General features: G+C 48.1%; 13 pseudogenes; all 13 read left to right on the top strand.

Annotated features, from left to right (window-relative positions):
* The first annotated feature begins 10348 nt into the window (after nt 1-10348).
* LOC143937195 (5S ribosomal RNA) lies at nt 10349-10467 on the top strand (annotated as a pseudogene).
* A 98-nt stretch (nt 10468-10565) lies between these two features.
* On the top strand, nt 10566-10684 carry LOC143937789 (5S ribosomal RNA; annotated as a pseudogene).
* A 4337-nt stretch (nt 10685-15021) lies between these two features.
* On the top strand, nt 15022-15140 carry LOC143936340 (5S ribosomal RNA; annotated as a pseudogene).
* A 19708-nt stretch (nt 15141-34848) lies between these two features.
* On the top strand, nt 34849-34967 carry LOC143937135 (5S ribosomal RNA; annotated as a pseudogene).
* Nucleotides 34968-35065: 98 nt separating this feature from the next.
* Nucleotides 35066-35185, top strand: LOC143937126 (5S ribosomal RNA; annotated as a pseudogene).
* A 12399-nt stretch (nt 35186-47584) lies between these two features.
* Nucleotides 47585-47703, top strand: LOC143936694 (5S ribosomal RNA; annotated as a pseudogene).
* An 8047-nt stretch (nt 47704-55750) lies between these two features.
* LOC143936282 (5S ribosomal RNA) lies at nt 55751-55869 on the top strand (annotated as a pseudogene).
* Nucleotides 55870-55968: 99 nt separating this feature from the next.
* Nucleotides 55969-56087, top strand: LOC143936905 (5S ribosomal RNA; annotated as a pseudogene).
* A 510-nt stretch (nt 56088-56597) lies between these two features.
* Nucleotides 56598-56716, top strand: LOC143937110 (5S ribosomal RNA; annotated as a pseudogene).
* Nucleotides 56717-56813: 97 nt separating this feature from the next.
* LOC143937446 (5S ribosomal RNA) lies at nt 56814-56932 on the top strand (annotated as a pseudogene).
* Nucleotides 56933-57031: 99 nt separating this feature from the next.
* Nucleotides 57032-57150, top strand: LOC143936904 (5S ribosomal RNA; annotated as a pseudogene).
* A 529-nt stretch (nt 57151-57679) lies between these two features.
* Nucleotides 57680-57798, top strand: LOC143937108 (5S ribosomal RNA; annotated as a pseudogene).
* A 1628-nt stretch (nt 57799-59426) lies between these two features.
* Nucleotides 59427-59545, top strand: LOC143936722 (5S ribosomal RNA; annotated as a pseudogene).
* Nucleotides 59546-70645: the final 11100 nt, after the last annotated feature.

Below are 70645 nucleotides of genomic sequence, written 5' to 3'. Positions count from 1 at the left end.
AGTAGTCGCCTTCGCTCCTCATGGTCCCAGTAGTCGCCTTCGCTCCTCATGGTCCCAGTAGTCGCCTTCGCTCCTCATGGTCCCAGTAGTCGCCTTCGCTCCTCATGGTCCCAGTAGCCGCCATCGCTCCTCATGGTCCCAGTAGCCGCCTTCGCTCCTCATGGTCCCAGTAGCTGCCTTCGCTCCTCATGGTCCCAGTAGCTGCCTTCGCTCCTCATGGTCCCAGCAGCTGCCTCAAGGGTCCCAGTAGTCGCCTTCGCTCCTCATGGTCCCAGTAGTCGCCTTCGCTCCTCATGGTCCCAGTAGTCGCCTTCGCTCCTCATGGTCCCAGTAGTCGCCTTCGCTCCTCATGGTCCCAGTAGTCGCCTTCGCTCCTCATGGTCCCACTAGTCGCCTTCGCTCCTCATGGTCCCACTAGTCGCCTTCGCTCCTCATGGTCCCAGTAGTCGCCTTCGCTCCTCATGGTCCCAGTAGTCGCCTTCGCTCCTCATGGTCCCAGTAGTCGCCTTCGCTCCTCATGGTCCCAGCAGCTGCCTCAAGGGTCCCAGTAGTCGCCTTCGCTCCTCATGGTCCCAGTAGTCGCCTTCGCTCCTCATGGTCCCAGTAGCCGCCTTCGCTCCTCATGGTCCCAGTAGCTGCCTTCGCTCCTCATGGTCCCAGTAGCTGCCTTCGCTCCTCATGGTCCCAGTAGCTGCCTTCGCTCCTCATGGTCCCAGTAGCTGCCTTCGCTCCTCATGGTCCCAGTAGCTGCCTTCGCTCCTCATGGTCCCAGCAGCTGCCTCAAGGGTCCCAGTAGTCGCCTTCGCTCCTCATGGTCCCAGTAGTCGCCTTCGCTCCTCATGGTCCCAGTAGTCGCCTTCGCTCCTCATGGTCCCAGTAGCCGCCTTCGCTCCTCATGGTCCCAGTAGTCGCCTTCGCTCCTCATGGTCCCAGTAGCTGCCTTCGCTCCTCATGGTCCCAGTAGCTGCCTTCGCTCCTCATGGTCCCAGTAGCTGCCTTCGCTCCTCATGGTCCCAGTAGCTGCCTTCGCTCCTCATGGTCCCAGTAGCTGCCTTCGCTCCTCATGGTCCCAGTAGTCGCCTTCGCTCCTCATGGTCCCAGTAGTCGCCTTCGCTCCTCATGGTCCCAGTAGTCGCCTTCGCTCCTCATGGTCCCAGTAGTCGCCTTCGCTCCTCATGGTCCCAGTAGTCGCCTTCGCTCCTCATGGTCCCAGTAGTCGCCTTCGCTCCTCATGGTCCCAGTAGTCGCCTTCGCTCCTCATGGTCCCAGTAGTCGCCTTCGCTCCTCATGGTCCCAGTAGTCGCCTTCGCTCCTCATGGTCCCAGTAGTCGCCTTCGCTCCTCATGGTCCCAGTAGTCGCCTTCGCTCCTCATGGTCCCAGTAGTCGCCTTCGCTCCTCATGGTCCCAGTAGTCGCCTTCGCTCCTCATGGTCCCAGTAGCCGCCTTCGCTCCTCATGGTCCCAGTAGCCGCCTTCGCTCCTCATGGTCCCAGTAGCCGCCTTCGCTCCTCATGGTCCCAGTAGCCGCCTTCGCTCCTCATGGTCCCAGTAGCCGCCTTCGCTCCTCATGGTCCCAGTAGCCGCCTTCGCTCCTCATGGTCCCAGTAGCTGCCTTCGCTCCTCATGGTCCCAGTAGCTGCCTTCGCTCCTCATGGTCCCAGTAGCTGCCTTCGCTCCTCATGGTCCCAGCAGCTGCCTTCGCTCCTCATGGTCCCAGCAGCTGCCTTCGCTCCTCATGGTCCCAGCAGCTGCCTTCGCTCCTCATGGTCCCAGCAGCTGCCTTTTCGCTCCTCATGGTCCCAGCAGCTGCCTTCGCTCCTCATGGTCCCAGCAGCTGCCTCAAGGGTCCCAGTAGTCGCCTTCGCTCCTCATGGTCCCAGTAGTCGCCTTCGCTCCTCATGGTCCCAGTAGTCGCCTTCGCTCCTCATGGTCCCAGTAGTCGCCTTCGCTCCTCATGGTCCCAGTAGCTGCCTTCGCTCCTCATGGTCCCAGTAGCTGCCTTCGCTCCTCATGGTCCCAGTAGCTGCCTTCGCTCCTCATGGTCCCAGTAGCTGCCTTCGCTCCTCATGGTCCCAGTAGCTGCCTTCGCTCCTCATGGTCCCAGTAGCTGCCTTCGCTCCTCATGGTCCCAGTAGCTGCCTTCGCTCCTCATGGTCCCAGTAGCTGCCTTCGCTCCTCATGGTCCCAGTAGCTGCCTTCGCTCCTCATGGTCCCAGTAGCTGCCTTCGCTCCTCATGGTCCCAGTAGCTGCCTTCGCTCCTCATGGTCCCAGTAGCTGCCTTCGCTCCTCATGGTCCCAGTAGCTGCCTTCGCTCCTCATGGTCCCAGTAGCTGCCTTCGCTCCTCATGGTCCCAGTAGCTGCCTTCGCTCCTCATGGTCCCAGTAGCTGCCTTCGCTCCTCATGGTCCCAGTAGCTGCCTTCGCTCCTCATGGTCCCAGTAGCTGCCTTCGCTCCTCATGGTCCCAGTAGCTGCCTTCGCTCCTCATGGTCCCAGTAGCTGCCTTCGCTCCTCATGGTCCCAGTAGCTGCCTTCGCTCCTCATGGTCCCAGTAGCTGCCTTCGCTCCTCATGGTCCCAGTAGTCGCCTTCGCTCCTCATGGTCCCAGCAGCTGCCTCAAGGGTCCCAGTAGTCGCCTTCGCTCCTCATGGTCCCAGTAGTCGCCTTCGCTCCTCATGGTCCCAGTAGTCGCCTTCGCTCCTCATGGTCCCAGTAGTCGCCTTCGCTCCTCATGGTCCCAGTAGTCGCCTTCGCTCCTCATGGTCCCAGTAGCCGCCTTCGCTCCTCATGGTCCCAGTAGCCGCCTTCGCTCCTCATGGTCCCAGTAGCTGCCTTCGCTCCTCATGGTCCCAGTAGCTGCCTTCGCTCCTCATGGTCCCAGCAGCTGCCTCAAGGGTCCCAGTAGTCGCCTTCGCTCCTCATGGTCCCAGTAGTCGCCTTCGCTCCTCATGGTCCCAGTAGTCGCCTTCGCTCCTCATGGTCCCAGTAGTCGCCTTCGCTCCTCATGGTCCCAGTAGTCGCCTTCGCTCCTCATGGTCCCAGTAGTCGCCTTCGCTCCTCATGGTCCCACTAGTCGCCTTCGCTCCTCATGGTCCCACTAGTCGCCTTCGCTCCTCATGGTCCCAGTAGTCGCCTTCGCTCCTCATGGTCCCAGTAGTCGCCTTCGCTCCTCATGGTCCCAGTAGTCGCCTTCGCTCCTCATGGTCCCAGCAGCTGCCTCAAGGGTCCCAGTAGTCGCCTTCGCTCCTCATGGTCCCAGTAGTCGCCTTCGCTCCTCATGGTCCCAGTAGCCGCCTTCGCTCCTCATGGTCCCAGTAGCTGCCTTCGCTCCTCATGGTCCCAGTAGCTGCCTTCGCTCCTCATGGTCCCAGTAGCTGCCTTCGCTCCTCATGGTCCCAGTAGCTGCCTTCGCTCCTCATGGTCCCAGTAGCTGCCTTCGCTCCTCATGGTCCCAGCAGCTGCCTCAAGGGTCCCAGTAGTCGCCTTCGCTCCTCATGGTCCCAGTAGTCGCCTTCGCTCCTCATGGTCCCAGTAGCCGCCTTCGCTCCTCATGGTCCCAGTAGCCGCCTTCGCTCCTCATGGTCCCAGTAGCCGCCTTCGCTCCTCATGGTCCCAGTAGCCGCCTTCGCTCCTCATGGTCCCAGTAGCCGCCTTCGCTCCTCATGGTCCCAGTAGCTGCCTTCGCTCCTCATGGTCCCAGTAGCCGCCTTCGCTCCTCATGGTCCCAGTAGTCGCCTTCGCTCCTCATGGTCCCAGTAGTCGCCTTCGCTCCTCATGGTCCCAGTAGTCGCCTTCGCTCCTCATGGTCCCAGTAGTCGCCTTCGCTCCTCATGGTCCCAGTAGTCGCCTTCGCTCCTCATGGTCCCAGTAGTCGCCTTCGCTCCTCATGGTCCCAGTAGTCGCCTTCGCTCCTCATGGTCCCAGTAGTCGCCTTCGCTCCTCATGGTCCCAGTAGTCGCCTTCGCTCCTCATGGTCCCAGTAGTCGCCTTCGCTCCTCATGGTCCCAGTAGTCGCCTTCGCTCCTCATGGTCCCAGTAGTCGCCTTCGCTCCTCATGGTCCCAGTAGTCGCCTTCGCTCCTCATGGTCCCAGTAGTCGCCTTCGCTCCTCATGGTCCCAGTAGCCGCCTTCGCTCCTCATGGTCCTAGTAGCCGCCTTCGCTCCTCATGGTCCCAGTAGCCGCCTTCGCTCCTCATGGTCCCAGTAGCCGCCTTCGCTCCTCATGGTCCCAGTAGCCGCCTTCGCTCCTCATGGTCCCAGTAGCCGCCTTCGCTCCTCATGGTCCCAGTAGCTGCCTTCGCTCCTCATGGTCCCAGTAGCTGCCTTCGCTCCTCATGGTCCCAGGAGCTGCCTTCGCTCCTCATGGTCCCAGCAGCTGCCTTCGCTCCTCATGGTCCCAGCAGCTGCCTTCGCTCCTCATGGTCCCAGCAGCTGCCTTCGCTCCTCATGGTCCCAGCAGCTGCCTTTTCGCTCCTCATGGTCCCAGCAGCTGCCTTCGCTCCTCATGGTCCCAGCAGCTGCCTCAAGGGTCCCAGTAGTCGCCTTCGCTCCTCATGGTCCCAGTAGTCGCCTTCGCTCCTCATGGTCCCAGTAGTCGCCTTCGCTCCTCATGGTCCCAGTAGTCGCCTTCGCTCCTCATGGTCCCAGTAGTCGCCTTCGCTCCTCATGGTCCCAGTAGTCGCCTTCGCTCCTCATGGTCCCAGTAGTCGCCTTCGCTCCTCATGGTCCCAGTAGCCGCCTTCGCTCCTCATGGTCCCAGTAGCTGCCTTCGCTCCTCATGGTCCCAGTAGCTGCCTTCGCTCCTCATGGTCCCAGTAGCTGCCTTCGCTCCTCATGGTCCCAGTAGCTGCCTTCGCTCCTCATGGTCCCAGCAGCTGCCTTCGCTCCTCATGGTCCCAGCAGCTGCCTTCGCTCCTCATGGTCCCAGCAGCTGCCTTTTCGCTCCTCATGGTCCCAGCAGCTGCCTTCGCTCCTCATGGTCCCAGCAGCTGCCTCAAGGGTCCCAGTAGTCGCCTTCGCTCCTCATGGTCCCAGTAGTCGCCTTCGCTCCTCATGGTCCCAGTAGTCGCCTTCGCTCCTCATGGTCCCAGTAGTCGCCTTCGCTCCTCATGGTCCCAGTAGTCGCCTTCGCTCCTCATGGTCCCAGTAGCTGCCTTCGCTCCTCATGGTCCCAGCAGCTGCCTCAAGGGTCCCAGTAGTCGCCTTCGCTCCTCATGGTCCCAGTAGTCGCCTTCGCTCCTCATGGTCCCAGTAGTCGCCTTCGCTCCTCATGGTCCCAGTAGTCGCCTTCGCTCCTCATGGTCCCAGTAGTCGCCTTCGCTCCTCATGGTCCCAGTAGTCGCCTTCGCTCCTCATGGTCCCAGTAGTCGCCTTCGCTCCTCATGGTCCCAGTAGCTGCCTTCGCTCCTCATGGTCCCAGTAGCTGCCTTCGCTCCTCATGGTCCCAGTAGCTGCCTTCGCTCCTCATGGTCCCAGTAGCTGCCTTCGCTCCTCATGGTCCCAGTAGCTGCCTTCGCTCCTCATGGTCCCAGTAGCTGCCTTCGCTCCTCATGGTCCCAGTAGCTGCCTTCGCTCCTCATGGTCCCAGTAGCTGCCTTCGCTCCTCATGGTCCCAGTAGCTGCCTTCGCTCCTCATGGTCCCAGTAGCTGCCTTCGCTCCTCATGGTCCCAGTAGCTGCCTTCGCTCCTCATGGTCCCAGTAGCTGCCTTCGCTCCTCATGGTCCCAGTAGCTGCCTTCGCTCCTCATGGTCCCAGTAGCTGCCTTCGCTCCTCATGGTCCCAGTAGCTGCCTTCGCTCCTCATGGTCCCAGTAGCTGCCTTCGCTCCTCATGGTCCCAGCAGCTGCCTCAAGGGTCCCAGTAGTCGCCTTTGCTCCTCATGGTCCCAGTAGTCGCCTTTGCTCCTCATGGTCCCAGTAGTCGCCTTTGCTCCTCATGGTCCCAGTAGTCGCCTTTGCTCCTCATGGTCCCAGTAGTCGCCTTTGCTCCTCATGGTCCCAGTAGTCGCCTTTGCTCCTCATGGTCCCAGTAGTCGCCTTTGCTCCTCATGGTCCCAGTAGTCGCCTTTGCTCCTCATGGTCCCAGTAGTCGCCTTTGCTCCTCATGGTCCCAGTAGTCGCCTTCGCTCCTCATGGTCCCAGTAGCTGCCTTCGCTCCTCATGGTCCCAGTAGTCGCCTTCGCTCCTCATGGTCCCAGCAGCTGCCTCAAGGGTCCCAGTAGTCGCCTTTGCTCCTCATGGTCCCAGTAGTCGCCTTCGCTCCTCATGGTCCCAGCAGCTGCCTCAAGGGTCCCAGTAGTCGCCTTCGCTCCTCATGGTCCCAGTAGCTGCCTTCGCTCCTCATGCTTGGTTACACAGACTTGCTAGTGTATACAGATGGACTTGTGTATACAGAGGACCGGCTAGTTTATACAGAGAGGCTAATGTGTACAAAAGACAGGCTAATGTATACAGATAGGCTAGATTATACAGAAGAACGTTCTGGGTATGCAGAGATGGAGGCTAGAGTATACAAAGATAGAGGCTGGGATACACAGAGAGGTTAGTGTATGCATACTTGCTAGTGTATACATACGGACTATTGTTTACAGAGAGGCTTGGTATACAGAGAGCTAATGTATAAAGAGAAGCTAGTGTATACAAAAGACAACCAAGGGTATACAGAGAGGCTCGTGTATACAGAAGGCCGGCTAGATTATACAGAGTGGCTAACGTGTAAAAAAGACAGGCTATTGTATACAGATAGGCTAGATTATACAGAAGAACGTCCTGGGTATGCAGAGATGGAGGCTAGAGTATACAGAGAGAGAGGCTAGAGTATGCATACTTGCTAGTGTATACAGATGGACTAGTGTATACAGTAGACCGGCTAGTTTATACAGAGAGGCTAATGTGTACAAAAGACAGGATAGTGTATACAGATAGGCTAGATTATACAGAAGAACGTCCTAGGTATGCAGAGATGGAGGCTAGGGTATACAGAGAGAGAGACTGTGTTACACAGAGAGGCTAGAGTATGCATACTTGCTAGTGTATACAGATGGACTAGTGTATACAGTAGACCGGCTAGTTTATACAGAGAGGCTAACGTGTACAAAAAACAGGCTATTGTATAAAGATAGGCTAGATTATACAGCAGAACGTCCTGGGTAGACAGAGATGGAGGCTAAGGTATACAGAGAGATAGGCTGGGTTACACAGAGAGGCAGGAGTATGCAGACTTGCTAGTGTATACAGATGGACTAGTGTATACAGTAGACTGGCTAGTTTATACAGAGAGGCTAATGTGTACAAAAGACAGGCTAGTGTATAAAGATAGGCTAGATTATACAGAAGAACGTCCTGGGTATGCAGAGATGGAGGCTAGAGTATACAAAGAGAGAGGCTGGGATACACAGAGAGGCTAGTGTATGCAGACTTGCTGGTGTATACAGACGGACTAGTGTATACAGAGAGGCTTGGTATACAGAGAGCTAATGTATAAAGAGATGCTAGTGTATACAAAAGACATCTAAGGGTATACAGAGAGGCTCATGTATACAGAAGACCGGCTAGTTTATACAGAGAGGATAATGTGTACAAAAGACAGGCTAGTGTATACAGATAGGCTAGATTATACAGAAAAACTTCCTGGGTATGCAGAGATGGAGGCTAGGGTATACAGAGAGAGAGGCTGGGTTACACAGACTTGCTAATGTATACAGAAGGACTAGTGTATACGGAAGACCCGCTAGTTTATACAGAGAGGCTAACGTGTAAAAAAGACAGGCTGTTGTATACAGATAGGCTAGATTATACAGAAGAACATCCTGGGAATGCAGAGATGGAGGCTATAGTATACAGAGAGAGAGGCTAGAGTATGGGTACTTGCTAGTGTATACAGATGGACTAGTGTATACAGTAGACCGGCTAGTTTATACAGAGAGGCTAATTTGTACAAAAGACAGGCTAGTGTAAACAGATGGGCTAGATTATACAGAGGAAGGTCCTGGGTATGCAGAGATGGAGGCTAGGGTATACAGAGAGAGAGAGACTGTGTTACACAGAGAGGCTAGAGTGTGCAGACTTGCTAGTTTATACAGACGGACTAGTGTATACAGAGGACCGGCTAGTTTATACAGAGAGGCTAATGTTTACAAAAGACAGGCTAGTGTATACAGATAGGCTAGATTATACAGAAGAACGTCCTGGGTATGCAGAGATGGAGGTAGGGTATACAGAGAGAGAGGCTAGAGTATGCAGACTTGCTAGTGTATACAGACGGACTAGTGTATACCGAAGACCGGCTAGTTCATACAGATAGGCTAATGTGTACAAAAGACAGGCTAGTGTATACAGATAGGCTAGATTATACAGAAGAACGTCCTGGGTATGCAGAGATGGAGGCTAGGGTATACAGAGAGAGAGGCTGGGTTACACAGAGAGGCAGGAGTATGCAGACTTGCTAGTGTATACAGATGGACTAGTGTATACAGTAGACCGGCTAGTTTATACAGTAAGGCTAATGTGTACAAAAGACAGTCTAGTGTATACAGATAGGCTAGATTATACAGAATAACGTCCGGATTATGCAGAGATGGAGGCTACTGTATACAGAGAGAGAGGCTTGGTTACACAGACTTGCTAGTGTATACAGATGGACTTGTGTATACAGAGGACCGGCTAGTTTATACAGAGAGGCTAATATGTACAAAAGACAGGCTAGTGTATACAGATATGCTAGATTATACAGAAGAACATCCTGGGTATGCAGAGATGGAGGCTAGAGTATACAAAGAGAGAGGCTGTTATACACAGAGAGGCTAGTGTATGCAGACTTGCTAGTGTATACAGACGGACTAGTGTATACAGAGAGGCTTGGTATACGGAGAGCTAATGTATAAAGAGAAGCTAGTGTATACAAAAGGCAACCAAGGGTATACAGAGAGGCTCTTGTATACAGAAGACCGGCTAGTTTATACAGAGAGGTTAATGTGTACAAAAGACAGGCTAGTGTATAAAGATAGGCTAGATTATACAGAAGAACGTCCTGGGTATGCAGAGATGGAGGCTAGGGTATACAGAGAGAGAGACTGGGTTACACAGACTTGCTAATGTATACAGAAGGACTAGTGTATACAGAAGACCAGCTAGATTATACAGAGAGGCTAACATGTAAAAAAGACAGGCTATTGTATACAGATAGGCTAGATTATACAGAAGAATGTCCTGGGTATGCAGAGATGGAGGCTAGAGTATACAGAGAGAGAGGCTAGAGTATGCATACTTGCTAGTGTATACAGATGGACTAGTGTATACAGAGGACTGGCTAGTTTATACAGAGAGGCTAATGTTTACAAAGGACAGGCTAGTGTATACAAATAGGCTAGATTATACAGAAGAACGTCCTGGGTATGCAGAGATGGAGGCTAGGGTATACAGAGAGAGAGGCTGGGTTACACAGAGAGGCTAGTGTATGCAGACTTGCTAGTGTATACAGACGGACTAGTGTATAAAGAGAGGCTTGGGTATACAGAGAGCTAATGTATAAAGAGAAGCTAGTGTATACAAAAGACAACCAAGGGTATACAGAGAGGCTCGTGTATGCAGAAGACCGGCTAGTTTGTTGGCATTTACTTTTTTTTTTTTTCCTTGTTTCCCAAGGGGACCATCTTTGCATTTGTTAAGAGGGTTGAAAGTGCCTGAAGAGATTGCCTATGGGCACATCACCCCGAAAGCACCCGATCTCGTTTGATGTTGAAGGCTAAGAAGAGTCGGGCCATGTTAGTGCCTGGATGGGAGACCCCCTGGGAATACCAGCTGTCGTAGGCTTCTTTTTATGCTTTTGGCATTGACCTGTTTTTTTTCCGCTTGTTTCCCAAGGTGACCATCTTGGTGTTTGTCAAGAGGGTTGAGAGTGCCTGAAGAGATTGCCTATGGCCATATCACTCTGAAAGCACCCAATCTCGTCTTATCTTAAAGGCTAAGAAGAGTCAGGCGTGGTTAGTACCTGGATGGGAGACCACCTGGGAATACCAGTTATTGTAGGCTTCTTTTTATGTTGTTGGCGTTGATTCGTTTTTTTTCTTCGCTTGTTTCCCAAGGTGACCATCTTGGCATTTGTCAAGAGGGTTTAGAGTGCCCAAAGAGATCGCTTACAGCAGCTTCACCCTGAAAGAGCCCTATCTCTTCTCATCTCGGAGGCTAAGAAGGGTTGGGCCTAGTTAGTACCTGGATGGGAGATGGCGTTGAAATACCAGGTGCCGTATTCTTCTTTTTATGTTGTTGACATTGACCTGTTTTTTTTCGCTTGTATCTCAAGGTGACTATCTTGGCACTTGTCAAGAGGGTTGAGAGTGCCCAAAGAGATTGCCTATGGGCACATAACCCTGAAAGCGCCCGATCTCCTCTGATCTCAGATGCTAAACAGGGTCGGGCCTTGCTAGTACCTGGACTGGAGACCACCTGGGAATACTAGGTGCTGTAGGCTTCTTTTTATGTTGTTGGCGTTGACATGTTTTTTTTGTTTGTTTCCCAAGGTGACCATCTTGGCGTTAGTCAAGAGGGTTGAGAGTGCCTGCAGAAATCTACTACGGCCACATCACCCTGAAAGCACCAGATCTCGTCTGATCTCAGAGACTAAATAGGGTCGGGCCTTGTTAATACCTGGATGGGAGACCACCTGGGAATACTAGGTGCTGTAGACTTCTTCTTATGTTGTTGGCGTTGACTTGTTTTTTTTGTTTGTTTCCCAAGGTGACCATCTTGGCGTTAGTCAAGAGGGTTGAGAGTGCCTGAAGAAATCTCCTACGGCCACATCACCCTGAAAGAGCCCAATCTCATCTGATTTCAGAAGCTAAGCAGGGTTGGGAAAAGTTTAGTACCTGGATGGGAGACTGCCTGGGATTTCCAGGTGCCGTAGGTTTTTTTTTATGTTGTTGGCGTTGACCTATTTTTTTCCGCTTGTTTCCAAGGTGACCATCTTGGCGTTTGTCAAGAGAGTTGAGAGTGCCTGAAGATATTGGCTACGGCCACATCACCCTGAATCTGTTCCATCTCGTCTGATCTTGGAGGCTAAGCAGGGTCGGGCCTGGTTAATGCCTGGATGGGAGACCGCCTGGGAATACCAGGTGTCATAGGCTTCTTTTTTTTTTTTCAAATATAATTTTTTCTCCAAACAGGGGAAGGCGGTCCCCCGAGTACATAATGCAACAGAGAAATACAGAGCAAAAAGCAGCTGAACAATACTTGATACAGGTATATTCACAACTGTGAATCTGCATTCCATCAATCATAATGATTCGAGGCATGGATAAAGTACTGTACCAAGATCCAGGGTCACACAAACCCCAGGTCCCTCCGGCATAATCCATCCAGAGGGGGGTGTGGGGCCGTCATTCCCAATTTTCCACTTTTTTCAAAAGAGAGAGGGGGTGAAGGGGGTGAGAGATAGGGGAAGAAGGCAGAAAAGAGAAGGTGTGAAAGATCAGTAAAGGAGAAGAGGGGATGAGACACGAGGGCAGCCACTGCCCAAGGGGCCAGTCAAGGAAAGCTCAGAGCACTAAGGCGATAGCAGGCGACATCCTTCCAGAGAGAATATAAAGGTATTCCAGATGTCCCAGGTTTGTTTAAAAAATTATTGTTTACCTTGTGATGTGAGGATCAAGTCCTCCATTTTTTTAATGTCCTCTATTTTGCTAAGCCAGTGAGTAATGAAAGGGGGGAAACATTTTTTCCAATAGAGAGGGATGCAGGATTTCGCCGCATTTATCACATGCCGTAAAATTGATATTTTGTACTTCTTAATGGGAATCTGTGAATGGTGCAAGAGAAAGAATGCAGCCTTTTCCAGGATGGAGAAGTCTTTGAATTTTTGTGTTATGCATCGGATCTCTGTCCAGAAGTCCACCAAGCTGGGGCAGGACCAAAAAATGTGGAGCAACGTGCCCTCTTCTTCTCCACACCTCCAGCATATGTTCGAGGAAGAGGGGAAACATTTATGCAGCTTTGATGGTGTCAAATACCACCTGGTGAGAAGTTTAAAATTTGTCTCCTGTATCTTCGTGCACAGTGAGGTTTTGAGAGCCAAAGTGATAATGCGTTGTCTCTGTGCTGGGGAAAACGAGCAAATAAGGTCTTTTTCCCAGTTGGACAGACAGGTTAAGTGTAGGTGATCTGCTTGAGAGAGAATGTGGGCCAAAGGGCCTTCGATCCTGCATAGAGTCTCAAACTCCGTCTGAGGTCGGGTGAAAGTTTGAGGATTGGGAATGGAATGGAGAAAATTATGTCATTGCGCCGCTCTCCAAAAAGGCAGTTGGAAAAGCCCTGTCGGATCTGTTAGGGTTGAGAAAGAAGGCCATTTTCCGTCAATGACGAATTTAGATGCATCTTCTAGGTTGGAATTTCTAAGTGGGTCCCCGGTTCAAAGTTTGGATGGCCACGTATAGGGAATAGGGGGGAAGTCAAAGACGTGAGTGTGTTTTGGGTAGCGATCAGGTGACTGACTTTCAACGAAGCCCCTATAGTGGGATGTGACGTCAATTCTGTGGGTAAATCCTTATAGCACCACATGGCGCATCTTAGCGGTATTCGGGAGTCAGATTGTTCTAGTTGCACCCAGAACTTAGAAAGTTTGTTTTGATTCCAGTCCAATACACGCCCCAGATGGGAGGCCAGGTAGTAGCTTCGCAAGTCAGGGAGAACCAACCCTCCCTGTTGTTTAGACAATGTCAGCTTTGACCGCTTAAGTCTGGGATTTTTGTGGGCCCAGTTAAATTGAGTGAGCAGGGATTGAGCTTGCTTAAAAAACGGGACTGGAATCTGGATCAGGAGAGCTTGGAAAAGATAGGTAAATGTAGGGAGTATGTTCATTTTGCATCTCCTGAACCAGGAATGGAGGCCAGAAAGCCACCCGTGAAGCAAGCTGCGGATCTTTGTGACAAGGGGTGGGGGGAAGTTCAATATAAACGTACGCGTGATGTCCGGTGGAATGTAAGTACCTAAGTTCTTAAGGGCTGTATGGGTCCATTTAAATCGAAAATTCGACTGCAAGTCTAGTAACGTTTGCGGGGGGACTGCAACCCCCATGGCCTCTGATTTCAAGAAGTTTCCCGTATATCTGGAATTCCCGAAGGAGATTTGGCAAGGAAACTCTGGGATTCGTCAGCGAGAACAGCATGTCATCCGCATAGGCAGATATCTTGCACTCAATAGTACCCATTTAGGGTCCCGTTATGTCTAAGTTTTGTCGAATTGTGGAGAAAAAGGGTTCCAATGACAGTGCGAATAATAGGGGCGACAGGGGGCAACCCTGTCTGGTCCCATTCCCGATGTCAAGGGGAGATGAGAGCACCCCATTCGCTTTGACTTGAGCTGAAGGGAGCGTGAGTATATCTTACTTATCCATGCCAGCATCCATTCACTCAGACCTATATGGCGAAGGACAGAGAACATGAATGTCCATTTGACCCGATCAAAAGCCTTCTCGGCATCAGTACTCACGAAAAGACAAGGGGTCCCAGATGACTTTGCTTTATAGACCAGGGTAAGCACCTTAATGGTGTTGTCCCTATCTTCCCTGGTGGGAATAAAACCTAACTGGTCAATGTGTATAAGGGACTGCAAGTGCTGTGCCAATCGCATGGCGAGGATTTTAGAGAATAGTTTTAGGACCGAATTTAGGAGGGAAATGGGTCTGTAGCTCCCACATAGGCCCGGGTCTTTGCCCTCCTTAGGTATCAACGAGATGTGGGCTCTAAGGGTATCCTCAGGAAAATCCCCATTCAAGCTCAAAGTATTAAATAAATTCACCAAGCGCGGGCGAGAATAGGGAGGAAGGTCTTATAGTATTGTGCGGTATATCCGTCAGGGCCCGGAGCCTTACCCACCTTCGGAGGTCCCACGGCCGTCTGGACTTCTTCCAGTGTGACTGGGTCCTCCAAGTACTCCCGTGATTCCGATAAGAGGGTTGGTAAACCAGAGCCGGTTACATATCTGTCTATATTGTCCTGTCTGGACCCTGAATCGGGCAGGTTGTAGAGATCAGAGTAAAATTTTTCAAAGACTTTGGCTATTTGGGTTGGGGTAGAGGCCCTCTGGCCATTCTCATCTATCAACTGTGTTATGTAAGAGGCAGTTTTCAACCCCTTTACCGACCTGGCTAAGATTTTTCCGCATTTGTCCCCTGACTCCTACGTCAGTTTATGACAAAACTGGAGTGCCGCTTTCGCTTTATAATGGAGTAGGTCAGTAATCTGGGTACGGAGTGTCCCCAATTCAATCTCTAAGGTCCGTGAGGGGGCATGGTTATGTTTCGCTTCCACAGAGGCAAGTTCACGAAACAGATTAGCAAGCTGTTCCTTCCGTGTTTGTTTGATGCGCGCCCCGTGCCTGATAAGTACCCTGCGGAGTACTGACTTGTGAGCCTCCCAAATTATCCCCGGGTCGCAGTCCTGCGTTTAGTTTTCTTGAAAATAAAGGTCCAATTCCCTGGTCACAGCTGCTAAAACTTCCGGTATCTGGAGGAGGCTCTCATTAAGGTGCCAGAATAGAGACCTAGGTTAGGGGTTCCTAGAGAGGGTGTAGGTAAGGGCTAAAGGAGCGTGGTCGGACCAAGTAATATGGCCGATGGAGGAAGAGCTCACCAAGTACAGTTGGTCATGTGGAATCAAGAAGTCTATCCTCAAGTATGATTTGTGAGGAGAAGAGCAAAAGGAGTAGTCCCTTTCGCCGGAGTGTTGCAGACGCCAGACATCAACTAATTGGTCATTCACTAAACACTTAGTAATCCGCTTTCTAGAGGAAATGAGGAGCAAGGAGCAAGAGGCAGAAGTGTCAACCGATGGCGAAAGGGGACATTAAAGTCCCCACCTAATATCATCTGGCCCTCCCGAAAGTCACATAATCTGTGCAGGGTAGTTCTGAGGAATACCGGATGCCGTAGGCTTCTTTTTATGTTGTTGGCTTTGACCTGTGTTTTTTAGCTTGTTTCCCAAGGTGACCATCTTGGTCTTTGTCAAGAGGCTTCAGAGAGCCCAAAGAGAGTGCCTACGGCCAAATCACCCTGAAAGTGCCCGATCTTGTCTGATCTCAGAGGCTAAGCAGCGATGGGCCTGGTTAGTACCTGGATGAGAGACAGCCTGGGAATACCAGGTGCCGTAGGCTTCTAATTATGTTGTCGGCATTGACCTGTTTTTTTTCCCTTGTTTCCCAAAGAAATTGCCTACGGGCACAACACCCTGAAAGCGCCCAATCTCGTCTGGTCTCAGAGGCTAAGCAGGGTTGGGCCTGGTTTTTACCTGGATGGGAGACCGCCTGGGTTTTCCAGATGCCGCAGGCTTCTTTTTATGTTGTTGGTGTTGACCTGTTTTTTTCGCTTGTTTCCCAAACTGATCATCTTGGCATTTGTCAAGAGAGTTGAGAGTGCCTAAAGAGATCGTTTACAGCCGCATCACCCTGAAAGCACCCTATCTCTTCTGATCTCGGAGGCTAAGAAGGGTTGGGCCTAGTTAGTACTTGAATGGGAGACGGCCTTGGAATACCAGGTGCCGTATTCTTCTTTTTATGTTGTTGGCGTTGACCTGTTTTTTTTCCCTTGTTTCCCAGGGTGACTATCTTGGCATTTTTCAAGAGGGATGAGAGTGCCCAAAGAGATTGCCTATGGGCACATCACCCTGAAAGCGCCCAATCTCCTCTGATCTCAGAGGCTAGAAAGGGTCGTGCCTTGTTAATACCTGGATGGGAGACCGCCTGGGAATACTAGGTGCTGTAGACTTCTTCTTATGTTGTTGGCGTTGACTTGTTTTTTTTGTTAGTTTCCCAAGGTGACCATCTTGGCGTTTGTCAAGAGGTTTGAGTGTGCCTGAAAAAATCTACTATGGCCGCATCACCCTTAAAGAGCCCAATCTCATTTGATCTCAGAGGCTAAGCAGGGCTGGGACCTGGTTAGTACCTGGATGGGAGACCGCCTGGGATTTCTCGATGCCATAGGCTTTTTTTTTAAGTTGTTGGCATTGACTTTTTTGCTTGTTTCCCAAGGTGACCATCTTGGCGTTTCTCAAGAGGGTTGAAAGTGCCTGAAGAGATTGCCTCAGGGCACATCACCCTGAAAACACCCGATCTCGTTTGATGTTGGAGGCTAAGAAGAGTCGGGCCTTGTTAGTACCTGGATGGGAGACCGCCTGGGAATACCAGGTGTCGTAGGCTTCTTTTTTTTTTTCAAATATCATTTTTTCTCCAAACAGGGGAAGACGGTCCCCCGAGTACATAATGCAACAGAGAAATACAGAGCAAAAAGCAGCTGAACAATACTTAATACAGGTATATTCGCATCCAGGGTCACACAAACCCCAGGTCCCTCCGGCATAATCCATCCAGAGGGGGGTGTGGGGCCGTCATTCCCAATTTTCCACTTTTTCCAAAAGACAGAGGGGGTGAGAGATAGGGGAAGAAGGCAGAAAAGAGAAGGTGTGAAAGATCAGGAAAGGAGAAGAGGGGACGAGACACGAGGGCAGCCACTGCCCAAGGGGCCAGTCAAGGAAAGCTCAGGGCACTAAGGCGATAGCAGGCGACATCCTTCCAGCGAGAATATAAAGGTATTCCAGATGTCCCAGGTTTGTTTAAAAAATTCTTGTTTACCTTGTGATGTGAGGATCAAGTCCTCCATTTTTTTAATGTCCTCTATTTTCCTAAGCCAGTGAGTAATGAAAGAGGGGGAACATTTTTTCCAATAGAGAGGGATGCAAGATTTCGCCGCATTTATCACATGCCGTAAAATTGTTTTTTTGTATTTCTTAATGGGAATCTGTGAATGGTGCAAGAGAAAGAATGCAGCCTCTTCTGGGATGGAGAAGTCTGTGAATTTTTGTGTTATGCATCGGATCTCTGTCCAGAAGTCCACCAAGCTGGGGCAGGACCAAAAAATGTGGAGCAATGTGCCCTCATCTTCTCCACACCTCCAGCATATGTTCGAGGAAGAGGGGAAACATTTATGCAGCTTTGATGGTGTCAAATACCACCTGGTGAGAAGTTTAAATTTGTCTCCTGTATCTTCATGCACAGTGAGGTTTTGAGAGCCAAAATGATAATGCGTTGTCTCTGTGCTGGGGAAAACGAGCAATTAAGGTCTTTTTCCCAGTTGGACAGACAGGTTAAGTGTGGGTGATCTGCTTGAGAGAGAATGTGGGCCAAAGGGCCTTCGCTCCTGCATAGAGTCTCAAACTCCGTCTGAGGTCGGGTGAAAGTTTGAGGATTGGGAATGGAATGGAGAAAATTATGTCATTGCGCCGCTCTCCAAAAAGGCAGTTGGAAAAGCCCTGTCGGATCTGTTAGGGTTGAGAAAGAAGGCCATTTTCCGTCAATGACGAATTTAGATGCATCTTCTAGGTTGGAATTTCTAAGTGGGTCCCCGTTTCAAAGTTTGGATGGCCACGTATAGGGAATAGGGGGGAAGTCAAAGACGTGAGTGTGTTTTGGGTAGCGATCAGGTGACTGACTTTCAACGAAGCCCCTATAGTGGGATGTGACGTAAATTCTGTGGGTAAATCCTTATAGCACCACATGGCGCTTCTTAGCGGAATTCGGGAGTGAGATTGTTCTAGTTGCACCCAGAGCTTAGAAAGTTTGTTTTGATTCCAGTCCAATACACGCCCCAGATGGGAGGCCAGGTAGTAGCGTCGCAAGTCAGGGAGAACCAACCCTCCCTGTTGTTTAGACAATGTCAGCTGTGACCGCTTAAGTCAGGGATTTTTGTGGGCCCAGTTAAATTGAGTGAGCAGGGATTGAGCTTGCTTAAAAAATGGGACTGGAATCTGGATAAGGAGAGCTTGGAAAAGATAGGTACATTTAGGGAGTATGTTCATTTTCATGAGATTGCATCTCCTGAACCAGGAATGGAGGCCAGAAAGCCACCCGTGAAGCAAACTGCGGATCTTAGTGACAAGGGGTGAGGGGAAGTTCAACATAAACGTACGCGCGATGTCCGGTGGAATGTAAGTACCTAAGTTCTTAAGGGCTGTATGGGTCCATTTAAATCGAAAATTGGACTGCACGTCTAGTAACGTTTGCGGGGGGACTGCAACCCCCATGGCCTCTGATTTCAAGAAGTATCCCGTATATCTGGAATTCCCGAAGGAGATTTGGCAAGGAAACTCTGGGATTCGTCAGCGAGAACAGCATGTCATCCGCGTAGGCAGATATCTTGCACTCAATAGTACCCATTTGGAGTCCCGTTATGTCTGAGTTTTGTCGAATTGTGGAGAGAAAGGGTTCCAATGACAGTGCGAATAATAGGGGTGTCAGGGGACAACCCTGTCTGGTCCCATTCCCGATGTCAAGGGGAGATGAGAGCACCCCATTCGCTTTGACTTGAGCTGAAGGGAGAGTGAGTATATCTTACTTATCCATGCCAGCATCCGTTCACTCAGACCTATATGGCGAAGGACCGAGAACATGAATGTCCATTTGACCTGATCAAAGGCCTTCTCTGCATCAGTGCTCACGAAAAGACAAGGGGTCCCAGGTGACTTTGTTTTATGGACCAGGGTAAGCAGTGTTGTCCCTATCTTCCCTGATGGGAATAAAACCTAACTGGTCAATGTGTATAAGGGACTGCAAGTGCTGTGCCAATCGCATGGCGAGGATTTTAGAGAATAGCGCCCACATAGGCCCGGGTCTTTGCCCTCCTTAGGTATCAACGAGATGTGGGCTCTAAGGGTATCCTCAGGAAAATCCCCATTCGAGCTCAGAGTATTAAATAAATTCACCAAGCGCGGGCGAGTATAGGGAGGAAGGTCTTATAGTATTGTACGGTATATCCGTCAGGGCCCGGAGCCTTACCCACCTTCGGAGGACCCACGGCCATCTGGACTTCTTCCAGTGTGATCGGGTCCTCCAAGTACTCCCGTGATTCCGATGAGAGGGTTGGTAGTCCAGAACCGGTTACATATCTGTCTTTATTGTCTTTATTGTCCTGTCTGGACCCTGAATCGGGCAGGTTGTAGAGATCAGAGTAAAATTTTTCAAAGACTTTGGCTATTTGTGTTGGGGTAGAGGCCCTCTGGCCATTCTCATCTATCAACTGTGGTATGTAAGAGGCAGATTTCAACTCCTTTACCGACCTGGCTAAGATTTTTCCGCATTTGTCCCCTGACTCCTACGTCAGTTTACGACAAAACTGGAGTGCCGCTTTCGCTTTATAATGGAGTAGGTCAGTAATCTGGGTACGGAGTGTCCCCAATTCAATCTCTAAGGTCTGTGAGGGAGCATGTTTATGTTTCGCTTCCACAGAGGCAAGTTCAGGAAACAGATTAGCAAGCTGTTCCTTCCGTGTTTGTTTGATGCGTGCCCCGTGCCTGATAAGTACCCTGCGGAGTACTGACTTGTGAGCCTCCCAAATTATTCCCTAGTCACAGCTGCTAAAACTTCCGGTATCTGGAGGAGGCTCTCATTAAGGTGCCAGAATAGAGACCTAGGTGAGGGGTTCCTAGGGAGGGTGTAGGTAAGGGCTACAGGAGCGTGGTCGGACCAAGTAATATGGCCGATGGAGGAAGAGCTCACCAAGTACAGTTGGTCATGTGGAATCAAGAAGTCTATCCTCAAGTATGATTTGTGAGGAGAAGAGCAAAAAGAGTAGTCCCTTCCCCCGGAGTGTTGCAGACGCCAGACATCAACTAATTGGTCATTCACTAAACACTTAGTAATCCGCTTTCTAGAGGAAATGAGGAGCGAGGAGCAAGAGGCAGAAGTGTCAACCGATGGCGAAAGGGGACATTAAAGTCCCCACCTAATATCATCTGGCCCTCTCGAAAGTCACATAGGCAGGGACCACCCACACAGTGAGGGGTAAAGCCTCCAAGGGGGACCGGTGTCAGACAGGAGGATAGCGGTGTCTTGTACAAGTTGGTTAATTAGACAAGTCATCCAGCGTGTTCCTGTGAGCAGCGGAAGGAAAGGTCGGTAACGATTATGAATGGGTGGGGGCACGGGAATGCATAAAACTGCCACCAGATGACCGGGGCAGAGAGGGCAAGGGGATGAAAGTCAGATCTGGTAGGTGGGGGGGGTGAGGAGTGAGGATATTACTCCTGTTAGCCATCCCATGATGCTGAGCGCTCTGCATACCAGGACGTTCTTCGGTATAATCTAGCCTATCTGTATACATTAGCCTGTCTTTTGTACACATTAGCCTCTCTGTATAAACTAGCCGGTCCTCTGTATACACTAGTCCGTCTGTATACACTAGTGTATACAGATAGGCTAGATTATACAGAAGAACGTCCTGGGTATGCAGAGATGGAGGCTAGGGTATACAGAGAAAGAGGCTAGAGTATACAGACGGACTAGTGTATACAGAAGACCGGCTAGTTTATATAGAGAGGCTAATGTGTGCAAAAGACAGGCTAGTGTATACAAATAGGCTAGATTATAGAGAAGAACATCTTGGGTATGCAGAGATGGAGGCCAGGGTATACAGAGAGAGAGGCTGGGTTACACAGAGAGGCTGGTGTATGCAGACTTGCTAGTGTATACAGACGGACTAGTGTATACAGGGAGGCTTGGGTATACAGAGAGCTAATGTATAAAGAGAAGCTAGTGTATACAAAAGACATCCAAGGATATACAGAGAGGCTCGTGTATGCAGAAGACCGGCTAGTTTATACAGAGAGGCTAAAGTGTACAAAACACAGTATATATACAGTGTGTATATAGATAGGCTAGATTATACAGAAGAACATCCTGGGTATGCAGAGATGGAGGCTAGGGTTACACAGACTTGCTAGTGTATACAGACAGACTAGTGTATACAGAAGGCCGGCTAGTTTATACAGAGAGGCTAATGTTTACAAAAGACAGGTTAGTGCATACAGATAGGATAGATTATACAGAAAAACGTCCTGGGTATGCAGAGATGGAGGCTAGGGTATACAGAGAGAGAGGCTAGAGTATACATACTTGCTAGTGTATACAGTAGACCAACTAGTTTATACAGAGAGGCTAATTTGTACAAAAGACAGGCTAGTGTATACAGTTAGGCTATATTATACAGAAGAACGTCCTGGGTATGCAGAGATGGAGGCTAAGGTATACAGAGAGAGGGGCTGGGTTACACAGAAAGGCAGGTGTATGCAGACTTGCTAGTGTATACAGATGGTCTAGTGTATACAGTAGACCGGCTAGTTTATACGTAGAGGCTAATGTGTACGAAAGACAGACTAGTGTATAGAGATAGGCTAGATTATACAGAAGAACGTCCTGCTTATGCAGAGATGGTGGCTAGGGTATACAGAGAGAGAGGCTTGGTTACACAGACTTGCTAGTGTATACAGAGGACCGGCTAGTTTTTTTTCAAATATAACATTTATTGTATTTATCTCCGGTTAGGGGCATACCCCACAATACAAACAGAAAGAACAATTAGAGCCATAAATACAGAAAGCATTCCGATATAAGAGAGAGTAACAACCCGAGTAGTGCAATGAAAGAAGACATGGTAAAACAAATGGGTAGATAAGGGGTCCTTGCTTCCACGTGTAGTAAGCAGGAAGAAAAACCGTGGGGATGAGAGCTCATTGAAAGGGTACAGAAGCGGAGTACAGTTTCTGTGCCTCCTCCTCCTAAGCGAGGGGAGGAAGCCCAGAGTCGCCGGAGGTGTATAAGGGGAAGCATCAAGGAAGAACGAGGGTAGAGATAGAGAGAGAAAGAAAAAAAGGAAAACAAAAAGGGGGAAAAAGGAAAGGGGGAAAGGAGGGGGAAAGAGGGCAGGGATAAACAGACAAGGGAAGGGACAGTCAATAGACAGAGAGGCAGACATGGCGGTGGTGCAGGTCGACAGTTCCATAGTAGGGGAGCCAGGGGAGAGTCAGGGCTTCAGCAACGATTGGCCTTCAGTGGAGAATATGAACAAACACCAGATGTCCCAGTTTTTTTTATATATTTCTTGTTTGTGTTGTGCAGTAAGAATTAGGTCCTCCATTTTCCGTATATCCTCTATTTTCTGCAGCCATTGAGCCACAGTCGGGGGGGAGCTTCGTTTCCAGTGAAGGGGGATGCACGCCTTAGCGGCATTGAGGAGGTGACATATGAGTGATTTCCTATACGTTTTAAAGGAAGCCTCTGAGAGATGAAGTAAAAAGAAAGCGGCATCATCCGGGATGGGGTAGGCCGCAAACTTCTGAGAGATGCGACGGACCTCCTCCCAAAACAGCCGCAACCTGGAGCAGGACCAGAACACATGGAGGAGTGTGCCTCTTTCTTCCCCACAGCGCCAGCACCGATCCGAGGACAAGGGGTAGCATTTGCTTAATCTGGACGGTGTCAGGTACCAACGAGTAAAGATCTTAAAATTGGTTTCCTGAATTTTAGTACAAAGAGAGGATTTGAGGGCTAATGTGACAATGCGTTTCGTTTGTAGTGGTGAGAATGTACGGTCGAGGTCCCGCTCCCACTTCGTTACACAGGGTAGGTTAGGCCGGTCTACAGGTGAGGATAACAAGGCATAAGTCTGGGAAAGTACGTGAGCCAACGGGTCAGTCGTGGAGCATAGGTTCTCAAATGGTGTCAGGCAAGGTGCGAAGTCCCGGGGGCGTGGTAGGGAGTGTAGAAAATGGTGCAATTGTAAGGCTGTCCAGAACGGAAAACGGTAGGGTCCTGAGGACACAGTGAGTTCCGGTAAAGAGGGCCATCTCCCCTCCACCAGAAACTTGGCGGCGTGGTCAAGGCCAGAGTTGAGTAGAGATGCATATGTAGTATGGTGTAGACCCGGCTCAAAACTTGGGTGACCCAAGATGGGGAGTAGGGGAGAGATTTTGGAGATGAGAGAGGTCCTGGAGGCTGCACCATAGCTCTGCTTCAGTGTTGTACCAATAAGGGGGTGCAGTTTCAAAGGCGATGGGAGCTCTTTATAACACCACAGTGTCCCTTTCAAGGGTATATGAGTTTGTGCCTGTTCGATCTGCACCCAGAGTTTAGATGCCGTATTACGCCTCCAATCAATAATCCTACCTAAATGAGACGCCACATAGTAATTACGTATGTCGGGAAGTGCTATTCCCCCACAATTTTTGGGGAGGGTTAGCTGTGAGTGGCGCAGCCTAGGCTTCCTACGCGCCCAGACAAATTTGGTGAAGAGGGATTGCACTTGCCGAAAGAAAAGAGGGGGTACATGAATGGGTAGGGCCTGAATGAGGTAGATAAATTTGGGGAGGATAGACATTTTCAGGAGGTTACTTCTCCCGAACCACGAGTGAAGTCCTCCCTGCCATTGTTCTAGAAGCAATCCAGATTTAGTCAGTAAAGGTGGAAAGTTAAGGTCAAAAGTCCGTGCAAGAGAAGCCGGGATTTTCGTGCCCAGATACGTCAAAGCCTTATCGGTCCATTTAAAACTAAAATTGGCCTGCAAGTCAGAGAGGGTCCGGGGCGGTACTGCTATGCCCATAGCTTCGGACTTCGTAAAGTTTATTTTCAGGTGGGAGATCGCACCATAGAGCTGAAACTCTCTGAGGAGGTTCGGTAGGGAGATTCTGGGGTTAGTCAGCGAGAATAAAAGATCATCCGCATAAGCTGATATTTTATAATGACCGACACCAGAACGGATTCCCGAGATATCAGGGTTACGCCGAATAGTACAAAGAAACGGTTCCAGGGAAAGGGCAAAGAGCAAGGGTGACAGGGGGCAGCCCTGTCTCGTCCCGTTCCCGATGGGAAAGGGACTCAAGAGGACCCCATTCGCCTTGACTTGCGCAGAAGGAATAGAGTAGATATTGGCGATCCACCGCAACATTTTGTCCCCCAAACCTATGTGGCGGAGGACAGAGAACATATAAGGCCAGTAAACCCTGTCGAAGGCTTTTTCGGCATCCGTACTAACCAACACACAGGGAATTTTTTGGGTTTCTGCAATGTGAAGTAGGTTCAACACCTTAATGGTGTTGTCTCTCGCTTCTCTAGAGGGTAAGTGGACAAGGGACTGGATATGCTGTGCTAATCTGGTGGCTAAAATTTTGGAGAATAGTTTCAGATCGAGGTTTAAAAGGGATATCGGCCTATAACTACCACATTGGCCAGGGTCTTTTCCTTCCTTAGGGATCAGGGAAATATGTGCTCTCAGAGTGTCCCTCTGGAAGGAGGTGTTTGCACTCAGCGCATTGAAAAGGGTCACCAATCGTGGGCCCAGTGTTGGAAAAAGGGCCTTATAATACTGGGCTGTGAAACCATCCGGCCCCGGTGCCTTGTCTGCCTTCAACGTGGAGACTGCTATTTGCAGTTCCGCCAGAGTGATGGGCTCCTCCAGAAGAACCCGTGTCTCCGGCGGAAGTGAGGGGAGTTGAGAGTTTGTAATGTACTCATCTATTTGGGATTGGCTACGGGTAGAGCCTGGCAGGTTATATAGGTCCATATAGAAGTCCCTAAAGGTGTTGGAGATCTGTGCTGGAGTCGTGACTCTCTGGCCTTGCGAATTGACTATCTGTGGGATATATGAAGCCGATTTGATAGCTCTAACCGACTTGGCCAACGTCTTACCGCATTTGTCACCGCTTTCATAACAGATACGTCTGGAAAATTGTACCGCCGCTTTTGCTCTATAGTGGAGAGTCTCGGTTATTTGTGTGCGGAGGGTCAACAGCTCTGTCTCTAAGGGTTGCGTGGGAGCATGTTTGTGTTGTGTCTCCAGTGTCGCTAATTTGGCAAGCAAGTGTGTGAGGTGCTCATTTAGTTTTCTTTTAAGAAGTGCCCCATGTTTAATGAGTATTCCCCGAATGACCATTTTATGGGCCTCCCAGAGAATCCCAGGATCGCAGCCCTGAGTGTCATTCTCCCTGAAATACAGGTCAAGCTCAGTAGTAACATCTGTAAGGATCTCGGGTACTTGCAAAAGGCTCTCATTGAGCCTCCAGAAATGAGATCTAGGGGAAGGGTGGTCACTGAGAGAGTAGGTCATATAGATGGGGGCATGGTCCGACCAAGTAATCTGCCCCAGGGAGGTAGAGGATACCAAGTGTAGCTGATCGTGTGGAACCAAAAAAAAGTCTATTCTGGAGTATCTTTTGTGTGGGGTAGAGTAGAAAGTATAGTCTCTCTCAGTGGGGTGGTGGAGCCTCCATATATCCCATAGCTGGGTGTCATGTAGGGTTTGGGTAAGCCGCTTCCGACAAGTGGGCGACATAGAGGAGTGTCCTGACGACGTATCAGAGGAGGGAGATAAGGGGACATTAAAGTCGCCGCCTAGAATCAATTGGCCCACTTTAATATCCATTAAGCGTGTTAAGGTGTGTCTGATAAATCTGTCCTGGTGAACATTAGGTGCATAGAGGGAGGCTAGTGTAAATTGCATATCTCCAATCAGGCCTTGCAGAAAGAGAAAACGTCCCTCTGGATCCGCTGTAACCGCCTGGCATTGCCAAGGCAGCTTGCCAGAGATCAAAATGGATACCCCTCTGGATTTAGAGGAGGGGTTCGTGGAATGGTATACCCTGGAGAAGTGTCTATTCCGGAGAAGGGGAAGCTTATCGTCCCGAAAATGGGTTTCCTGGATGAAGACAATGTCCGCATGAGCCTTTTTGAGGTCATGCAGCAACATCCGTCGCTTCTCGTGGGTATTCAGGCCCTTGGCATTCAGGGATACAATCCTGACTGAATCCACCGCCATGTCTGAGAAAGGGAGCGGGTGGGGACAGGAAGGGGGTGAAAAGTAAAGAGGGGGTGTGGAAAGGGGTTAGGAGAAGATTATAGAAAAAGGGGGCGGGAAGTACCAAGGTGAACGGCCGAAGCCGCGGATCACCCTAGTATCCCGTGTGGGGGATGCGGTAACAAACTAAATGGAAGACACAGTCTTCGTATGTGTATAACCCTGTAGTTCGGGGTACACAGCGGCCTACGGGGGGCGAAGGTAGACAGAGGACCGGTGTTGAGGTCCCGGACTCCTCGTCCACCCCGGCATGAAACGGTACAATTAATAGTATAAGTCGGTAATACAAAACATATGGTAATCTGCAAACCTGTGAATAGCATATATGCAAGAAACGGACAGCAGGGAACAAACATTAACATAGCCCATGCGGGCGGAACCTGTAACATCACAGCGGTGGAGATAACAAAGGCACTCCAACACCCACAACACCAAAAAAATAGAAAAATAAAATAAAAGTAGCATCTCCCGATCTAGGACAGCGAACACCAACCTCCCTCCTCCCACCACTGTAACAATGAACCCACAGGTAAGGAGTTCCAGAAGGCGTCACTGCTGGTGGAACAGGAAAATTGATATATACCTGGATCATCTCCACCCACCCCCAAAAATCCCCCATCTAGCAGTGCGTCCCGTCTGCCGACCTTACAGATAGGGCAGGGTAGGATCCCTCAGGTACAGGAGCGAATAGTTGCAGGCAGACTTGTAATAGGTCCAAGGTCAACAGTGGGGCCAGAACCTCATGTCATACATGTGTGGTACACCCTGTGAGGGGAGAGCAAGGCAGAAAGGAGTGTGGCCCCCAATAGTTCCTCCTGCGCCTCCCGCGCCCCCCCTCCAGAGCCCCCCCCCAGGCACAACTCCCACAAAAAACACAAAGTAACTCAAGGTCCAGGGGGAGGAGCACCAAAGAGATCAGCGCAAAGGTAGGTACAGAGGAAAGAAACTGCTTGGCAAAATACGGCAGGAACCCCAATCCCGGATCTCTCACCATATCCATCTCTCCGAGCTCGATATCCCCCGACGCTGCAGGGAGAGCACTTCCAGCAGACAACAGACTCGCACCGGGGGGGCGAGAGCAGACTAAATGCGGCAAGGTAGAAACAGCCGTGGGGGGCGTCACACAGCCAGGTGGGCCGGGGTTGGTGAGAAGGGTTGCTGGGATGAGGTGCCAGGTCTGTGCAGTCCCATGCGATCAGCCGGTCTCCGCAGGTGGCATGATCACGGAAGAGTCCTCCAGAAAGGCGGCACAGGAGGGGGGGGCACGGAGCCCTCCCGCCGGGGCTGAGGAGTCTCGAAAGGCGAGCGCCGTACACAGCTGCAACAAGGGTTGGATCGGGTACACCGACGAGATGGAAGGGGCGTTGGTGGCGGTCCTGCCACAAAAATCCACTCGTAGAGGACGAAGGAGGTAAGTTGTACAGCAGGGAGAGCTTAGGAATGCACGCTGAGGAGGGCGGAGCGCCATAGGACCAGGAGAGGGAAGACAAGTAGAGCTGATGGTGTTGCGGCAAAAGCGGGTGAGGACATCCAACGCCTCCCGGTCGCCGTCTCGGGAGAGGGCACAGGGACGTCTACTCCCCCTCTGCGGTCTCCTCGGCAACGGGGCAGAGGGCCCTGAGGCAGTCAAGCGACCCTGTGTTTTCGGGGCAGGTAGTCCAGCCAGTTAGGGACCACTATGGGGTCAGCACCAAGGAAAGCAAATAGTCCCGGCAAGGCCTCCGGGGACCGCAGCAGGTAAGAACGCTGATTTTTGAGAAAGGTCACGGAGATGGGGAACCCCCAACGGTAGGTGGCATTACAACGCCTGGCCAAGTCCAGGAGGGGTTTCAATAAGGCCCGCCGATACAGGGTCGGTCTGGAGACATCAGGCAGAATCTTAATGCGGGCCCCGTCGAAATCTATGTTGCCTGCCTCCCAGGCTCCACGTGCAATTATCTCCTTATGCGTGTAATGGTGCAGACGGCACAGTACATCTCTGGGTCGAGTCGGATCCTGCGATTTAGGGCCCAAGGCCCTGTGGACCCTGTCTACCTCCACCCTGTCCGGCAGATGGTCTCCCGCTATTTGCCGGAATATCGCCGTCACCGTGGCTAGGAGATCCCCCGTCCCAGTGGCCTCCGGAAGGCCGCGGAGCCTCACATTATTCCGGCGGCCCCGGTCCTCCATTTCTTCCATGCGCAGTTGCATCTCCACCGCCGCGTGGAAGTGGTCGTTCTGTTGCGATTCATGGAGTGTCACTCTTCGCTCCAGGGAGGACGTCGACTGCTCCCCCGCCGTAACGCGGGTGTCTAAACCTTGCACCTCCTGTCGGATGGCCGTAATCTCAGTCCTGTGCGCCGCTTCCACTCTTTCAATGATGGCTTCTATGTCTGCTTTGGTCGGCAGGGCCTACAAAAGGGCCTTCAATTCCGGCAAGGCACCGGGGTCACCCAGATCTGTGGACGGTGCCGCCGGTGAGCCCGTATAAAGCAGCGGGCTCCGCGAACCCTCCGACATGGAAGGCTCCTCCACTATCTCCGAGGCCGGAGAGTCCAGGCCACGCGAGTCCGCCATCTTGGGCTCGGAGGGTCCCGCACTCGAGAGATGAAACAGTCGATGTAGCTCACCGGAGGCTCGTGAAGTGTTGGCTCGACTGAGCTGCTGTTTAGTGCGCTGGGTGGCCCGTTTCTTAGAGGACATTATACCAGGTTCAATGGTGGTAGAAAGCCCGGGTGGATACAAGGAGGCCGGGAGCTCAGTAAAAGCACGTCTTCACCCGGCCATGACCAGACCACGCCACCCAGGACCGGCTAGTTTATACAGAGAGGCTAATGTGTACAAAAGACAGGCTAGATTATACAGAAGAACGTCCTGGGTATGCAGAGATGGAGGCTAGGTTATACAAAGGGAGAGGCTGTTTTACACAGAGAGGCTAGTGTATGCAGACTTGCTAGAGTATACAGACAGACAAGTGTATACAGAGAGGTTATTTTACACAGAGAGACTAGGGAAAACAGAGAGGCTAGTGTACAGAGACAAGCTGACAGTGAGGCCGGGGTATAAAAAGAAGTTAGGTTATACAGTATAATTGGAATGAGGCTGGGGTAATAAGATTGGCTTGGGTATACGGCGAGGTACACCCTAGAAAAGAAACAGAAAATAGAAAAGTCAAACAAGGTAATACAGTCAGATAGGCTAATGTTATTCCCCTGAGCCTAGTGTATACAGAATAATGGCTAGTGTATACAGAGAGGCTAGTGTGTACAGATGGCAAGCTATTATTTACAGATAGGATTTTGTATACAGAAGACAGTCTGGGGAATTCAGTGAGGCTAGTGTATGCAGAGAGGCTGGGACACCGAGACTAATGTAAAAATAAGGCAGGCTAGTGTATTTAGATTACGGGCACATGTATACAGAAGACAGAGAAGGCGGTGTACACAGAGAGATTAATGTATACAGAAAGGCTAGCGTGTACAGAAGACAGGACTTTATTTTTTGCTAATGCAACTACTTCTGAATCATGTAAAGAGATACAGTGCTTTTTTCACATTTTGGTGCTGTTAAAATGAACCCAGTGTACATCTGGTAAGCGCTATAGCATAATTGTGCTGTTTTAGTATACCCTTCCTGTACTGTTGAGTGCGGACAACCCTTAATTTCCCTCTCCCCCTGGGGTTGAGGTACCCGGCCTCTTTTTCCCCTTACCTATCCTTCCATTTGCCCTTCCTTTCTCCTCCTTAGATCCCGCCATCCATTACCTACCCAATACCTACCTTGGTTCAACTTTCTTTGCTTTTCTCTGACATCCCCCTCCCCCTCCCAGAGGAGCGATGGCAGACTCAGTCAAGGTCACCTCTCTAAACGTTAAGGGACTGAACTCCCCTGAAAAACGGTGGATCCTCCTGTGAGAACTGAAGACTTCCTGTACTGATGTGGCCTTTATACAGGAAACACATTTTAAAAATACTAGCCTCCCCTTTCTACGGTCGAGATCCTTCCCTAAAGTCTACCACTCTACTAACCCCTCCTCTAAGACCAAGGGAGTCTCCATTCTGATCTCTAGCAGGCTCCCCTGAGTTCTCCAGGATTCTCTGGTGGACCCTGGGGGCCGATATCTTTTTCTTAGGGGCCACATTGGAGAGCTCCTTTTTACATTTGCCACTGTGTACGCTCCCAATGATCACCAAGACACGTTCCTCAGAACTACCCTGCACAGATTATGTGACTTTCGGGAGGGCCAGTTGATATTAGGTGGGGACTTAAATGTCCCCTTTCGCCATCGGTTGACACTTCTGCCTCTTGCTCCTCACTCCTCATTTCCTCTAGAAAGCGGATTACTAAGTGTTTACTGAATGACCAATTAGTTGATGTCTGGCGTCTGCAACACTCCGGGGAAAGGGACTACTTTTTTTGCTCTTCCGCTCACAAATCATACTTGAGGATAGACTTCTTCTTGATTCCACATGACCAACTGCACTTGGTGAGCTCTTCCTCCATCGGCCATATTACTTGGTCTGACCACGCTCCTGTAGCCCTTACCTACACCCTCTCTAGGAACCCCTCACCTAGGTCTCTGTTCTGGCACCTTAATGAGAGCCTCCTCCAGATACCGGAAGTTTTAGCAGATGTGACCAGGGAATTGGACCTTTATTTCCAAGAAAACTAAACGCAGGACTGCGACCCAGGGATAATTTGGGAGGCTCACAAGTCAGTACTCCGCAGGGTACTTATCAGGCACGGGGCGCATCAAACGAACACGGAAGGAACAGCTTGCTAATTTGTTTCGTGAACTTGCCTCTGTGGAAGCGAAACATAAACATGCCCCCTCACGGACCTTAGAGATTGAATTGGGGACACTCCGTACCCAGATTACTGACCTACTCCATTATAAAGCGAAAGCGGCACTCTAGTTTTGTCGTAAACTGACGTAGGAGTCAAGGGACAAATGCGGAAAAATCTTAGCCAGGTCGGTAAAGGAGTTGAAATCTGCCTCTTACATACGACAGTTGATAGATGAGTATGGCCAGAGGGCCTCTACCCCAACCCAAATAGCCAAAGTCTTTGAAAAATTTTACTCTGATCTCTACAACCTGCCCGATTCAGGGTCCGGACTGGACAATATAGACAGATATGTAACCAGTTCTGGTCAACCAACCCTCTCATCGGAAAAACTGGAGTACTTGGAGGACCCAATCACACTGGAAGAAGTCCAGACGGCCGTGGGACCTCCGAAGGTGGGTGGGTAAGGATCCGGTCCCTGACAGATATACCGCACAATACTATAAGACCTTCCTCCCTATTCTCGGCCCGCGCTTGGTGAATTTATTTAATACTCTGAGCTCGAATGGGGATTTTCCTGAGGATACCCTTAGAGCCCACATCTCATTGATACCTAAGGAGGGCAAAGACCCGGGCCTATGTGGGAGCTACAGACCCATTTCCCTCCTAAATTCGGTCCTAAAACTATTTTCTAAAATTCTCGCCACACGATTGGCACAGCACTTGCAGTCCCTTATACACATTGATCAGTTAGGTTTTATTCCCACCCGGGAAGATAGGGACAACACCATTAAGGTGCTTACCCTGGTCCATAAAGCAAAGTCATCTGGGACCCCTTGTCTTTTCGTGAGTACTGATGCCGAGAAGGCTTTTGATCGGGTCAAATGGACATTCATCTGCAGTCCCCGAACATTTCTCCCTTTGGCAGATTGTCCTCTCCTTACCCCCTCTCCCCTGTCCACGCCCCGGGGGGAAAAGGGGGAGGGAAGGGGGAAAGGGGGGGAAGGGGGAAAAGGGAGGGAAAGGGGGAGGGAAGGGAAGGAGGGAAGGGGGGAAGGGGGGAAGGAAGGGGGGGGCAGCAAGGGAGAGGGGACAAACATGCGGAAATGTCAAGTCCTTTAGCGCACTACCACCAGCAACCACATGGATGCCATAAATTTCAACTCCTCCACTCCATGGTCACCACATCAAGATGAAAGGGAGCAGCCCTGGTCAGCGCATGGAAAATCCAGCAGGCAAGGGGCTGGGGCCACCATCCCTCCATCCAACGGGAGACTTCACCCAAGCAGCAGTCCTGGGGCCCGCCAATTAGTGTCTCTCCTGCATCGCCATCGGGGGCTGTGTAGAGCATCCAGAGGGAGGCTAGGACCGCCCAAACAGTAAGGGGTAAATCCTCCAGTGGGTCCAGAGTAAAACTGGAGGGAAGCAGTGTCTCGTACCAATAGGCTCAATAAATAAGTCACCCAGGGTGTCCCCGTAAGCTGCAGGAGGCAATGTCGGCAAAGAGTAGGTGGGGTCCAAAGGGGGGGGACGAGGGGCGCAACCAGGGGGAGGGGACAAATATGCGGGAATGTCAAGCCCTTCCAGTACAGTGCACTAGGTATCACTCAGACCCCCCAAAGTTCAACTCCCCCTCTAAGGTCAAGACTCCAGAAGGGAAGATGAGCCGCCCTGGTCTGTACATGAAAGAACCTGCTGCCAAGGGGTTGGGGCCATCATCCCTTCCTCCAATGGGAGATGCCACCGGTATGACAGCCTCGTGTCCTGTCAAGTGGCGCCCCTCCGACAATGTCATCTGGGTATATGTGGAGCATCCACAGGGAGGCAGGGACCACCCAAACAGTGAGGGATAAAGCCTCCAAGGGGGACCGGTGTGACACAGGAGGATAGCGGTGTCTTGTACAAATTGGTTAATTGGACAAGTCATGCAGTGTGTTCCTGTGAGCAGCGGAAGGCAAGGTCGTTAAGGATTATGAATGGGTGGGGGCCAGGGAGTGCATAAAACTGCCACCAGATGACCGGGGCAGAGAGGGCAAGGGGATGAAAGTCAGATCTGGTAGGTGGGGGGGTGAGGAGAGTCCCTCATATTACTCACGTTGGCCATCCCTTGAAGCTGAGCGCTCTGCATACCCAGGACTTTCTTCTGTATAATCTAGCCTATCTGTATACATTAGCCTGTCTTTTGTACACATCAGCCTCTCTGTATAAACTAGCCGGTCCTCTGTACACACTAGTGTATACAGATAGGCTAGATTATACAGAAGAATGTCCTGGGTATGCAGAGATGGAGGCAAGGGTATACAGAGAGAGAGGCTAGAGTATGCATACTTGCTAGTGTATACAGACGGAGTAGTGTATACAGAAGACTGGCTAGTTTATACAGAGAGTGTAATGTGTACAAAAGACAGGCTAGTGTATAAAAATAGGCTAGATTATAGAGAAGGACGTCCTGGGTATGCAGAGATGGAGGCAAGGGTATACAGAGAGAGAGGCTGGGTTACACAGCCAGGATAGTGTATGCAGACTTGCTAGTGTATACAGACGGACTAGTGTATACAGAGAGGCTTGGGTATACAGAGAGCTAATGTATAAAGAGAAGCTAGTGTATACAAAAGACAACAAAGGGTATACAGAGAGGCTCGTGTATACAGAAGACCGGCTAGTTTATACAGAGAGGTTGTGTACAAAAGACAGGCTAGTGTATACAGATAGGCTAGATTATACAGAAGAATGTCCTGAGTATGCAGAGATGGAGGCTAGGGTATACAGAGAGAGAGGCTGGGTTACACAGACTTGCTAGTGTATACAGATGGACTAGTGTATACGGAGAGGCTTGGGTATACAGAGAGCTAATGTATAAAGAGAAGCTATTGTATACAAAAGACAACCAAGGGTATACAGAGAGGCTCTTGTATACAGAAGAACGGCTAGTTTATACAGAGAGGCTAATGTGTACAAAAGACAGACTAGTGTATACATATAGGCTAGATTAGATTATACAGAAGAATGTCTTGGGTATGCAGAGATGGAGGCTAGGGTATACATAGAGAGAGGCTGGGTTACACAGAGAGGCTAGTGTATGCAAACTTGCTAGTGTATACAGACGGACCCGTAAAACAGAGAGGCTTGGGTATACAGAGAGCTAATGTATAAAGAGAAGCTAGTGTATACAAAAGACAACCAAGGGTGTACAGAGAGGCTCCTGTATGCAGAAGACCGGCTAGTTTATACAGAGAGGCTAATGTGTACAAAAGACAGGCTAGTGTATACAGATAGGCTAGATTATACAGAAAAACTTCCTGGGTATGCAGAGATGTAGGCTAAGGTATACAGAGAGAGAGGCTGGGTTACACAGACTTGCTAGTGTATACAGACGGACTAGTGTATACGGAAGCCCGGCTAGTTTATACAGAGAGGCTAACGTGTACAAAAAACAGGCTATTGTATACAGATAGGCTAGATTATACAGAAGAACGTCCTGGGTATGCACAGATGGAGGCTAGGGTATACAGAGAGAGAGGCTGGGTTACACAGAGAGGCAGGAGTATGCAGACTTGCTAATGTATACAGACGGACTAGTGTATACAGAGAGGCTTGGTATACAGAGAGCCAATGTATAAAGAGAAGCTAGTGTATACAAAAGACAACCAAGGGTGTACAGAGAGGCTCCTGTATACAGAAGACCGGCTAGTTTATACAGAGAGGCTAATGTGTACAAAAGACAGGCTAGTGTATACAGATGGGCTAGATTATACAGAAGAACGTCCTGGGTATGCAGAGATGGAGGCTAGGGTATACAGAGAGAGAGGCTTGGTTACACAGACTTGCTAGTGTATACAGATGGACTTGTGTATACAGAGGTTCGGCTAGTTTATACAGAGAGGCTAATGTGTACAAAAGACAGGCTAGTGTATATAGATAGGCTAGATTATACAGAAGGACGTCCTGGGTATGCAGAGATGGAGGCTAGAGTATAAAAAGAGAGAGGCTGGGATACACAGAGAGGCTAGTGTATGCAGAGTTGCTAGTGAATACAGACGGACTAGTGTATACAGAGAGGCTTGGTATACAGAGAGCTAATGTATAAAGAGAGGCTAGTGTATACAAAAGACAACCAAGGGTATACAGAGAGGCTCATGTATACAGTAGACCGGCTAGTTTATACAGAGAGGCTAATTTGTACAAAAGACAGGCTAGTGTATACAGATAGGCTAGATTATACAGAGGAAGGTCCTGGGTATGCAGAGATGGAGGCTAGGGTATACAGAGAGAGAGACTGTGTTACACAGAGAGGCTAGAGTATGGGAATACTAGGTGCTGTAGGATTCTTTTTATGTTGTTGGCGTTGACTTGTTTTTTTTTCTTTGTTTACCAAGGTGACCATCTTGGTGTTTGTCAAGAGGGTTGAGAGTGCCTGAAGAGCTTGCCTATGGCCACATAACCCTTAAAGCACCAGATCTCGTCTGATTTCAGAGACTAAATAGGGTCGGGCCTTGTTAGTACCTGGATGGGAGACCACCTAGGAATACTAGGTGCTGTAGACTTCTTCTTATGTTGTTGGCGTTGACTTGTTTTTTTTGTTTGTTTCCCAAGGTGACCATCTTGGCATTTGTCAAGAGGGTTGAGAGTGCCTGAAGAAGTCTCCTACGGCCACATCACCCTGAAAGAGCCCAATCTCATCTGATCTCAGAGGCTAAGCAGGGTTGGGACCAGTTTAGTACCTGGATGGGAGACCGCCTGGGATTTCAAGATGCCGTAGGCTTCTTTTTATGTTGTTGGCGTTGACCTATTCTTTACCGCTTGTTCCCAAGGTGACCATCTTGGCGTTTGTCAAGAGAGTTGAGAGTGCCTGAAGATATTGGCTACAGCCACATCACCCTGAATCTGTTCCATCTCGTCTAATCTTGGAGGCTAAGCAGGGTCTGGCCTGGATAATGCCTGGATGGGAGACCGCCTGGGAATACCAGGCGTCGTAGCCTTCTTTTTGTTTTTCAAATATAATTTTTTCTCCAAACAGGGGAAGGCAGTCCCCCGAGTACATAATGCAACAGAGAAATACAGAGCAAAAAGCAGCTGAACAATACTTAGTACAGGTATATTCACAACTGTCAGTCTGCCTTCCATCAATCATAATGATTCGAGGCACGGATAAAGTACTGTTCCAAGATCCAGGGTCACACAAACCCCAGGTCCCTCCGCATAATCCATCCAGAGGGGGGTGTGGGGTCGTCATTCCCAATTTTCCACTTTTTTCAAAAGAGAGAGGGGGTGGAGGGGGGGAGAGATAGGGGAAGAAGGCAGAAAAGAGAAGGGGTGAAAGATCAGGAAAGGAGAAGAGGGGACGAGACACGAGGGCAGCCACTGCCCAAGGGGCCAGTCAAGGAAAGCTCAGAGCACTAAGGTGATAGCAGGCGACATCCTTCCAGCGAGAATATAAAGATGTCCCAGGTTTGTTTAAAAAAATTCTTGTTTACCTTGTGATGTGAGGATCAAGTCCTCCATTTTTTTAATGTCCTATATTTTCCTAAGCTAGTGAGTAATGAAAAGGGGGGAACATTTTTTCCAATAGAGAGGGATGCAGGATTTCGCCGCATTTATCACAAGCCGTAAAGTAGATTTTGTGTACTTCTTAATAGGAATCTGTGAATGGTGCAAGAGAAAGAATGCAGCCTCTTCCGGGATCTAGAAGTCTGTGAAATTTTGTGTTATGCATCGGATCTCTGTCCAGAAGTCCACCAAGCTGGGGCAGGACCAAAAAAGGCATATGTTCGAGGAAGAGGAGAAACATTTATGCAGCTTTGATGGTGTCAAATACCACCTGGTGAGAAGTTTAAAATTTGTCTCCTGTATCTTCGTGCACAGTGAGGTTTTCAGAGCCAAAGTGAAAATGCGTTGTCTCTGTGCTGGGGAAAACGAGCAATTAAGGTCTAAGTGTGGGTGATCTGTTTGAGAGAGAATGTGGGCCAAAGGGCCTTCGCTCCTACATAGAGTTTCGAACTCCGTCTGAGGGCGGGCGAAAGTTTGAGGATTGGGAATGGAATGGAGAAAATTATGTCGTTGCGCCACTCTCCAAAAAGGCAGTTGGAAAAGCCCTGTCAGATCTGTTAGGGTTGAGAAAGAAGGCCACTTTCCATCAATGACGAATTTAGACGCATGGTCTAGGTTGGAATTTCTAAGTGGGTCCCCGGTTCAAAGTTTGGATGGCCACGTATAGGGAATAGGGGGGAAGTCAAAGACGTGAGTGTGTTTTGGGTAGCGATCAGGTGACTGATTTCAACGAAGCCCCTATGGTGGGATGTGACATCAATTCTGTGGGTAAATCCTTATAGCACCACATGGCGCTTCTTAGCGGAATTCGGGAGTGAGATTGTTCTAGTTGCACCCAGAGCTTAGAAAGTTTGTTTTGATTCCAGTCCAATACACGCCCCAGATGGGAGGCCAGGTAGTAGCGTCGCAAGTCAGGGAGAACCAACCCTCCCTGTTGTTTAGACAATGTCAACTGTGACCGCTTAAGTCGGGGATTTTTGTGGGCCCAGTTAAATTGAGTGAGCAGGGATTGAGCTTGCTTAAAAAATGGGACTGGAATCTGGATTGGGAGAGCTTGGAAAAGATAGGTAAATGTAGGGCGTATGTTCATTTTAATGAGATTGCATCTCCTGAACCAGGAATGGAGGCCAGAAAGCTCCCCGTGAAGCAAACTGCGGATCTTTGTGACAAGGGGTGGGGGGAAGTTCAACATAAACGTATGCGCGATGTCCGGTGGAATGTAAGTACCTAAGTTCTTAAGGGCTGTATGGGTCCATTTAAATTGAAAATTGGACTGCAAGTCTAGTAACGTTTGTGGGGGGACTGCAACCCCCATGGCCTCTGATTTCAAGAAGTATCCCATATAGCTGGAATTCCCGAAGGAGATTTGGCAAGGATACTCTGGGATTCGTCAGCAAGAACAGCATGTAATCCGCGTAGGCAGATATCTTGCACTCAATAGTACCCATTTGGAGTCCCGTTATGTCTGAGTTTTGTCGAATTGTGGAGAGAAAGGGTTCCAATGACAGTGCGAATAATAGGGGCGACAGGGGGCAACCCTGTCTGGTCCCATTCCCGATGTTAAGGGGAGATGAGAGCACCCCATTCGCTTTGACTTGAGCTGAAGAGAGCGTGAGTATATCTTACTTATCCATGCCAGCATCCGTTCACTCAGACCTATATGGCGAAGGACCGAGAACATGAATGTGCATTTGACCTGATCAAAAGCCTTCTCGGCATCAGTACTCACGAAAAGACAAAGGGTCCCAGATGACTTTGCTTTATGGACCAGGGTAAGCACCTTAATGGTGTTGCCCCTATCTTCCCTGGTGGGAATAAAACCTAACTGGTCAATGTGTATAAGGGACTGCAAGTGCTGTGCCAATTGCGTGGCGAGGATTTTAGAGAATAGTTTTAGGACCAAATTTAGGAGGGAAATGGGTCTGTAGCTCCCACATAGGCCCGTGTCTTTGCCCTCCTTTGGTATCAACGAGATGTGGGCTCTAAGGGTATCCTCAGGAAAATCCCCATTCGAGCTCAGAGTATTAAATAAATTCACCAAGCGCGGGCCGAGAATAGGGAGGAAGGTCTTATAGTATTGTGCGGTATATCTGTCAGGGCCAGGAGCCTTACCCACCTTCGGAGGTCCCACGGCCGTCTGGACTTCTTCCAGTGTGATCGGGTCCTCCAAGTACTCCCGTGATTCCGATAAGAGGGTTGGTAGACCAGAACCGGTTACATATCTGTCTTTATTGTCCTGTCCAGACCCTGAATCGGGCAGGTTGTAGAGATCAGAGTAAAATTTTTCAAAGACTTTGGCTATTTGGGTTGGGGTAGAGGCCCTCTGGCCATTCTCATCTATCAACTGTGGTATGTAAGAGGCAGATTTCAACTCCTTTACTGACCTGGCTAATATTTTTCCGCATTTGTCCCCTGACTCCTACGTCAGTTTACGACAAAACTGGAGTGCCGCTTTCGCTTTATAGTGGAGTAGGTCAGTAATCTGGGTACGGAGTGTCCCCAATTCAATCTCTAAGATCCGTGAGGGGGCATGTTTATGTTTCGCTTTCACAGAGGCAAGTTCACGAAACAGATTAGCAAGCTGTTCCTTCCGTGTTCGTTTGATGCACGCCCTGTGCCTGATAAGTACCCTGCGGAGTACTGACTTGTGAGCCTCCCAAATTATCCCCTGGTCGCAGTCCTGCGTTTAGTTTTCTTGAAAATAAAGGGCCAATTCCCTGGTCACATCTGCTAAAACTTCCGGTATCTGGAGGAGGCTCTCATTAAGGTGCCAGAATAGAGACCTAGGTGAGGGGTTCCTAGAGAGGGTGAAGGTAAGGGCTACAGGAGCGTGGTCAGACCAAGTAATATGGCCGATGGAGGAAGAGCTCACCAAGTGCAGTTGGTCACGTGGAACCAAGAAGAAGTCTATCCTCAAGTATGATTTGTGAGGAGAAGAGCAAAAAGAGTAGTCCCTTTACCAGGAGTGTTGCAGACGCCAGACATCAACTAATTGGTGATTCAGTAAACACTTAGTAATCTGCTTTATAGAGGAAATGAGGAGCGAGGAGCAAGAGGCAGAAGTGTCAATCGATGGCGACAGGGGACATTAAAGTCCCCACCTAATATCAACTGGCCCTCCCGAAAGTCACATAATCTGTGCAGGGTAGTTCTGAGGAACATGTCCTGGTGATCATTGGGAGCATACACAGTGGCAAATGTAAAAGGGAGCTCTCCAATGTGGCCCCTAAGAAAAAGAAATCTGCCCCCAGGGTCCACCAGAGAATCCTGGGGAACCCAGGGGAGCCTGCTAGAGATCAGAATGGAGACTCCCTTGGTCTTAGAGGAGGGGTTAGTAGAGTGGTAAACTTTAGGGAAGGATCTCGACCATAGAAATGGGAGGCTAGTATTTTTAAAATGTGTTTCTTGTATAAAGGCCACATCAGTACAGGAAGTCTTCAGTTCTCATAGGAGGATCCACCATTTTTCAGGGGAGTTCAGTCCCTTAACGTTTAGAGAGGTGACCTTGACTGAGTCTGCCTTAGCTCCTCGGGGAGGGGGACGACAGAGAAAAGCAAAGAAAGTTGAACCAAGGTAGTTATTGGGTAGGTAATGGATGGCAGGAACAAAGCGGTAGAAAGGAAGGGCAAATGGAAGGAAAGGTAAGGGGAAAAAGAGGCCGGGCACCTCAACCCCAGGGGGAGAGGGAAATTAAGGGTTGTCCACACTCAACAGTACAGGAAGGGTATATTAAAACAGCACAATTATGCTATAGCGCTTACCAGTTGTACACTGGGTTTAAAGCGCCGTCCTACTTGGGTTGGTGGGTAGACAGGTCAGAGAGGGAGCCCCCGGATCCTAGTCCCCCCACTCCCGGCAGTGGTAAATGTCACGTCTGATACCGGTATGAAAATAAAAGACAATCAGTAACATCATAGAACCAAAAAACAATAGTGTAATCAAAACAGTGGTAGAGCATATATCTGTCAGCACCGAGGGGTCTCCTCGGCTCGCCATAAACGTAGGCATGCATGAGGGAGCCCGTCACAACAGAAAAGGAATCACAGAATGGGATCCACCACCCCCTGTCCCATACCCCAAACGTACATGCAGTCCTCGAACAAATGCATTTCTCCCTTTGGCAGATATTCCTCTCCTTACCCCCTCTCCCCCGTCCACGTCCCGGGGGAAAAGGGGGAGGGAAGGGGGGAAAAAGGGGGAGGGAAGGGGGGCAGCAAGAGAAAGGGTACAAACATGTGGAAATGTCAAGTCCTTTAGCGCACTCACAGCAGCAACCACCCGGACCCCATAAATTTCAACTTCTCCCCTCCAGGGTCAACACATCAAGATGAAAGAGGAGCAGCCCTGGTCGGTGCAAGGAAAATCCGGCAGGCAAGGGGCTGGGGCCACCATCTCTCCATCCAACGGGAGACTTCACCCGCCAATTAGTGTCTCTCCTGCATCGCCATCGGGGGCTGTGTAGAGCATCCAGAGGGAGGCTGGGATCGCCCAAACAGTAAGGGGTAAATCCTCCAGGGGGGTCCAGGGTCAAACTGGAGGGAAGCAGTGTCTCGTACCAATAGGCTCAATAAACAAGTCATCCAGGGTGTCCCCGTAAGCTGCAGAAGGCAATGTCGGTAAAGAGTGGGTGGGGGCCAGAGGGGGGGCGAGGGGTGCAACCAGGGGGAGGGGACACATATGCGGGAATGTCAATCCCTTCCAATACAGTGCACTAGGTATCACTTAGACCCCCCAAAGTGCAACTCCCCCCCCTAAGGTCAAGACCCCAGAAGGGAAGATGAGCCGCCCTGGTCTGTACATGAAAGAACCTGCTGCCAAGGGGTTGGGGCCATCATCCCTTCCTCCAATGGGAGATGCCACCGGCATGACAGCCCCGTGTCCTGTCAAGTGGTGACCCTCCTACAATGTCGTCGGGGTATATGTGGAGCATCCAGGGGGAGGCAGGGACCACCCAAACAGTGAGGGATAAAGACTCCAAGGGGGACCGGTGTCAGACAGGAGGATAGCGGTGTCTTGTACAAGTTGGTTAATTAGACAAGTCATCCAGTGTGTTCCTGTGAGCAGCGGAAGGAAAGGTCGGTAAGGATTATGAATGGGTGGGGGCACGGGAGTGCATAAAACTGCCACCAGATGACCGAGGCAGAGAGGGCAAGGGGATGAAAGTCAGATCTGCTAGGTGGGGGGGGTGAGGAGTGTCCCTCATATTACTCATGTTGGCCATCCCTTGAAGCTGAGCGCTCTGCATACCCAGGACGTTCTTCTGTATAATCTAGCCTATCTGTATACATTAGCCTGTCTTTTGTACACATTAGCCTCTCTGTATAAACTAGCCGGTCCTACTAGTGTATACAGATAGACTAGATTATACAGAAGAACGTCCTGGGTATGCAGAGATGGAGGCTAGGGTATACAGAGAAAGAGGCTAGAGTATGCATACTTGCTAGTGTATACAGACGGACTAGTGTATACAGAAGGCCGGCTAGTTTATACAGAGAGGCTAATGTGTACAAAAGACAGACTAGGGTATACAGATAGGCTAGATTATACAGAAGAACGTCCTGGGTATGCAGAGATGGAGGCTAGGGTATACAGAGAAAGAGGCTAGAGTATGCATACCTGCTAGTGTATACAGACGGACTAGTGTATACAGAAGACCGGCTACTTTATATAGAGATGCTAATGTGTGCAAAAGACAGGCTAGTGTATACAAATAGGCTAGATTATAGAGAAGAACATCTTGGGTATGCAGAGATGGAGGCTAGGGTATACAGAGAGAGAGGCGGGTTTACACAGAGAGGCTGGTGTATACAGACTTGCTAGTGTATACAGACGGACTAGTGTATACAGAGAGGCTTGGGTATACAGAGAGCTAATGTATAAAGAGAAGCTAGTGTATACAAAAGACATCCAAGGGTATACAGAGAGGCTCGTGTATGTAGAAGACCGGCAAGTTTATACAGAGAGGTTAAAGTGTACAAAACACAGGCTAGTGTATATAGATAGGCTAGATTATACAGAAGAACATCCTGGGTATGCAGAGATGGAGGCTAGGGTTACACAGACTTGCTAGTGTATACAGACGGACTAGTGTATACAGAAGGCCGGCTAGTTTATACAGAGAGGCTAATGTGTACAAAAGAAAGACTGGTATATACAGATAGGCTAGAATATACAGAAAAATGTCCTGGGTATGCAGAGATAGAGTCTAGAGTATACAAAGAGAGAGGCTGGTTTACACAGAGAGGCTAGTGATTGCAGACAGACAAGTGTATACAGAGAGGCTATTTTATAGAGAGAGACTAGGGAAAGCAGAGAGGTTAGTGTACAGAGACAAGCTGACAGTGAGGCCGGGGTATAAAAAGAAGTTAGGTTATACAGTATAATTGGAATGAGGCTGGGGTAATAAGATTGGCTCGGCAAGGTACACCCTAGAAAAGAAACAGAAAATAGAAAAGTCAAGGTAATACAGATAGGCTAATGTTATTCCCCTGAGCCTAGTGTATACAGAAGAATGGCTAGTGTATACAGAGAGACTAGTGTGTACAGATGACAAGCTATTGTTTACAGATAGGCTTTTGCATACAGAAGACAGTCTGGGGAATTCAGTGAGGCTAGTGTATGCAGAGAGACTGGGACACCGAGACTATTGTAAAAAGGAGGCAGGCTAGTGTATATAGATTACGGGAACATGTATACAGAAGACAGAGAAGGCGGTGTACACCGAGAGATTAATGTATGCAGAAAGGCTAGCGTGTAAAGAAGACAGGACTTTATTTTTTGCTAATGCAACTACTTCTTAATCATGTAAAGAGACACAGTGCTTTTTTAATTTTTTGGTGCTGTTAAAAGGTCAGTGGTGTGTTTTCAGAGGTGATATATACAGTTAATGTGGAGAACTACAAATATACAAAATAGAGCAAAAGAGTGCTAAGTTTATTTTGTTAAGTCATTGACTGACAGTACATTAGGACAATTTACATGGCAATTTACATGGCTTAATATTGCAGAGCGTAATTTATCAAGAAAGAGATCCAAAGCGTTAGTTGCAGTAGCTTCATAAAACTGAGAAATCGTTGCATTACTCTAAATTTAAAAGTTGTTCCGGTAGCACTGAGAAGACTGATATTAGGTGAAATATACACATTTCGTTTACTAATACCGGCTAAATGTTAATATCTTAATATGTGTAAGGTAGAAATAAGATGGTTTTGTTTTTGTTGGTTTACCAGGATTTAGAGATATTAATCTGTTTATTCTAATAATAAATTTAGCAAAATAACTCAGATTAATATTGAGACAGTATATACAGGTCGGGTTTAAGTGTAAATACACACAATATATATGATTGCTGCATAACACGAAATAACAGCAACGACGTGTCTAGGTTTTTATCATTCTGGTTCATTACGTGTCTTTTTAATCATGTAGTGAATATACTCCAAATATAGCATAAGGATGAAAAAGGATAACACCTGGCAGAAGATGACATGGCAAAAACTAACTGCATTAGAATTGTGAATGTGAATTAGAGATGAAATGTCTATCCCCATTGGTTACTTGCAGGTAACCATTAATACAGTTAACACGGCTACATACAGCAAAGTGTGAGCTAAGCAGCTAAGGGGTATACATTTTTTAAGAGTAAATTGACGTAGCTTTAAAATTCCAACGTGTAAATCGTTCCATTAATTTTGTTACGCACGAAGACGGCTTAGACTGACAGTTTTCCGTTTTCACTGGTTATCGGCATAATGTATCAGTAACCCTGAACATTAATAGTGATAGAAAGTTTACATCAGGATGTATGCTTGATGTGAATGTAAAATAGTTGCATTATGTGTTAGTAATGTAATCAAACTTTATTGCTATCCTTTGCTAGTGCAATCACTTCTCAATCAAGTAAACCGTCCCACTGCTTTTCTCACATTTTGCTGCTGTCGGAATAGCAATGAGATTAGATGGTTGTAACATAACACGAAATATGAGCACGGCAAGGTACAGAAAAACAGTAATAATTTAAGAGTACAGTAGAATATAGTATACATTATTTAAGATTAAATTGATTTAGCTTGAAAGAAAATCTAAGTTTAAATCGTTGAGTAAATCGTATATTTATCAGATAACTAACTCTGAAATTATGATTAAGTCACAGGTTAATTTGACAGTTCCTTTACGCGGTCCTTTTCCACTGGTATAATCATAATGTAATATCAGTAAATGTTAAAATGTATTAGGATGTATTAGGATGTGGAATTGATATGGATTTAAAAGTGATACATTCGTTTTCTGAAGCATATGGCAGAAAGACGGCTTACACTGCTTTTCTCAAATTTTGCTGCGGTTAAAAGAAATGTTTTGTCACTGTGTTTTAACTGTGACATTTAAGGTGGAGAAAAAGAAATAATACAGAAAATAGAGTCAAACAGTGGAAACGTTTATTTGCTAATGTCATGAGAGCTGATACTGGTTGAGCAAAAAAACAGTTTTATTAAGATGTAAGACTAGTTTTATTCTCTACACAAATGCCTTTGAGACAGTTGTATAATATAGGCGACCAATAGGACATTTAAATGGCTTAATATTGCAGGGAGGAAGTATCGCTGTTCAACGGTAAGAAATTGAAAGCTTAGCTTGAGAATGGCTGAGAAATAGTTGCGTTAATCTAAATTTAAAGGATATGCCTGTACCATGGAGAAAGCTTATATTAGACTAGTTGATCTTTGCATTACACCATCTATTATTATTATTACAATTCTAGTGCAGAGAGATAGTTAATGTCAGAGATACTCGGTTAATGTCAGAAGAGCAATACAACTGCTCGTTAGAGCATCGTTAGCGAGCGATAGTTACATTACTCTTAGTATGTGCAGCATGTCTGGTAGCAAATGGATGTTTTTTTGACCATTTTACATTACCGTACAATTAGCGGTAGACATCGAGGTGAATAGATTTAACCGGATTTTGAGATAGTACTCTCTATTTCTAGTAATAAATAAAGCAAAATAAGTCAGGATGGTGTGTCGTCAATGGTGATATCAGTTGATGTGGAGAATTAACAAATATGCAAAATAGAGCAAAAGAGAGCAAAGATAAGTCATTTGTTAAGGCATTGGCCGTTATTGGTTTGCCAGTACATCTTCTGTATGCCCTAGCCTGTCTTCTGTATACATTAGTCTCTCTGTATAAACTAGCATCTCTGTATACCCCAAACTGTCTTCTGTAAACACTTGTCTCTTCTTTAAGCCTGTCTAGCCTTTCTTCTGTACACCCTAGCTTCTCTGTATACACTAACCAGGCTTCTTTATACAATAGCTTCACTGTATGCACTAGCCTCTCTGTATAATCTAGCCTCTCTGTATACCCTAGATAGTGTTCTGCATACACTTGCCTCTCCGTAGAAGCCAGCCTTTATTCTGTATTCACTAGCCTTTCTTCTGTATGCTGTAGTCTTCTATATATACTGGCTTCTCTGTACCCCTTGCATCTCTGTAAACTCTGTATAAACTAGCCAGTCTAATGTATACACTCGCCGACTGTATACACTAGACTCTCTGAATACACTAAACTCTCTGTATACCACAGCCTGTCTTCAGTATACACTAGCCTGTACAATCTAGCTAGAATAAACCAGCCTGTCTTCTGTATCCACTAGCCTGTCTCTTTACACTGGCCTGTCTTCTGTACAAACTATACTCTCTGTATACACTACCCAGTCTTCTGTATACACTGTCAGCTTTGATGTATACCCAAGCCTGTCTTGTATACACTAGTTTCTCTATATGCACTGTCTTTTGTGTATACACTCGACTCTCTCTATACACTAACCTCTCTATATACATTAACATCTTTGTATATACTAGCCTCTCTTTAAACTAGCCTCTCTATGTACCCCAGCCTCACTGTTTACTCTAGCATCTCTGTATACACTAGCATTTCTTTATACATCACCCTATCTGTATTAATTAGCATCTCTGTATACCACAGCCTACCTTATGGCAGCCTCTCTGTATACACTACACTGTATACACTAGCATTTCTGTATACATCCCCCTATTCACTTGCCTCTCTGTATACCCCAGCCTGCCTCTCTGTATGCACTAGCTTTTCTTCTGAATATAATAGTCTCAGTCTCTCTCTATAACCAAGCCAGTTTTCTGTATACATTAGCATGTGTCCTGTATACACTAGCCTGTCTTCTTTATTCTCTAGCTTCTCTGTATACAATAGCCTACTACTTTGTATACCCAACCGGTTTTCTGTATAAACTGGCCTACCTTCTGTATACCTTAGCCTCTCTGTATATACTTAGCTTAGCCTTCCTTCTATATAAACTGCCATTTATGAGTTAAACAAAGAGTCTAGTGTACATAAACAACAGGCTAGACTATAAAGAGAGGATAGGGTATACAGAAGAAAGCCTAGTGTATACAGAACACAGGCTAGTACCCTAAGCCTGGGTGAGAGTGGATGAGGAGCATTAGGAGGGCTTGGTCTTCCACATCCAACCAAGTCTTCGGCATGATGTGGCTCAACACGTCCAGCTGCCGAAAATAAGGAAAAGCGTGGGAGGCACACAACACCCACTGTATCAGTGCTAAGTTCCTGTATTACAGAAACAGAACACCAGCAATAAGGGGTAGCTTCAGGTGTATACTGTGCAGGAGGCACACAACACCCACACTCATCAACCACTGCAGATGCCTGTATTGCAGAAATTGAACACCAGTAATAAAGGGTAGCTTCAGGTGTGTACTGTGCAGGAGGCACATAACCCCCACTGTAACAGTGCTAGGTTCCCAAGCAGTTCCCAAGCAGTCCCTGCCTATCGTCCTCTTTCCCTGACCGCCGCAACACACCATACAAGGCCGCCGTGCTGGTGGCCTTATATAGTGTGGGGTGTGTACTAAACCCCCCTGAGCTATAATTGGCCACAGGAATCCTGCCTGTGGTCAATTGTGGCTCTCCTCTCAGAGGATGTCACATCTGTTCTTATTATATAGAACTTATTATGCTCCTCGTAAACTTTTCCAATTTGGCCGAGTGGCCAGATGCAAGCTGCCCCCGGTGCGGGAACATGGGGGGAGACATGATTCACATGTTTTGTAGATGCCTGAAGGTGATCCGCTACTGGACGGAGGTGACAGGAACCATTGATCGGGTTTTTGGAACCTCCACCAGGATGGAGGCTAAGTATTGTCTCCTGGGATTAGTTGAAGGAGTTGGAAACCCGGGAAGCAGCCAGATGGCATTTCTGAGATGCCTATTTCAGGCAAGGGAACTGATTGCCCGACAATGCTTAGCCTCCAATGTTGGCAATGACTTGTTTTTTTTCACTTGTTTCCCAAGATGACCATGTTGGCGTTTGTCAAGATGGTTGAGAGTGCCCAAAGAGATCGCCTACGGCCCCATCACCTTGAAAGTGCCCGATCTTGTCTAATCTCGGAGGCTAAGCATTGTCGGGCCTCATTAGTGTCTTGATTGGGAGATCAACTGGGAATACCGGATGCCGTAGGCTTCTTTTTATGTTGTGGGCTTTGACCTGTTTTTTTTAGCTTGTATCCCAAGGTGACCATCTTGGCCTTTGTCAAGAAGCTTCAGAGAGCCCAAAGAGAGTGCCTGCGGCCAAAACACCCTGAAAGAGCCCAATCTCATCTGATCTCGGAGGCTAAGCAGCGATTGGCCTGGTTAGTACCTGGATGGGAGACAGCCTGGGAATACCAGGTGCCGTAGGCTTCTAATTATGTTGTCGGCATTTACCTGTTTTTTTTCCCCTTGTTTCCCAAAGAAATTGCCAAAGAAATTGCCTACGGGCACAACACCCTGAAAGCGCCCAATCTCATCTGGTCTCAGAGGCTAAGCAGGGTTGGTCCTGGTTTTTACCTGGATGGGAGACCGCCTGGGTTTTCCAGATGCCGCAGGCTTCTTTTTATGTTGTTGGTGTTGACCTGTTTTTTTCGCTTGTTTCCCAAAGTGATCATCTTGGCATTTGTCAAGAGGGTTGAGAGTGCCTAAAGAGATCGTTTACAGCCGCATCACCCTGAAAGCACCCTATCTCTTCTGATCTCGGAGGCTAAGAAGGGTTGGGCCTAGTTAGTACTTGAATGGGAGACGGCCTTGGAATACCAGGTGCCGTATTTTTCTTTTTATGTTGTTGGCGTTGACCTGTTTTTTTTCGCTTGTTTCCCAGGGTGACTACCTTGGCATTTTTCAAGAGGGATGAGAGTGCCCAAAGAGATTGCCTATGGGCACATAACCCTGAAGGCGCCCGATCTCCTCTGATCTCAGAGGCTAAACAGGGTCGGGCCTTGCTAGTACCTGGATTGGAGACCACCCGGGAATACTAGGTGCTGTAGGCTTCTTTTTATGTTGTTGGCGTTGACTTGTTTTTTTGTTTGTTTGTTTACCAAGGTGACCATCTTGGTGTTTGTCAAGAGGGTTGAGAGTGCCTGAAGAGCTCGCCTATGGCCACATAACCCTGAAAGCACCAGATCTTGTCGGATCTCAGAGACTAAACAGGGTCGGGCCTTGTAAATACCTGGATGGGAGACCACCTGGGAATACTAGGTGCTGTACACTTCTTATTATGTTGTTGGCGTTGACTTGTTTCTTTTGTTTTTTTCCCAAAGTGACCATCTTGGCGTTAGTCAAGAGGGTTGAGAGTGCCTGAAGAAATCTCCTACGGCCACATCACCCAGAAAGAGCCCAATCTCATTTGATTTCAGAGGCTAAGCAGGGCTGGGACCTGGGATTTCACGATGCCATCGTTTTTTTTTTTAAGTTGTTGGCATTGGCTTTTTTGCTTGTATCCCAAGGTGACCATCTTGGAGTTTGTCAAGAGGGTTGAAAGTGCCTGAAGAGATTGCCTCAGGGCACATCACCCTGAAAACACCCGATCTCGTTTGATGTTGGAGGCTAAGAAGAGTCGGGCCTTGTTAGTACCTGGATGGGAGACCGCCTGGGAATACCAGGTGTCATAGGCTTCTTTTTATGTTGTTGACATTGACCTGTTTATTTTTGCTTGTATCTCAAGGTGACTATCTTGGCATTTGTCAAGAGGGTTGAAAGTGCCCAAAGAGGGGGGGGTGTGGCTTAGCGGCTGATGTAGGAGGAGCTTGAGCTCCGCCGGCCATCCGTGCTTACATCCTTACAGTCTGCTCTGAAACGCTGTTTTCGGGGCCCTTACCTCCTGCCACGCTAGGAGAAGCATCCCGGACCACCGCGGTACATCTTGGGACCCACGCTGTGATGTCCAGACGCCATACCGGAGGGAAGGGGCTGACGGACCCCCCAGGCCAAGATGGCGCCGGCGCGCGGCATGCAGCCAGAGACCAGTACAAGGAAGCGGCACAAAAGCTCCTCTATGGTGGTAAATCATACAAGGATGCCCTGGCTGGCCAGCCCTCTCCTCAAGCTACCCCTGGAGGTTCTCCTGAGGCAGATGACACAGTCCCCTTGGAGGATGCAGATGGATTGTCCGCAGCATGGCACACAGTGAGTACACCCAGGGACAGTGCTAGGCCTGAGGCACAGGCCATCCCCTCTCCAGTACTGGAAAGTGAGCCTACACTAAGGGACATATTTGCCGCTGTCACCTCCTGTAATCACTCTATTGCAGCCCTCTCAGAGGACATTAAAGGGGTTAAGGCTGAAATAACTTTTGTCCGCCATGACATGCAAAAGCTCAGGGAGAGAACAGCTGCCTTGGAAGGCAGACTGAGTACAGTAGAGGATGATCTGGCCCCCATGCAAAGGGATCTGAAATATAATTGCCATCTTACTGAACAGCACGCTATGCGACTTGATGAGATGGAAAATCGCATGAGACGCAATAATATTCGCGCTTTGGGGATTCCGGAACGTGTTGAGGGTAAAAACCCGGTTGACTTTATTGAAAATTGGTTGATTGCCACCTTTGGCAAAGAATCCTTGTCACCGCTTTTTGCTGTAGAACGCGCCCACCGGGTGCCATCTCGCCCCCTACCCCCGGGCAATCGCCCCAGGCCCTTCTTGTTTAAACTCCTCAACTATAGAGACAGGGATACCATTCTCTCTAAAGCGCGGGGGTTGTCAGACAAGATGGAGATTGAGAATTCCAGGATTTCGCTATTTCCGGACTTTTCAGCAGAGCTCCAGAAAAAGCGTGCAACATTTCTTGAAGTTAAGAGACGCCTTCGGGACCTTAACGTTCAATATGGTATGCTATATCCGGCCAGGCTCAGGCCGCGTACACACGCGCGGACTGTTGGCCCAACTTTGTCCGTCCAACAGTTTGAGCGAACAGTCCGCTCAAACTTAGCATGGACGGACATGGCCACACACGACGGACGAACAGTTTGCTGAAACCGTGCGCGATGACGTGAACGGCACGTACGACGGGACGAAAAATACGACGTCCTATACACTGCAATGCAACCTTCCGACGTGGAAATCCTTTCTGAGCATGCGCGAGACTTAGTTGGCCGAACAAGCCTACACACGAGCGAACAGTCCGCTGAAACCTTGTTTCAGCGGACAGTTTTTCGGAATTTCCGTAAGACCTTGTTCGGCCAACTGTCCGCTGAAACTGTCCGCTGAAGCCCCACACACGAGCGGACTGTCCGCCCAAACACTGTTCAGCGGACAAGGTTGGGCGAACAGTCCGCGCGTGTGTACGCGGCCTCAGGGTTACGGCCCTGGGCTCCACGCACTTTTTTGATCGCCCTGCGGCGGCAGCACAGTGGCTTGACCAGGAGCACAACGCACTCAAAGCCGCCAAGCTTCAAAGATCTCCTCCACGATAACGGCACTTTCAGACAGGATGACTGGACTTCCACTTTTGCAGGTCCGGCGGAAGGCAGAGGTTTTTGGTTCCATTGCAACCCCATTAGAGCTACAGGATGCCTGCACATGTGAAACCCTGTTTGTCATCTAGAAGAGTCTTCTATGGGTGTTTCCATGGCCTTCCCCCAGCCCCCGAGTTTTGGATGGGGACTATTAGACTGCTATCTTTCCCGTGTGGGAGCCCCGCGGGCTTTAATACAGAAGATGCCACGTTTTTTTGCTGTTTAACTGTTTTTCTTTTCTTTTTCCTTTTGCTTAATTTTCTTTCTCTCAGGATCGCAACGGACAAGGACTATTTCCCGGCCTGTCTGCACCCGTCTGGGCGCCTCTTCCTAGCTGCTACAGCTCATGCCGGACTTTTTTCTCCCCATTTTTGGGGCATCTCAGGTGATGCGACTTCCCAGTCACTTGTTGCTGATATATATGTGTTAACTGCATTTTTCCTCCCTGGTTGTTTACGAATGTTAATATGGTCACTCCTATCTACATTTATATTTTGTATTCCTGATGGCTAAGGTTAGATTTCTTTCTTGGAATGTCAGGGGGCTGGGCAATCCGGTGAAGAGGCTGGCGGTGTTGCGGCACCTTAAGGATATGAAGGCTGGTATTGTGTGTCTGCAGGAGACACATTTTGCTCCTGCTGGTACTCATAGCCTTGGGTCTAGACTGTATACCCAGCAATTCCATTCTACATACTCTGCTTATGCAAGGGGAGTGAGTATCCTAATTAGACAACATACCCATTTCTCTTGCTCCCAACAGGTTATTGACCCGGGGGGGAGGTACATCTTCTTGTTGTGTAAGATTGCTACTGTACATTGCATTATCGCTAACGTTTATATCCCGCCGCCGTACTCGGCGGAGGTTCTTAGGCGCCTAGCTGGGTTCATGGCACAGTTCCCTGGCATACCCCTGCTGGCGATGGGTGATTTTAATAACTATGTTAACGGCCTGTGGGATAAGATTCCAACTCCTCCTGTGGTCCCCTCCCGCCCTAATGGCGATACTCTCTTTGCAGCTCTATTAGCTGAACTTGGGCTGGTAGATGTCTGGCGGAGAGCCCACCCCCACACCCGTTTGTACTCCTGTTGCTCTCCGGCGTTTGGGAGCTTGTCCAGAATAGACTTGGGACTGGGGAACTCCGCCCTTCTTCCCCTAATTAGTGACTCTGGATATGGGGTTAGACATGTATCCGACCACTCCTCTTTGTGGATTGAGATGTCCCTATCTACTGACCTCGCACCTAGGAGTTGGAAGCTTAACCCCTTTTGGCTTGCACTTTTCCCGCAGCCTGACCCCATAGCAAGTGCCCTTAAACTTTTCCTGCAGGACAATTTAGGCTCGGCCTCTATAGACGTAGTCTGGGATGCAGCTAAGGCCTTCCTTAGGGGGCAATTTATCACTGCTATAAATAGTATAAAACTGAATACTAAAGCTTGGGAAATGGAGGTTGGTAGAGCACTTAGAGAGTCAGAGCAGGCCTATGTTGACAACCCTTCGGAGGACACTAAGAGGTCTTGGTTGGGGGCGCAATCTATGTCTAGACAGGTGACTTTACAACTGGCAGAAAATAAACGATTTTTCCTACAACAAACGCACTTTGAGGAGGGGGAATCGACAGGCCATATGCTGGCTCTGCAGGCGAGGGCTCAGGGTTCCGCTCCTATGGTTCACTCACTGTGCGATTCGCAGGGGGTGACCCACTTGGACACCCCTGGGATCTTACAGATATTTCGGTCCTTTTATGCAGACTTGTACTCCTCCAAGGTGCAGCCCGGTGACGGGGAGATTGTGGACTTTTTGAATGGTTGTGATATCCCATGCCTGTCTGCGTCGGATGGGGGGCTGTTGAACGCCCCCATAACGGAGGATGAATTGGCTTCTGCACTGGAACACTCCCATAGTAACAAAGCTCCGGGGGCAGATGGCTTCCCATCCGAGGTATACAAGCGTTATGCCGGTGTTCTTTTGCCCACCCTTTTGAAAGTGTTCAACAACGCCCTAGAGACAGGGGTCCTGCCCGCTTCTATGAACGAAGCAATCATAATTGTACTTCTAAAACCGGGTAAGGTAGCGACATCACCGGACGCATATAGGCCCATCTCCTTGCTCACGACAGACGTTAAACAATTGGCTCGGGTCTTGGCGACGAGATTGTCCCTGGTAATACACAAACTGATCCATAGGGATCAATCAGGATTTATTCCCTCGCGTTCAACTGCCCTAAATATTCGCCGTTTATTCCTAAACCTACAGGTCCCTGTGGATAACCCTGGTAATCAGGCCGTCCTCTCGCTGGACGCGGCTAAGGCCTTCGATAGTGTTGAGTGGCCTTATCTGTGGAAAGTGATGGAGCAGATGGGGCTGGGCAGTACATTTATTAGCTGGGTCCAACTATTATATGCCAAGCCGACAGCTAGGATTAGAGCTAATGCGGAGCTTTCCGACCCATTCGTGCTGTATAGAGGCACGAGACAGGGGTGCCCTTTGTCGCCCCTGCTCTTTGCCATGGAGCTTGAACCACTAGCAGCCAGAATGAGATCGGCTCCGGACATTGTTGGATTCTGCAGGCCCACTGGAACGGATGTGGTATCACTATACGCGGATGACACGCTTATATACCTGGGGGACACACAGGGTTCCCTCACAGCCACTATGAACTTGATTACCCTATTTGGTACATTATCCGGTTTTAAGATTAACTGGGACAAGTCTGTACTACTCCCCTTGTCCCCTCTAACGGCACCTCTACCCCCTTGTGCAAACATGATCCAGACGGTTGCGTCCTTTAAATACCTGGGGGTACAGATATCCCCCGAGGTGACGGACTATGCCAATCTGAATCTTCTGCCATTGTTACTTAAGTTCAGGGATAAGTGTAAGATCTGGTGCAAACTGCCGCTATCGGTAGTGGGAAGGGTGAACCTCATTAAAATGGTATGGGCCCCGCAGTTGCTCTACGTTTGTCATAACTCCCCGACCTGGATCCCGAAACGTTGTTTCGATAAAATTGACTCTCAGTTTAGGGAATTAATATGGTGTAGAAAGACGGCCAGGCTTAGTTTACTTACCCTGCAATATAATAAGGACGAAGGGGGGTTGGCACTACCACATGCTAGGCTGTATTTTTTGGCTTCACAGCTCCAGCACCTGGGTGGGTGGGGGTCAGATGATCCCCTGGACCCGATACGTAGGATACTGGATGACACTGTCGCCCCGGACATAGCATTGTCCAGGTTGGAAGCAGGCTTCCCTCATATGGACAGGAGTTCCCCGACTATTATACTGCTGAATACCCTATGGTCCCAGGTTAAACAACTATTACGAATACGTGGCTTCCTTGCCCTCACCCCTATTTGGCGGAATGCTAATTATGGTGAGCTTTTTAAGCTCAAGGGATTTGGTAACTGGAGTAGGAGCGGCCTCCAGTACCTCTCGCAGCTGTATAGTGGACGGGTACTGAAGTCCTTCATGGAAATACAGGCTGAGTTTGACATCCCATGTAGGGATTTTTTTAAATACTTACAGTTACGTCATGCGCTACAGACACAGGCACGAAGTGTGCAGTTTTCCCTAACGGACCATCCTGTGGTACAAGGGATATTCATGCAGACTGAACGTAAAGGTATGATTTCTAGGGGGTATGCTATGCTTCTTGACGCAGTGCAGGACCCGGCACGTCTTCCATGTCGGCAGAAGTGGGAGGCGGACCTGGGGCCCTTGGACGCGGAGACCTGGAACCTTTGTTTGTCCTCCGCTCCGTTGGTGTCGGTATCGGCCTCCCATAGGCTCTCCCATCTATACTTACTACATAGGACTTATAGGACACCAGTTAAACTGCACAGTTGGGGTGTTAGGGGGTCTCCCCTTTGCCCTAAATGTATGCGGGACCATGGGGATCTCATGCATATGTTCTGGAGGTGCCCGAAACTCAAACGGTATTGGGATGGAATCCTTGACACTATATCTTCTGTGTTCTCTGTTGATATTCCGCGGTGTCCGTTGGTCTGCCTGTTGGGAGCCCTGGATGAAGAATCGTTGACGCCCTCGGTTCATACGGCCATTATTAGGTTGCTATACGTAGCCAGGAAATTAATAGCGCGATTGTGGATAACACACAGGGTTCCCACCAGGCCGCAATGGACGGAACAGGTGAACCAGATGCTGATCAGGGAAAAGATAACATACCAACACAGAAATGCACCGCACAAATTTAATGCCATGTGGGGGGGATGGCTCGAGGTTCCGGGACTAGCCCCCCACCAACTTATACAGGACAGACTTTTACAGGGTTGACTGAAGGTCCAAGGACCTGTGCATGGAGGTACATAAATACTCGTGATCCCGGTAAGGGGCTAATTCTATGTCTCTCCCTCACCCGGTATTTGTAGGGGGTGTAGGGAGACACCAGTAGGACTGGGTGGAGGGATGCGGGCCGCAGTGCATAATCATGGTACTTATGTGGTTGTCTCCTGGTGCGGTGTGGTCTCTGAGAGAATGTTACTTTTGTTTTTACTCTTGGTTCCTTTTTCTTACTTTTTTTTTTAGTTTCATTGACATTTTCCATGTCTCAGCGGTCTACAAACCGAGCCTATTTGTACTTTGTGTTTCCTGTATACCTTTGGATGTAAAAACCAATGCTGCTGTACGACTGTACTTTACTCCTATGTTTGGTTTGTACCATATGTGTTTTGCAATAAAAACTTATTTGATTTAAAAAAAGAAAGTGCCCAAAGAGATTGCCTATGGGCACATAACCCTGAAAGCGCCCGATCTCCTCTGATCTCAGAGGCTAAACAGGGTTGGGCCTTGCTAGCACCTGGATTGGAGACCACCTGGGAATAATAGGTGCTGTTGGCTTCTTTTTATGTTGTTGGCGTTGACTTGTTTTTTTTTTTTTTGTTTACCAAGGTGACCATCTTGGTGTTTGTCAAGAGGGTTGAGAGTGCCTGAAGAGCTCGCCTATGGCCATATGACCCTGAAAGCACCAGATCTCGTCTGATCTCAGAGACTAAACAGGGTCGGGCCTTGTAAATACCTGGATGGGAGACCACCTGGGAATACTAGGTGCTGTAGACTTCTTCTTATGTTGTTGGCGTTGACTTGTTTTTTTTTGTTTGTTTCCTAAGGTGACCATCTTCGTGTTTGTCAAGTGGGTTGAGAGTGCCTGAAGAGCTCGCCTATGGCCACATAACCCTGAAAGCACCAGATCTCGTCTGATCTCAGAGACTAAATAGGGTTGGGCCTTGTTTATACCTGGATGGGAGACCACCTGGGAATACTAGGTGCTGTAGACTTCTTCTTATGTTTTTGGCGTTGACTTGTTTTATTGTTTGTTTCCCAAGGTGACCATCTTGGCGTTTGTCAAGAGGTTTGAGAGTGCCTGAAAAAATCTACTATGGCTGCATCACCCTGAAAGATCTCAGAGGCTAAGCAGGGCTGGGACCTGGTTAGTACCTGGATGGGAGACCACCTGGGATTTCACGATGCCATAGTTTTTTTTAAGTTGTTGGCATTGGCTTTTTTGCTTGTATCCCAAGGTGACCATCTTGGAGTTTGTCAAGAGGGTTGAAAGTGCCTGAAGAGATTGCCTCAGGGCACATCACCCTGAAAACACCCGATCTCGTTTGATGTTGGAGGCTAAGAAGAGTCGGGCCTTGTTAGTACCTGGATGGGAGACCGCCTGGGAATACCAGGTGTCATAGGCTTCTTTTTATGTTGTTGACATTGACCTGTTTTTTTTTGCTTGTATCTCAAGGTGACTATCTTGGCATTTGTCAAGAGGGTTGAAAGTGCCCAAAGAGATTGCCTATGGGCACATAACCCTGAAAGCGCCCGATCTCCTCTGATCTCAGAGGCTAAACAGGGTTGGGCCTTGCTAGTACCTGGATTGGAGACCACCTGGGAATAATAGGTGCTGTAGGCTTCTTCTTATGTTGTTGGCGTTGACTTGTTTTATTGTTTGTTTCCCAAGGTGATCATCTTGGCGTTTGTCAAGAGGGTTGAGAGTGCCTGAAGAGCTCGCCTATGGCCATATGACCCTGAAAGCACCAGATCTCGTCTGATCTCAGAGACTAAACAGGGTCGGGCCTTGTAAATACCTGGATGGGAGACCACCTGGGAATACTAGGTGCTGTAGGCTTCTTCTTATGTTGTTGGCGTTGACTTGTTTTTTTTTGTTTGTTTCCTAAGGTGACCATCTTCGTGTTTGTCAAGAGGGTTGAGAGTGCCTGAAGAGCTCGCCTATGGCCACATAACCCTGAAAGCACCAGATCTCGTCTGATCTCAGAGACTAAATAGGGTTGGGCCTTGTTTATACCTGGATGGGAGACCACCTGGGAATACTAGGTGCTGTAGACTTCTTCTTATATTGTTGGCGTTGACTTGTTTTATTGTTTGTTTCCCAAGGTGACCATCTTGGCGTTTGTCAAGAGGTTTGAGAGTGCCTGAAAAAATCTACTATGGCCGCATCACCCTGAAAGAGCCCAATCTCATTTAAACTCAGAGGCTAAGCAGGGCTGGGACCTGGTTAGTACCTGGATGGGAGACCACCTGGGATTTCACGATGCCATAGTTTTTTTTTTTAAGTTGTTGGCATTGGCTTTTTTGCTTGTATTCCAAGGTGACCATCTTGGAGTTTGTCAAGAGGGTTGAAAGTGCCTGAAGAGATTGCCTCAGGGCACATCACCCTGAAAACACCCGATCTCGTTTGATGTTGGAGGCTAAGAAGAGTCGGGCCTTGTTAGTACCTGGATGGGAGACCGCCTGGGAATACCAGGTGTCATAGGCTTCTTTTTATGTTGTTGACATTGACCTGTTTTTTTTTGCTTGTATCTCAAGGTGACTATCTTGGCATTTGTCAAGAGGGTTGAAAGTGCCCAAAGAGATTGCCTATGGGCACATAACCCTGAAAGCGCCCGATCTCCTCTGATCTCAGAGGCTAAACAGGGTTGGGCCTTGCTAGTACCTGGATTGGAGACCACCTGGGAATAATAGGTGCTGTAGGCTTCTTCTTATGTTGTTGGCGTTGACTTGTTTTATTGTTTGTTTCCCAAGGTGATCATCTTGGCGTTTGTCAAGAGGTTTGAGAGTGCCTGAAAAAATCTACTATGGTCGCATCACCCTGAAAGAGCCCAATCTCATTTGATCTCAGAGGCTAAGCAGGGTTGGGACCGGCTTGACACCTATTTTGGTAACTATTGCACTTCTTTGGAGGCCATTTGTGTGGATGTACCCACATTTTGTGTACACACTCCATTGTAGCCAAGTAACAGTGGCGCCGGACCTTGCATATAAATAATTCTGTTACTGGTTGCATCCCCTTTGGGGCTGCGATTTATAGGGCTGGCGACGCTGTCTGTGTGCCCTCCCATTTACGTCTAGTCTCACTTTAGCCTCTGTAGCGCGGCCTGGGATCTGCAAGATCTGATTACTTTTTAATTGTTTCCTAAGGTGACCATCTTGGCGTTAGTCAAGAGGGTTGAGAGTGCCTGAAGAAATCTCCTACGGCCACATCACCCTGAAAGAGCCCAATGTCATCTGATCTCAGAGGCTAAGCAGGGTTGGGACCAGTTTAGTACCTGGATGGGAGACCGCCTGGGATTGCCAGATGCCGTAGGCTTCTTTTTATGTTGTTGAGTAAAATTTTTCAAAGACTTTGGCTATTTGGGTTGGGTTAGAGGCCCTCTGGCCATTCTCATCTATCAACTGTGTTATGTAAGAGGCAGTTTTCAACCCCTTTACCGACCTGGCTAAGATTTTTCCGCATTTGTCCCCTGACTCCTACGTCAGTTTATGACAAAACTGGAGTGCCGCTTTCGCTTTATAATGGAGTAGGTCAGTAATCTGGGTACGGAGTGTCCCCAATTCAATCTCTAAGGTCCGTGAGGGGGCATGGTTATGTTTCGCTTCCACAGAGGCAAGTTCACGAAACAGATTAGCAAGCTGTTCCTTCCGTGTTTGTTTGATGCGCGCCCCGTGCCTGATAAGTACCCTGCGGAGTACTGACTTGTGAGCCTCCCAAATTATCCCCGGGTCGCAGTCCTGCGTTTAGTTTTCTTGAAAATAAAGGTCCAATTCCCTGGTCACAGCTGCTAAAACTTCCGGTATCTGGAGGAGGCTCTCATTAAGGTGCCAGAATAGAGACCTAGGTTAGGGGTTCCTAGAGAGGGTGTAGGTAAGGGCTAAAGGAGCGTGGTCGGACCAAGTAATATGGCCGATGGAGGAAGAGCTCACCAAGTACAGTTGGTCATGTGGAATCAAGAAGTCTATCCTCAAGTATGATTTGTGAGGAGAAGAGCAAAAGGAGTAGTCCCTTTCCCCGGAGTGTTGCAGGCGCCAGACATCAACTAATTGGTCATTCACTAAACACTTAGTAATCCGCTTTCTAGAGGAAATGAGGAGCAAGGAGCAAGAGGCAGAAGTGTCAACCGATGGCAAAAGGGGACATTAAAGTCCCCACCTAATATCATCTAGCCCTCCCGAAAGTCACATAATCTGTGCAGGGTAGTTCTGAGGAATACCGGATGCCGTAGGCTTCTTTTTATGTTGTTGGCTTTGACCTGTGTTTTTTAGCTTGTTTCCCAAGGTGACCATCTTGGTCTTTGTCAAGAGGCTTCAGAGAGCCCAAAGAGAGTGCCTACGGCCAAATCACCCTGAAAGTGCCCGATCTTGTCTGATCTCAGAGGCTAATCAGCGATGGGCCTGGTTAGTACCTGGATGAGAGACAGCCTGGGAATACCAGGTGCCGTAGGCTTCTAATTATGTTGTCGGCATTGACCTGTTTTTTTCCCTTGTTTCCCAAAGAAATTGCCAAAGAAATTGTCTACGGGCACAACACCCTGAAAGCGCCCAATCTCGTCTGGTCTCAGAAGCTAAGCAGGGTTGGGCCTGGTTTTTACCTGGATGGCAGACTGCCTGGGTTTTCCAGATGCCGCAGGCTTCTTTTTATGTTGTTGGTGTTGACCTGTATTTTTCGCTTGTTTCCCAAACTGATCATCTTGGCATTTGTCAAGAGAGTTGAGAGTGCCTAAAGAGATCGTTTACAGCCGCATCACCCTGAAAGCACCCTATCTCTTCTGATCTCGGAGGCTAAGAAGGGTTGGGCCTAGTTAGTACTTGAATGGGAGACGGCCTTGGAATACCAGGTGCCGTATTCTTATTTTTATGTTGTTGGCGTTGACCTGTTTTTTTTCCCTTGTTTCCCAGGGTGACTATTTTGGCATTTTTCAAGAGGGATGAGAGTGCCCAAAGAGATTGCCTATGGGCACATCACCCTGAAAGCGCCCAATCTCCTCTGATCTCAGAGGCTAGAAAGGGTCGTGCCTTGTTAATACCTGGATGGGAGACCGCCTGGGAATACTAGGTGCTGTAGACTTCTTCTTATGTTGTTGGCGTTGACTTGTTTTTTTTGTTAGTTTCCCAAGGTGACCATCTTGGCGTTTGTCAAGAGGTTTGAGTGTGCCTGAAAAAATCTACTATGGCCGCATCACCCTTAAAGAGCCCAATCTCATTTGATCTCAGAGGCTAAGCAGGGCTGGGACCTGGTTAGTACCTGGATGGGAGACCGCCTGGGATTTCTCAATGCCATAGGCTTTTTTTTTAAGTTGTTGGCATTGACTTTTTTGCTTGTTTCCCAAGGTGACCATCTTGGCGTTTGTCAAGAGGGTTGAAAGTGCCTGAAGAGATTGCCTCAGGGCACATCACCCTGAAAACACCCGATCTCGTTTGATGTTGGAGGTTAAGAAGAGTCGGGCCTTGTTAGTACCTGGATGGGAGACCGCCTGGGAATACCAGGTGTCGTAGGCTTCTTTTTTTTTCAAATATCATTTTTTCTCCAAACAGGGGAAGACGGTCCCCCGAGTACATAATGCAACAGAGAAATACAGAGCAAAAAGCAGCTGAACAATACTTGATACAGGTATATTCGCTTCCAGGGTCACACAAACCCCAGGTCCCTCCGGCATAATCCATCCAGAGGGGGGTGTGGGGCCGTCATTCCCAATTTTCCACTTTTTCCAAAAGAGAGAGGGGGTGAGAGATAGGGGAAGAAGGCAGAAAAGAGAAGGTGTGAAAGATCAGGCAAGGAGAAGAGGGGACGAGACACGAGGGCAGCCACTGCCCAAGGGGCCAGTCAAGGAAAGCTCAGAGCATTAAGGCGATAGCAGGCGACATCCTTCCAGCGAGAATATAAAGGTATTCCAGATGTCCCAGGTTTGTTTAAAAAATTCTTGTTTACCTTGTGATGTGAGGATCAAGTCCTCCATTTTTTTAATGTCCTCTATTTTCCTAAGCCAGTGAGTAATGAAAGGGGGGGAACATTTTTTCCAATAGAGAGGGATGCAAGATTTCGCCGCATTTATCACATGCCGTAAAATTGTTTTTTTGTATTTCTTAATGGGAATCTGTGAATGGTGCAAGAGAAAGAATGCAGCCTCTTCTGGGATGGAGAAGTCTGTGAATTTTTGTGTTATGCATTGGATCTCTGTCCAGAAGTCCACCAAGCTGGGGCAGGACCAAAAAATGTGGAGCAATGTGCCCTCATCTTCTCCACACCTCCAGCATATGTTCGAGGAAGAGGGGAAACATTTATGCAGCTTTGATGGTGTCAAATACCACCTGGTGAGAAGTTTAAATTTGTCTCCTGTATCTTCATGCACAGTGAGGTTTTGAGAGCCAAAATGATAATGCGTTGTCTCTGTGCTGGGGAAAACGAGCAATTAAGGTCTTTTTCCCAGTTGGACAGACAGGCTAAGTGTGGGTGATCTGCTTAAGAGAGAATGTGGGCCAAAGGGCCTTCGCTCCGGCATAGACTCTCAAACTCCGTCTGAGGTCGGGTGAAAGCTTGAGGATTGGGAATGGAATGGAGAAAATTATGTCATTGCGCCGCTCTCCAAAAAGGCAGTTGGAAAAGCCCTGTCGGATCTGTTAGGGTTGAGAAAGAAGGCCATTTTCCATCAATGACGAATTTAGACGCATGGTCTAGGTTGGAATTTCTAAGTGGGTCCCCGGTTCAAAGTTTGGATGGCCACGTATAGGGAATAGGGGGGAAGTCAAAGACGTGAGTGTGTTTTGGGTAGCGATCAGGTGACTGACTTTCAACGAACCCCCTATGGTGGGATGTGACATCAATTCTGTGGGTAAATCCTTATAGCACCACATGGCGCTTCTTAGCGGAATTCGGGAGTGAGATTGTTCTAGTTGCACCCAGAGCTTAGAAAGTTTGTTTTGATTCCAGTCCAATACACGCCCCAGATGGGAGGCCAGGTAGTAGCGTCGCAAGTCAGGGAGAACCAACCCTCCCTGTTGTTTAGACAATGTCAACTGTGACCGCTTAAGTCGGGGATTTTTGTGGGCCCAGTTAAATTGAGTGAGCAGGGATTGAGCTTGCTTAAAAAACGGGACTGGAATCTGGATTGGGAGAGCTTGGAAAAGATAGGTAAATTTAGGGAGTATGTTCATTTTAATGAGATTGCATCTCCTGAACCAGGAATGGAGGCCAGAAAGCCCCCCGTGAAGCAAACTGCGGATCTTTGTGACAAGGGGTGGGGGGAAGTTCAACATAAACGTACGCGCGATGTCCGGTGGAATGTAAGCACCTAAGTTCTTAAGGGCTGTATGGGTCCATTTAAATCGAAAATTGGAATGCAAGTCTAGTAACGTTTGTGGGGGGACTGCAACCCCCATGGCCTCTGATTTCAAGAAGTATCCCATATATCTGGAATTCCCGAAGGAGATTTGGCAAGGAAACTCTGGGATTCGTCAGCAAGAACAGCATGTCATCCGCGTAGGCAGATATCTTGCACTCAATAGTACCCATTTGGAGTCCCGTTATGTCTGAGTTTTGTCGAATTGTGGAGAGAAAGGGTTCCAATGACAGTGCGAATAATAGGGGCGACAGGGGGCAACCCTGTCTGGTCCCATTCCCGATGTTAAGGGGAGATGAGAGCACCCCATTCGCTTTGACTTGAGCTGAAGAGAGCGTGAGTATATCTTACTTATCCATGCCAGCATCCGTTCACTCAGACCTATATGGCGACGGACCGAGAACATTAATGTCCATTTGACCCGATCAAAAGCCTTCTCGGCATCAGTACTCACGAAAAGACAAAGGGTCCCAGATGACTTTGCTTTGTGGACCAGGGTAAGCACCTTAATGGTGTTGTCCCTATCTTCCCTGGTGGGAATAAAACCTAACTGGTCAATGTGTATAAGGGACTGCAAGTACTGTGCCAATTGCGTGGCGAGGATTTTAGAGAATAGTTTTAGGACCGAATTTAGGAGGGAAATGGGTCTGTAGCTCCCACATAGGCCCGTGTCTTTGCCCTCCTTTGGTATCAACGAGATGTGGGCTCTAAGGGTATCCTCAGGAAAATCCGCATTCGAGCTCAGAGTATTAAATAAATTCACCAAGCGCGGGCCGAGAATAGGGAGGAAGGTCTTATAGTATTGTGCGGTATATCCGTCAGGGCCAGGAGCCTTACCCACCTTCGGAGGTCCCACGGCCGTCTGGACTTCTTCCAGTGTGATCGGGTCCTCCAAGTACTCCCGTGATTCCGATAAGAGGGTTGGTAGACCAGAACCGGTTACATATCTGTCTTTATTGTCCTGTCCGGACCCTGAATCGGGCAGGTTGTAGAGATCAGAGTAAAATTTTTCAAAGACTTTGGCTATTTGGGTTGGGGTAGAGGCCCTCTGGCCATTCTCATCTATCAACTGTGGTATGTAAGAGGCAGATTTCAACTCCTTTACTGACCTGGCTAAGATTTTTCTGCATTTGTCCCCTGACTCCTACGTCAGTTTACGACAAAACTGGAGTGCCGCTTTCGCTTTATAATGGAGTAGGTCAGTAATCTGGGTACGGAGTGTCCCCAATTCAATCTCTAAGGTCCGTGAGGGGGCATGTTTATGTTTCGCTTCCACAGAGGCAAGTTCACGAAACAGATTAGCAAGCTGTTCCTTCCATGTTCGTTTGATGCGCGCCCTGTGCCTGATAAGTACCCTGCGGAGTACTGACTTGTGAGCCTCCCAAATTATCCCCGGGTCGCAGTCCTGCGTTTAGTTTTCTTGAAAATAAAGGGCCAATTCCCTGGTCACATCTGCTAAAACTTCCGGTATCTGGAGGAGGCTCTCATTAAGGTGCCAGAATAGAGACCTAGGTGAGGGGTTCCTAGAGAGGGTGAAGGTAAGGGCTACAGGAGCGTGGTCAGACCAAGTAATATGGCCGATGGAGGAAGAGCTCACCAAGTGCAGTTGGTCACGTGGAACCAAGAAGAAGTCTATCCTCAAGTATGATTTGTGAGGAGAAGAGCAAAAAGAGTAGTCCCTTTACCAGGAGTGTTGCAGACGCCAGACATCAACTAATTGGTCATTCAGTAAACACTTAGTAATCTGCTTTCTAGAGGAAATGAGGAGCGAGGAGCAACAGGCAGAAGTGTCAATCGATGGCGACAGGGGACATTAAAGTCCCCACCTAATATCAACTGGTCCTCCCCAAAGTCACATAATCTGTGCAGGGTAGTTCTGAGGAACGTGTCCTGGTGATCATTGGGAGCATACACAGTGGCAAATGTAAAAGGGCCCCTAAGAAAAAGATATCTGCCCCCAGGGTCCACCAGAGAATCCTGGGGAACCCAGGGGAGCCTGCTAGAGATCAGAATGGAGACTCCCTTGGTCTTAGAGGAGGGGTTAGTAGAGTGGTAGACCTTAGGGAAGGATCTCGACCATAGAAAGGGGAGGCTAGTATTTTTAAAATGTGTTTCTTGTATAAAGGCCACATCAGTACAGGAAGTCTCCAGTTCTCATAGGAGGATCCACCATTTTTCAGGGGAGTTCAGTCCCTTAACGTTTAGAGAGGTGACCTTGACTGAGTCTGCCTTAGCTCCTCGGGGAGGGGGACGACAGAGAAAAGCAAAGAAAGTTGAACCAAGGTAGTTATTGGGTAGGTAATGGATGGCAGGAACAAAGCGGTAGAAAGGAAGGGCAAATGGAAGGAAAGGTAAGGGGAAAAAGAGGCCGGGCACCTCAACCCCAGGGGGAGAGGGAAATTAAGGGTTGTCCACACTCAACAGTACAGGAAGGGTATATTAAAACAGCAAAATTATGCTATAGCGCTTACCAGTTGTACACTGGGTTTAAAGCGCCGTCCTACTTGGGTTGGTGGGTAGACAGGTTAGAGAGGGAGCCCCCGGATCCTAGTCCCCCCACTCCCGGCAGTGGTATATGTCACGTCTGATACCGGTATGAAAATAAAAGACAATCAGTAACATCATAGAACCAAAAAACAATAGTGTAATCAAAACAGTGGTAGAGCATATATCTGTCAGCACCGAGGGGTCTCCTCGGCTCGCCCTAAACGTAGGCATGCATGAGGGAGCCCGTCACAACAGAAAAGGAATCACAGAATGGGATCCACCACCCCCCGTCCCATACCCCAAACGTACATGCAGGCCCCGAACAAATGCATTTCTCCCTTTGGCAGATATTCCTCTCCTTACCCCTTCTCCCCCGTCCACGTCCCAGGGGAAAAGGGGGAGGGAAGGGGGGAAAAAGGGGGAGGGAAGGGGGATCAGCAAGGTAGAGGGGACAAACATGCGGAAAAGTCAAGTCCTTTAGCGCACTCACACCAGCAACCACCCGGACCCCATAAATTTCAACTTCTCCCCTCCATGGTCAACACATCAAGATGAAAGAGGAGCAGCCCTGGTCGGTGCAGGGAAAATCCGGCAGGCAAGGGGCTGGGGCCACCATCTCTCCATCCAACGTGAGACTTCACCCGAGCAGCAGTCCTGGGGCCCGCCAATTAGTGTCTCTCCTGCATCGCCATCGGGGGCTGTGTAGAGCATCCAGAGGGAGGCTGGGACCGCCCAAACAGTAAGGGGTAAATCCTCCAGGGGGGTCCAGAGTCAAACTGGAGGGAAGCAGTGTCTCGTACCAATAGGCTCAATAAATAAGTCATCCAAAGTGTCCTCGTAAGCTGCAGAAGGCAATGTCGGCAAAGAGTAGGTGGGGGCCAGAGGGGGGGACGAGGGGTGCAACCAGGGGGAGGGGACACATTTGCGGGAATGTCAAGCCCTTCCAATACAGTGCACTAGGTATCACTCAGACACCCCAAAGTGCAACTCCCCCCTCTAAGGTCAAGACTCCAGAAGGGAAGATGAGCCGCCCTGGTCTGTACATGAAAGAACCTGCTGCCAAGGGGTTGGGGCCATCATCCCTTCCTCCAATGGGAGATGCCACCAGCATGAAAGCCCTGTGTCCTGTCAAGTGGTGCCCCTCCTACAATGTCGTCGGGGTATATGTGGAGCATCCAGGGGGAGGCAGGGACCACCCAAACAGTGAGGGATAAAGCCTCCAAGGGGGACCGGTGTCAGACAGGAGGATAGCAGTGTCTTGTACAAGTTGGTTAATTAGACAAGTCATCCAGTGTGTTCCTGTGAGCAGCGGAAGGAAAGGTCAGTAAGGATTATGAATGGGTGGGGTCACGGGAGTTAATAAAACTGCCACCAGATGACCGAGGCCGAGAGGGCAAGGGGATGAAAGTCAGATCTGGTAGGTGGTGGGGGGGGGGGGGGTGAGGAGTGTCCCTCATATTACTCATGTTGGCCATCCCTTGAAGCTGAGCGCTCTGCATACCCAGGACGTTCTTCTGTATAATCTAGCCTATCTGTATACATTAGCCTGTCTTTTGTGCACATTAGCCTCTCTGTATAAACTAGCCGGTCCTCTGTGTATACTAGTCCGTCTGTATACACTAGTGTATACAGATAGGCTAGATTATACAGAAGAACGTCCTGGGTATGCACAGATGGAGGCAAGGGTATACAGACAGAGAGGCTAGAGTATGCATACTTGCTAGTGTATACAGACGGAGTAGTGTATACAGAAGACTGGCTAGTTTATACAGAGAGTCTAATGTGTGCATAAGACAGGCTAGTGTATACAAATAGGCTAGATTATAGAGAAGAACATCTTGAGTATGCAGAGATGGAGGCTAGGGTATACAGAGAGAGAGGCTGGGTTACACAGAGAGGATGGTGTATGCAGACTTGCTAGTGTATACAGACGGACTAGTGTATACAGAGAGGCTTGGGTATACAGAGAGGTAATGTATAAAGAGAAGCTAGTGTATACAAAAGACATCCAAGGGTATACAGAGAGGCTCGTGTATGTAGAAGACCGGCTAGTTTATACAGAGAGGTTAAAGTGTACAAAACACAGGCTAGTGTATATAGATAGGCTAGATTATACAGAAGAACATCCTGGGTATGCAGAGATGGAAGCTAGGGTTACGCAGACTTGCTAGTGTATACAGACGGACTAGTGTATACAGAAGGCCGGCTAGTTTATACAGAGAGGCTAATGTGTACAAAAGAAAGGCTAGTATATACAGATAGGCTAGAATATACAGAAAAATTTCCTGGGTATGCAGAGATGGAGTCTAGAGTATACAAAGAGAGAGGCTGGTTTACACAGAGAGGCTAGTGATTGCAGACAGACAAGTGTATACAGAGAGGCTATTTTATATAGAGATACTAGGGAAAGCAGAGAGGTTAGTGTACAGAGACAAGCTGACAGTGAGGCCGGGGTATTAAAAGAAGTTAGGTTATACAGTATAATTGGAATGAGGCTGGGGTAATAAGATTGGCTTGGGTATACTCGCCGTACACCCTAGAAAAGAAACAGAAAATAGAAAAGTCAAGGTAATACAGATAGGCTAATGTTATTCCCCTGAGCCTAGTGTATACAGAAGAATGGCTAGTGTATACAGAGAGACAAGTGTGTACAGATGACAAGCTATTGTTTACAGATAGGCTTTTGCATACAGAAGACAGTCTGGGGAATTCAGTGAGGCTAGTGTATGCAGAGAGACTGGGACACCGAGACTATTGTAAAAAGGAGGGAGGCTTAGTGTATATAGATTACGGGAACATGTATACAGAAGACAGAGAAGGCGGTGTACACCGAGAGATTAATGTATGCAGAAAGGCTAGCGTGTACAGAAGACAGGATTTTTTGCTAATGCAACTACTTCTTAATCATTTAAAGAGACACAGTGCTTTTTTAATTTTTTGGTGCTGTTAAAAGGTCAGTGGTGTGCTCTCAGAGGTGATATATACAGTTAATGTGGAGAACTGCAAATATACAAAATAGAGCAAAAGAGTGCTAAGTTTATTTTGTTAAGTCATTGCACATTGTACATTAGGACAATATACATGGCAATTTACATGGCTTAATATTGCAGAGCGTAATTTATTAAGAAAGAGATCCAAAGCGTTAGTTGCAGTAGCTTCATAAAACTGAGAAATCGTTGCATTACTCTAAATTTTAAAGTTGTTCCGGTAGCACTGAGAAGACTGATATTAGGTGAAATATACACATTTCGTTTACTATTGCAGAGTGATACCGGCTAAATGTTAATATCTTAATATGTGCTGCGTGTAAGGTAGAAATAAGATGGTTTTGTGTTTGTTGGTTTACTAGGATTTAGAGATATTAATCTGTTTATTCTAATAATAAATTTAGCTAAATAACTCAGATTAATAACTATATTAGATGAGTGATCGTTGTAGTACAAATTTAGTTTCCTATTTCAGAGAGATAACAGCTAAATTTGAGATGAGCAATTAAACTGTTCACATCGGTAGCATTGCATTACTCTTAATATGTGCAGCGTGTAAAGAAGCATTAAGATGATTTTGTATAATCCTAATATAAGCAGTGTACGTAATAAAGGTGAGTAGGTTACCTGGATTTAGACATAGAAAACTCTATAATCTAATTTAGCAAAATTAGAAAGGATAATATTGATACAGTATATACAGGTCGAGGTTAAGTGGAAATACACAAAATATCTATCTTACCTTTACATTATTCAATAGAGCGTTGCAAAGTAATACCAAGGCAGAATGACGAAATAGCAATTAGATGAGAATATTGCTGTAATCATGAAATATCAGCAACGACGTGACGAGATTTCTATCGTTTTTCAGTATACTTACGTGTCTTTAAGGATGAGAAAGTATAATAACTTGCAAAGTATGACATGGCAAAGTTGTTCCAGTAGCACTGAAAAGACTGATATTAGGTGAAATATACACATTTCGTTTACTATTGCAGAGTGATACCGGCTAAATGTTAATATCTTAATATGTGCTGCGTGTAAGGTAGAAATAAGATGGTTTTGTGTTTGTTGGTTTACCAGGATTTAGAGATATTAATCTGTTTATTCTAATAATAAATTTAGCAAAATAACTCAGATTAATATTGAGACAGTATATACAGGTCGGGTTTAAGTGTAAATACACAAAATATATATGATTGCTGCATAACACGAAATAACAGCAACGACGTGTCTAGGTTTTTATCATTCTGGTTCATTACGTGTCTTTTTAATAATGTAGTGAATATACTCCAAATATAGCATAAGGATGAGAAATGATAACACCTGGCAGAGGATGACATGGCAAAAAGACAAACTGCATTAGAATTGAGAATGTGAATTAGAGATGAAATGTCAATCCCCATTGGTTACACGGCTACATACAGCAAAGTGTGAGCTAAGCAGCTTAAAATTGCAAAGATTAAGTATTGCAGTTGAAAAAAGCGTTAGTTGCAGTAGCTTCAAAATGACTGAGAAATTCTTTGATTACTCTAAATGTAAAAGTTATCCCGGTAGCCACTGAGTGGTCTGATATTAGAGGAGTGATCGTTGTAATACAAATTCAGTTTCCTATTGCAGAGAGATACCAGCTAAATGTGAGATGAGCAATTAAACTGTTCACATCGGTAGCATTTCTTTACTCTTAATATGTGCAGCGTGTAAAGAAGCAATAAGATGGTTTTGTATAATCCTAAAATTAGCAGTATACGTAATAAAGGTGAGTAGGTTACCTAGATTTAGACATAGCAAACTCTATAATCTAAATTAGCAAAATTAGAAAGGATAACATTGAGACAGTATATACAGGTCGAGCTTAAGTGGAAATACACAAAATATCTAGCTTACCTTTGCATTGTTCAATAGAGCGTTGCAAAGTAATACCAAGGCAGAACGACGGAATAGCAATTAGATGAGATGATTGCTGTAATCGTGAAATATCAGCAACGAGTGACTAGATTTCTATCGTTTTTCGGGATCATTACGTGTCTTTAAGGATGAGAAAGTATAATTACTGGCAAAGTATGACATAGCAAAGAGACAGATTAGAGGTCGCATTAGAGGTGTGAGATAGACATGAAATGTCAATCCCCATGGGTTACTTTCATGTAACCATTAATACAGTTAACGCGGCTACATACAGCAAAGTGTGAGCTAAGCAGCTGAAGGGTATACATTATTTAAGAGTAAATTCACGTAGCTTGAAAATTCCAACGTGTAAAAAGGTTTTAAAAAGATGGTTTTGTGTGAATTTTGCTTTAACGTAAAATAAGCTGTAGACATTATAACTATGGTTAGGTTTACAATGATTTAGAGATAGTAATCTCTATAATATAATAATAAATATAGCAAAATAAATTTAGACTTACACTGCTTTTTTCACATTTTGCTGCGGTTAAAAGAAATGTTTTGTCACTGTGTTTTAACTGTGCCAGTTAAGGTGGAGAAAAAGAAGTAATACAGAAAATAGAGTAAACAGTGGAAACGTTTAATTCCTTATGTCATGACAGCTGATACAGGTTGAGCTTTTGAGACAGTTGTATAATATAGGCAGCCAATATGACATTAAAATGGCTAAATATTGCAGGGAGAAAATATCGCTGTTCAACGGTAAGAGATTGAAAGCTTAGCTTGAGAATGGGCGAGAAATAGTTGCGTTAGTCTAAAGTTAAAGGATATGCCGGTACCATTGAGAAA

Source organism: Lithobates pipiens, unplaced genomic scaffold (genome assembly GCF_037356315.1).
Source record: "Lithobates pipiens isolate NorthernLeopardFrog02 unplaced genomic scaffold, aLitPip1_a1.2 Scaffold_28, whole genome shotgun sequence".
Taxonomy (NCBI): Eukaryota; Metazoa; Chordata; class Amphibia; order Anura; family Ranidae; genus Lithobates; species Lithobates pipiens.
This window is presented reverse-complemented; position numbering and strand designations above follow the sequence as displayed.